The sequence below is a fragment of the Cetorhinus maximus genome, chromosome 2 (genome assembly GCF_964194155.1).
Source record: "Cetorhinus maximus chromosome 2, sCetMax3.hap1.1, whole genome shotgun sequence".
NCBI lineage: Eukaryota > Metazoa > Chordata > Chondrichthyes > Lamniformes > Cetorhinidae > Cetorhinus > Cetorhinus maximus.
Window position 1 is genome coordinate 128,557,492 of NC_135880.1, and position 72,089 is coordinate 128,629,580.

Consider the following 72,089-nt stretch of genomic DNA (forward strand, 5'->3'; position numbering starts at 1 on the left):
ATGGACATGGAAAATTCCGCCCAGTGAATGCATTGGTGATCATCTCCCAAAGCCCTATAGATTCTGGAATGGTTCCTGCAGGTTGGAAGGTAGCAAATGTCACCCCACTATTTAAGAAGGGAGGGAGAGAGAAAACAGGGAACTACAGACCTGTTAGCCTGACATCAGTAGTGGGTTAAATGCTAGAATCTATTATAAAGGATGTAATAACTGAGCACATGGAAAATAAAGCTAGGATTGGATAGAGTCAACATGTATTTATGAAAGGAAATCATGTTTGACTAATGTATTGAAGTTTTTTGAGACTATAACCAGCAGAATGAATAAGGGGGAACCAGTAGATGCAGTATATTTCGATTTTTAGAAGGCTGTCAATAAGGTCCCACACAAGAGGTTTGTAAACAAAATTAGAATGCATTGGATTGGGGGCGGGGGGGAAGACATGGCATAGATTAGGAATTGGTTAATGGCTGGTAAATAAAAAGTAGGAATAAACTGGTCACTCTCAGGTTGGCAGGCTGTGACTAGAAGGGCACCATAATGATCAATGCTTGGGCACCAGCTATTCACAATCCATATCAATAGTTTGGAACCAGGACCAAATGTAATACTTCCAAGTTAGTTTTGGATTGGGGGAGAGCAGATTTTATTAAAATAAGGCAGGATCTGGCCAAGGTAGACTGGGAACAGCTACTTGTGTGGAAATCTACAGAAGAGCAGTGGGGGGCATTCAAAAAGGAAATGGGAAGGGTACAGGCTCAACATGTTCACCCTAGGGTGAGAGGAAAGGGTAACAAGCCCTGAGAAGCATGGATGACCAGAGATATTCAGGATACGATGAGAAGGAAAAGAGAGGCTTTTAGCAGGTACAAGGGAAGCAAATCAGCGGAGGCATTAGTGGAGTACAGAAAGTGCAGGGTGGAGCTTAAGAAAGCAATTAGGAGAGCAAAGAGGGGATATGAGAAAACTCTGGCTGGGAAAAGTAGGGAAAATCCCAAGATATTCTATAAGTATATCAATGGGAAGAGGATAACCAGGGAAAGAGTAGGGCCCATTAGGGACCAAGGGGGCAATCTATTGGTGGAGCCAGAGGACATCGGTAGAGTGTTGAACGAATACTTCACATCCGTCTTCACCCAAGAGAATGAGGATGAAGGCATGGAACTTGGGGAGAGGTTCTTGAGCAAATTGATAAAGGGAGTGACAAGGTATTGGAGTTGTTGGCAGGCTTAAAAGCGGACAAATCTCCAGGTGCGGATGATTTGTGTCGCAGACTGCTGAGGGAGGCAAGGGAGGAGATCGCAGGGGCTCTGACCCAAATTTTTTATTGCTCTCTGGCCATGAGGGAGGTGGCAGAGGACTGGAGCCAGCTAATGTGGTTTCACTATTTAAGGGCGTACTGCCATTCTGCAGAAGACTCCCACTATGCCGGGCCCTTGTGGCCTCAGGTGACTAGAGGACAGCCGCTAAAGTCATCCCAGGCAGAAGGCAAAAGGGTCAGCAGCCAGTTTCCAACACAACTGGCAGCGAGTGGTGAGCATCAGCCCTCAGCACCCAGAAAGAATCAAGAGAGGCCCACATTAGTCAAACATGCATGCTTTTCTTATTTGTGAAATTGGTCTATTTTTCAGAGGTATTGTGTACGTTAATAATTTTTTTTCAACTGATTATCCGGCTACATTATCCTTGTGTGACTGTTTGGATTTGGATTTCTTTGATGCTCTTAAGTGAGTTTGTGGTTATGTGGGTCCCTCTGCTTAAAATTATTTGGTGACTCAAATTGCCCTTATACAGCCCTGGTGTTTCTGGCAGGGAGCTATGAGGAGAAGGTGCCAAGGGCCAGAAAGGTGCAACTGAGCTAGGGTTACACAGCTACTGGAATCTTCTAAGTATCAGAGCTTCCCTTGTCTCACAGGCGTCCAGACCGTCCTCTGGAATGGCTTGCACAGCTGCCTGTTGTGTCTCACTCTCTTCTTCATCTGACTCCTCATCAGAGGACTAGGCTGTTTCCATCAATTCTCCCTGTGACAGGGTTTCCCCTCTCTGGAGACCAATGGTCTGCTCAGTGGTGGCTCTGGTCGATGCATGGCTATCATTAAAACTATGCTTAGTCCGTGGACTTCTTACTGGAGTCATCAGTCATCTTTTTGATGGTATCCTTGGTCACCAAGCTGACAGCCATCCAATGCTTCCTGCCTGGGAAACAACCCTGATGTCTCGAAGCGTCTGAGGATGCACGCATCATGGTTACTTCCTGGGGATGGTGCACACACCTGCATTATTCTTTGATTGAGATCGCACACAATCGGACATTTATTGAGTGGTATCCTATTCGGTGTATGAATGCCTCTGGCTGTCTTGTTAGTGCTTTTATGGCTACATGGGTGCAGTCAATTACCCCTTGTACCTGCGAGAAACCAGCCATGGTTGCAAAGCCTCTGGGTCTTTCCACTCGACTTGTATTGTCAGATGTAAAAGAAATATACTGAAGGGCATGCCTCCGTGAATACCTTAATGCAGTGATTGGCTGTAGGCTGGTTGATTCCACTGAGGTCTCCACATGCGACCTGGGATGATCCGGAGATGAGGAATTTCAATCCCATTGTTACTTTTAAGACTACAGGCACTAGGAGGTCACCCACACAATTCCAGGCTGTCTCACCCGACAGCTTGTCTCAGAGGGATCATGTGACAGTCCCCCTTGAAAGAGGAAGTCTTTGGCGGCGCTGTTGGTCCATCATCTGAAGGTAAGACATTCTGAACCTGTACACTCAGCTGGCAAGGTAGGGCCTTCAGCTATCTCTACCTGCGTGCTGTTGCCTCCCCTCTTCAGCAGGTTGACCAACCCCCCTGCACCACATGGCGCGTACCTGGCTGTAGCCAGTTTCTTCCTTCTTCTCGTCCTCACTGGAGAAGGTGCCTCCAACAGAATGTACAATTCCCAGAGTGGACAGTGTTTCACATCACAAATGGTACAGTGCTCAATGATGACCAGAGCACTTCCTTTTTGGCCCCTTCCCTGAGGAATTGCCCTGATGCAGATGAAAATGATATGAAAAAGCAAAATTTGCAGCACTACCTAAGTCTCAGCAGACTCCTCAGCTAAAGTCAGGCACAGTTACGCTTTCAGACTTTATATCCTCCTTTTCAACAGTGCGTGAAAAAAAAAGTAACACCCACCAGCCTAATTTCTTGTGCACCCACCACATCATGGAGCAGGCAACATTTTATCCAAGTCAACTGGATTCTAAACGTTAATTAGGAATGTTAAAATGGTGAGCGGGTTATTGATTTTGGCGCCTGCCCACCCACCTACCGTCCTGCAGTGGACTGGTGAGAGGACATCAGGTTTATAACCCAATACCATCATGCCAGATTTAACATATCAGCAGGATTATGGCAGCCCCCTTTCTCAATGTAAAATTCAACCCAATATCTCCCGAAACACTTGCAAATCATCAGGGAAATGGGTCAGCCGCATTCTAATGTTATTTCTTCCCTGCCAAAAATCCTAAATGCTTCCAAACTAGCAGAATAATCCTCTTCTTCTTAGGCAGCCCCTTGGGGTTGAGGATGACTTGCTTCAATGCTAAAAATGAGTTCTCAGGTGACTGAAGATTCCAATGTGTAGCCTACAGTCTCTGTCACAGGTGGCAGGGGGAACGGGTGGGCGGGGTGTCTGGGTTGTCACGCGCTCCATTCGCTGTTGACGCTTGGCTTCAGCTCTCACTTACTTCAATAGTTTACAGGAATTCAAATTCTTCAACACATTCCAAAACTCCGAAGAATGATTTCTGGTGAAGCTGTCACAGTCCTCTACCAACCTGCTCCCTCCGCACCATGCTGCCCCGAGTTATCAAAATCTACAAAGTAGCCTTGACAAAGTGGAGCACTTTCCACACCTTGAGACCTTACTGTCAACATCAACATCAAGGTTCAATGCCGCTTTCAGTGTGCCAGTGTAGTCTTCGGCCACCTGAGGAAGTGAGTGTTTGAAGATCAGGACCTCAAACCCAGCACCAAGCTCATGGTCTACAGAGCAGTATTGATACCCGCCCCCCCGACATGACATGGACCATGTACAGCAGGCACCTCAAAACTCTGGAGAAACCAGCTTTTCTGCGTAGTGTCTCTCTTCTCCGTAGATGAACCATGTGTCATCTAATTATTCAGCCATTTGCCGACACATTATAGGAGAGAGGTCCTATCATGGCACTCTCTTCGCCTAATAGCCATTTGGTCCCAGCTCCAAAGTTCTTCACGAGAACTGTGTCTCCAACCATGAAAAATCTTTCATGATTATGGCCATCATGTCTAGCTTTCTGGGCCTCTAGGCTTCTCTCCACCCTCCCCACTAAATTTGGCCTGATAATAGTTAGATGGGTGTGGAGTCATCTCTTCATTAGCAACTCAGCAGGGCAAAACCTCTCGCTGTGTGTGGCAAAATCTGGTATGTGAACAGGAATCATGACAATCTGGTGCTGATGGAATCCCCGTCCAGCTTTTTCATCCCGGATTTAAAAGTTTGGACCGCCTGCTCAGCCAAACCATTAGAGGTGGTAAGGCAAGATTTTTATATGAGTTATTCCGTTGAGTGTTGTAAACCTGTGGAACTCCCCGCTGTTAAATGCAGTCCCGTTGTCTGACATGAGCACCTCTGGCAACCGTGCACTGCAAAACTGTTGCAAACGGTCTATGGTGGCAGTAGATGTGGGTGACAGGACTTCGTAGACACCAATTCACTTGGAGTGGGCATCTATTAGTAAAAGGAACATCGTGCCCAAGAAGGGCCCCATGTAGTTGACGTGGAGCCATGGTCACCCCGGTTTTTCCCAGGGGTGCAATGGAGCTAAGGGGGGTAGCTTATGTACCTGTTGGCATTCAAGACAACTCTTGACTAGCGTTTTGATGTCTGCATCCATCCCTGGCCACCACAAGCATCTGCACGCGAGCACATTCATCCTACTAATGCCAAGGTGAGCGCTATGTAATTCGGCGAGTAATGGCCTTCGCCCTCTTGGGGACACAAGAGCCCTTGCTCCCCAGAGCAATATGCCGTCTTGGTAGGTGAGCTCATATCTGTGGTTCTTCGTCAGTTCATCCAGTGACTAAGACATCATCCAGATAAATAATGACATGGGGCAGTCCCTGAAGCAGATTTTCCATGGTACGCTGGAAAATAGCACATGCTGATGAGACTCCAAAGGGTAGTTGAGCAGATTTATACAATCCTCAATGTGTATTGATGGTCACAAATTCCCTTGAGCCTTCTTCCAACTCCACCAGCTGGTAGACGTGGCTTATGTCAAGTTTTGAATATGTGATGCCCCCTGACAATTTTGAATATAGTTCATCAATCTTCGGTATTGGATGTCTATCAAGTTTGGCCACTCTGTTTACAGTTAACTTATAGTCACCGCATAAGCGAACACTTTGGTCTGGCTTTAGTATGGGTACTATGGGTGCCGCCCACTTGGAAAATTGCACCGGTTGTAAGACACCCAGCATTTCCAGCCTGTTTATCTTGATCTCGACCTTGTCCCATAGATCATAAGGGACTGGCCTAGCTCTGATAAATCTGGGGGTTGTATTAGGATCGACGTGGATTTTGGCTTCTAGCCCACAAATCCTTCCTAGCTCGTCACTGAAAATGGAAGCGTACTTTTGTAACAATTCCTGTAAATTTCTTGTTCTGATTTGAAAAATCTTGGTCCATTGCAATTTAATCTTTCTGAGCCAGTTGCGACTAATTAAACTGGGGCCTATCCCAGCTACTACTATAAGGGGTAAATTTGCAGACTGCTCCCCATACTGCACCAGGACTTGACATATCCCTTTCACTCTTATTTCGTCGCCTGTTTATGTTTTTAATTTAGTGTCCGATTATTCCAAACTTAAAGGATGGACTCCTTTATTCAAGTGTCTGAACGTATGTTCTCCTATGACAGACTTTGATGCCCCAGTATCGACCTCCATCTTGATGGGTAATTCATTGACTCTAATGACTACCTGGGTTGGCTCAGTTCTACCCACTTTCAGGTTGTATAATGCATAGATGTCAGATTCTGCTTCCTCTGGTTCTTCAACGGGACAGATTTTGTGATTTCTAACTTTGTTTTTAAAATGCTGTCTCAGCCTATCATGTGCTTGAGTCTGCACTGCATGTGGAAGAAATGTCACACGATTTGGAAGTACCGGTGGGGCCTGTTGGATCCGAGAGGGTCGAAGACACAAACCTGCCCCTTTCCACCGAAGAGCCTGGTGGACAGGTGACCCCTGAGAAGGGAGTCTTGGAAAAACTCCAAGTCAAGGCTGTTGAGCTACAGTGCTCAACATGTCCGAGGAAGCCTCCTGAGAGATTTGACTTGTAAATAGTTATTCATGTAAATAATTGGGATGTTATGATGCTTGTCAATTGTACTTTCAAGTAAAGTGGGGTGGGGGGGATGTAGTAAAGTGGAGTGCTATGTACCTTTAAGAGAGTTAGTTTACCATGTGACTGTATTGACCAATCGCTACACAGCATGGGCTTATTGGGTAGCTGGAAGTCTAGAGCTGGAGGTGATTGAAGAAGCACACATGGGGTAGAATTTTCCCCCATCAGGGGGGAAGTTGAAGAGCGGACGCGTGGAGGCACGCCTCTGATCTGCGCCCCCAATTGGGGACACACTGCCATTTTACGTAGGTGGGCCTATTAAGGCCCGCACAGCGTGACATCCGCATGGAAGCGCTATGCACTCCCTGTGCGGGTGGGGGAGGGAATCCCTGAGCTGAGAGTGCGCTCTTTCACGCATGTGCACGAAAGAGCGCACTCATCTCCCTGAGGCAAAGTGTTGCCTCAGGGATATCAGCTGTACATTAAAAAATATTAAAAATAGAAAATAAAATCCCCTGATGTCCCCTCATGTGACACTGTCACATGAGTTGGGACATGTCCATAACTTTTAAAAACACTTTAATTAATTTTTTAAAAACCAACATGAAACCTCATCCCGCCCGTGGATGAGGTTTCACGCTTTTTCTAATGCCCGCCAGGGCTCCAGGCCTGCCCGCCAACCTTAAGGTTGGATGGGCAGGTTCATTAATTACTTAAATGACTCTGTCAATGGCCTCAATTGGCCATTGACAAGTCGGCAGGCGCACAGCTGATTTTACTGAGCCCCTGCCTACCTGAAAATTTAAATGGGACGCGGTGATGTCGGGAGTTCCGCCCAGCGTCACCGCGCGGCATTTTATACGTCGGCGAGTGGGCCCCACCCCCCGCTCGCCGACGGGAAAATCCTAGCCATGGTGTTAGTGCTCTGTTCTTAGTTCCAATAAACTATCAGTGTTTGTTCAGTTCAGCGGTATGTCTGCCTGTATTGTTTCAAACACCAACTAATGTGTTGATACCAAGGGGGCAGCTAGCGTCGCCCAACAAAGCGAACCTGATAACCAAAAACATAAAACTGGTACAGAAAACTTGTGGTGAAAATCAATTTGCAAGCTCTTTTGCAAAGTAAGGGAAGCATCAGAGCAAACTAATGTATAAGGGGATCAGAAGAGAAATGTTGCTGAGTTCTCGTTCCACCCACATACTGTCACTATTGTTTCAATAATTCACAACCTCATGGAATCCAAGAAGATTTGCTTGTGAATTATAGTAATTTGAACTTTCTCCCTTTCTCCTGAAAATCTAATATTCCAGTGACATTGACAATGTGATAAAGTGTTTAATTTACAGACCAACATACATAACTTCTTGTATGAATGTCCAGAAACCATTTAACTATAAAACTGCCTTTCTAACGTCTGGTCAGGATTTGACTAAAGTAGGACCAGGAGGAGGACAGAATCCCTATTTGGATGAATGGAGAAATAAATATAAGAATTAGCTTTTTATTTTTCTCTGTCAACCTTCAAAAATGTCAAAGTGGTCCTCAGCAAACTAACTTGTAAGACTCTCTTTCTTTTTCAGGAGCTCAACCATATTCTGCCTAATTTGCACAATGCTCTTATGTTCTTAACATTATTAATTGGGAAAATTGAAAGCAAATTATGGACCAATTAGGCAAGACTTTAGTATTACTATAAATAAAAACAGAAAATTGCTGGAAAAGGTCAGTAGGTCAAGTAAGCTTCTGTGGACAGAGAAACAGTTAACATTTCAAGGCGATGACCTTTCATCGGAATCTCTCGAGTTTTGAGTCATCGACCTGAAACATTAACTCTCTTTCTCTCTCTCCACAGAGAGACCTGATGACTGTTTCCAGCATTTTTTGCTCTTATTTCAGATTTCCAGTATCTGCAACATTTTGCTTTTTTGTCACCATGTGAGCTTTAATTTGGGGCACTAAAGTTATTTAATATTGAAAGATATTGTCTATTTTTAATCCCCTCATGGATGGTATAGGGCTTTTGTGCCAAGCAGTTGTGGAGGTGGTGGGGAAAGGGAACTTCCCTTTACTGAAGTGCATCACATAGAGATTACAGCACAGAAACAGGCCATTTGTTCCAACAGGTCCTTGCTGGTCATGATGGTCCAAACAACCCTCCTCTTACTCAACATCATTATTCACCTTATACACTGATCCTTTCTTCTTCATGTACTTATCTAGCTTCCTCTTAAACGTGTCACCAATCGCCTGAACTGCTCCATGTGGTAGTGAGTTCCATGTTCTACTCTCTGCGTAATTAAGTTTCTCCTGAAAATATTACTACCCTTTCAGCACTTTGTGACCAACAGCCCAGCAATGCTAATGTCGGCTTGGTTACATCACCATTGCTGGATTGAAATTTAACAAGGGATCAGGTAGTAGTTGGCAAGTGGAGCAGGTCTTGAACAGGAATCATGCCATTAGCAACAGAATTTTTGCCATGAACCTACCTGAAGAAGATTGGGGGGGTTCTTTTATACATTAGAACATTACACTGCAAAAATAGCACCAGCACGTAAGTGCCTCAGAAACATATTAAACTGTTTCTTTTTTAATTTTAAAAAAGTTACCTCTGTTTCATTGCATGGTGCTTTTTTATATTATCTTCCTCCTGTGTTACACGCTGTTGTCCAGCAAAAAGGCTGAGCTCTCAAACCTTTGTTGATGCTGCAGTATCTGCATGTGAGCACCTTACAATTTACGTAATTTGTCTGGTGGGAATTTGACATGTCTCTGTTCAGTGCTTTACTGAGAAAGATCCAGTAAGAGCTATCTATAGAATTGTGAATATGTCCATTTAAATTTGGATTTATGTAGTATACTCAATGATGCATTATTCTACTTTATGCTGTTCAATGAAATACCGTTTTAGCACATTGGTGTTACATAGCTGTATCCGTGTTGAGATCAGCACTGATGCTGAATCTTTCCCTCTGTGATTTGTTTCAAGAAATTATTTTAGTATCCATGACTACCTATTTTTGAATTGGTAATTACTCTCATACAATGACCAGCGTGACACGCATCTGAATGACCATGAACCAATAATATTTTATTTAGGTTAATCTCTGTTAACTCAACCACTGCAGCTTTAACAAAAGCAAAGTACTGCGGATGCCGGAAATCTGGAATAAAAACAGAAAACTTTTGCTTTGCACCATCATTCCTTTTGTCATTTAAACACTCCTTCCCTTCACAAATCTTCTTTCCCTTGATTTCTCTCCCCTCCCCACTCTTCGCTTTCCCTGGCTCGATACTAGCATATAAATTGGTAAATCTCTAACATCCAGTTCTGATAAAAAGTCATCGATCTGAAATGTTGGCCGTGATATTTACAGGGAGACAGGGAAGGTGTGGTCAAGCCTATAATCAGTCAAGGAGCTTGGCAAAGCCACAGATGTGAAGACCTGCTGACCTCAATGACAGGGCCTCGTTTAAATAAAATTGCTGCAGCCTCCTGCATGACAGCCAACCATAGCAGATCTATGAAGGGGGCTGTGATTCGGTGTTAGGGCTTAGAAGCTGGGGGGACCTCACAGCATTCCTTACCTGGAAGAGGTCTGGCCGCAATCAGCAGGCGGGCAACCGGGTTCAAGACAGGGCAAGACTTCTTTATGAGGCTCAGAGGAGCACTCCAGCTCCTCCACCTCAAGAAAGTGTAATAATTAAATTTGAAACATCCCCGATGGGCCTCTTTGGGCCCTGGATCCAGCACCCACCAGATTTTGCCTAATGGTGAATTCAGCATTGACGGATATTGCAGATCAGGTCCCAGTGACATCACTGGATCCGATCTACATATTTAAAACAGGACCCCACTTTTTTCCTGCTCTGCTCAAAGGAGCAGGTTAATATGAGAACACACCAGTAAAGAATCGGGATTGGTGGGAGTAACTGCCCTCTGTTATTTTAATGTCCCTGCCCCCACCCAGTTTCCACCATTTGGGGCAGTTGGAGCCAGCAGTCTTTCTCCACGGATGCTACCTGACCTGCTGAGTTCTTCCAGCATTTTCTGTTTCCACTGTTGTTTTAAACTTATCATATATGCTGGCTACATGGTCAAAAGTCTAAGCAGAAAACCAAATGACAATATTCAAAACTGTGCGCAACTAGTAGAATCAACAATCAGATTGCCCATTGACTTGACAGTTTACTGAGGACATATGGATAGTCCAAATGCCCTACCTTGCTTGGGATTGTCTCTATTTTCAAGGAAAGTATGAGAAGCATCTGTTCTAGAAGGCTTCTGTTCCATTCCTGCTGGTGCCTCACACGATCAGCGAAATCTCAGTTATCTATGACCTTACAAGGACAAGTCCACTCGTTCTGTAGACAGCCAAGGGCACTCCATCACATTAATGTGACTAGGACCTTGAAATAATATAGTTTCAACGTAATTACCTGTCAATAAGAGGGGCACTAATTACAAATTTACCTTTTCAAACAACTTTTCAATTTAATTTAACATCCTTTTTCCTATAGCAAATCAGGTGAATTGATGCAGCTTGCCACACTATACAGTAAAGACCGAAACGGGAATTTTCCAGCAGCTTCTCTTTTGTGTCCTTGTTTTTCTTAGATTCATTTCACAGTTTGAAAATGAAATGCACACAAGTATATGGTCAGTTTTCTGCTGCAATTGAGTGTAATCTGCATCCTCATGATGGGTGGAATTCTGTATAGTTTGTCCTCACGACAGGTAGAATTCTATATAATTTGTTAGTGAACAGTGATAATTAATTTATAACCAAGCAGCTGGTTGTATGCATTGTCTTCTTTTCATCCCCACCTTCCCCCAACCTGCCACTAAAATCAAATGCAACATTTAGATTTACATGCCAATGGCTGTGTTTGCCAAGCCATTTCCCAAAATAATTTAATTGAATCCCTTTATTGCACTGTGGGCTTCCATATGTTGTAAAAGGCATAATTTATGTGGAAAATGTGTCAGGTTAAAGCTCAGGAAGGGATAGAACGAAGGATTTAAATGGGAAGGAGGGATGATGATCATTTATTCAGTTAACCAGCCATAAAATTTTAATCAGCTGTAATTGTTCTCTGCAGTTTGCTGCCGTCGTATGATGCATTTTATTTATTAACCACTTTGTTAATCAATATTCATTAAAATGTCCATGCCATCAGTTAACCTCTTAAAGGGAACCTTGCACTCCCGCTATTGGACTCGGAGTAAGTTAGACTGATATATAAGTGGCATAGTAGATGCCTGCAAATGCCCAACAAGGCATAAGTGAGGAATATGCAAGGGTTGAAAAGTCCAGACAGTTGATTTCTGATTCAGCACTTTGAAAGCATTCTTTCGAACTGTTTTCTTTTGAGTTGTTTGAGGCGTTGTTTTAGACGTTGTTTGCTACCAGGTCACATGGTTTTTGAATTCCCAGCCAGGAGACCCTGTAGTCAAAGCAACACAAGTGCAGGTATAGCATTTCCTCTACCCTATTATTATTGTTACTATGGAGGAGAAAGAGCAGGGAAATTGCAGAGAAGGAGAATTAGGCACAATACCGGAAGAATGCATTATTAACTCTCCTAAATAATTTACAGGTAGCATAATCCTACACATCCTCTCTGAGTAGTTCTGTATTAAGCAAGTTTGTTTCTTGAAAGCTGTGCTGACCTGCTGCATGAAGATCCCAAGCCACACCCATTGCGTTGAGGTCTCAGTGGGTATCATGGTGACAATCATCCTGAACAGCTCAGGCTCCTTTATGTGGCCCCTGGGGACCTTATAACATAAGCCATGGAATTTGAGCATGTAAATGACAAGTCCATCATATTCTTTATAGCAGATCAGTCCATTTCATGTATTTGGCATCACAGTGAAACAGCATACTTACACCTATTGTGTCATTCAGGCCCTTATCCAGAACTTAGATGAACAGGTACTCTACTCTCAGTATTCAGTTGTGACCAACAGAACAGATCAAGAAGATGAATGCCTGATTCCTTGGTAGCTCCCAAAATACATTTATTTTGTATCATTTTTTTGTGCTACAATAATCTAAAGGACAAGGTATGTCAAAGAATGTCTCCTGGGATGCCAATTAAGGCTGTCAACTTGAACCTTGTCTAATAACATGTTTGTGGCAGCAATAAGCAGAAGAAACACTCAGACACAACATCGCCCATTAGCAGAGAAGATTAGCATCTTCTCCTGGGTACATCAGTGGCACACATGCCTCATTGAAACACCACAAAGCACCCCCTTCCCCATCACTTAAATGAACAGGAAGGGGCAGCCCTTGCTGAATATAAAGATAGTTTGCAGCACCACACAGGAATTTGCTTCACGCTCTTCAAGGAAGAAGAATGCATTCAGCCTTTTCCAAGGAAGAAAAAGCAAATCAGTGGATGGCTACTGAATGACTAGGTAGGCATATGCCCTGCTCCCATTCTAATCCAGGTAACCAGAACAGAAGTAGAGGAGTCATACAATGGGGCGCATGGAACTAACAGGCAAACGATTAAGGTGCTGAAAATATGTTTATGCTGCCTAGGCAGGTCAAATACAAATCTGCAGGATGCACAAGAGTGGGTCTCGTGTGCAAACTTATGTAATTTGCATTATTTATAGATGACCAGGGTTGGGGGAAGGGGGCCAGGGGAATGCTGTACTTTAATGCACCTGCTGCTCAGTTAAAAGATCTATAATTCTGCTTCAAGAAGTCAATGATATGTTCAATAATGACCCTAGCGATTCCATGCGCGATGTTGTGTCTGAGTGTTTCTTCTGCTTATTGCTGCCACAAACGTGTTATTAGACAAGGTTCAAGTTGACAGCCTTAATTGGCATCCCAGGAGACATTCTTTGACATACCTTGTCCTTTAGATTATTGTAGCACAAAAAAATGATACAAAATAAATGTATTTTGGGAGTTACCAAGGAATCAGGCATTCATCTTCTTGATCTGTTCTGTTGGTCACAACTGAATACTGAGAGTAGAGTACCTGTTCATCTAAGTTCTGGATAAGGGCCTGAATGACACAATAGGTGCAAGTAATCAACTTTATACTCATGAATAATCAACAGTGCGATGGGATTAACGGAATGATGTTGTCCTCTCATATTGCTGTTGATCAGTAGTGAAAGTGTGATGAGTGGTACCTCACAACTTCATTAAGGATCCTGGTGATTGCATGCAACCCCTGAATAAAGTATTGGTTAGTTTCTTCATGCATCTGAGGGGAGGATACTGGATGACATTACAGGCTTCTTCAGTGCTAATTTAAGAATTAAGATTATCTTTATGACCATATTCACAGAATTTACTGGAATGTACATGTTGCCTGGTGCTCTTCCTTTAAGAGATCGCATAGCTCAGTCAAAGTCTCTTGCCAAATCACAGTCTTCTAAGATACTATTTGCAAGCCAAACTCTGGTAGCTGTATGTGGAACAGTGCACTCAATGGTACATTGCAACAAGTCCAGACAATGAGGTAAAGTTGAGTCCTGGGCAGTAGTGTAAAATTCACGGTATCAAATCTGCTATTCGTTTCACATCCCTCTCTAATGTTTTGCTGAATTAACTTCAGTGAAACTGAATATCACGTAGAACATAGGTGGCCCATATAATACTGCCCCTTTTGTCGCATAGCCTAAGTTCAATTTCTACCCCAATATGACTGGTACCATTTAACATGCTTGGCAGCTTGTTCTCATTCTTGTAGCTGTTTATCTTCTTCAGCCAAGTCCAAACCTAGGGGATCATTGACTGCTACTCTCATTATACCATGTATACAGCACAATTCTCTTGCCAAAAAATAACTGTTTCCTTTCTGGGTACTTTCCACTGTTACGCAAGTTTGTTGCTTATTTGGGATTTCTCACTGACAGCTAATGCGTCAGTTCCAACATCTGAATTATATGGGTTTACAGGGTACAAGCTCAGCAATATAGTTCACTTCTTCCTTAACCAGCAATTATGTTGGCATCAATATCCTTAATTGGCCTTTCACCAGCACAGAATCCATCTCCTAGTTCCAACAATATAGATCAGAGCAATTAGTGATCATGGACCATGTACTAAGCCACACTCTTGATTTTTCTGCCACTTCTCTTCTACACCAACAATAATCTCTAGGCTAATGCCTTGTGATAAAACAGCAATTTTACCTCAGGATTAAAAAAAAAAGAATTACTTGTCATGATTCAATTATTTTCCGTAAGATCTACAAGCTGACTCAAAACAAGTAACATCTTTCTGCGCGTTTCACTGGAACAAATAAATACAGTTATTTTCATTTCAGTGGCTTTAGAATCCATGTCTGCAAAGGTCTGGCCTTGGTAAGTTTGTAGAACTATGAATGTGAATGGTACTAATTTCTAAAAGCTTTAGGAAAGGGTCAATGGCCTTGATTATATTAAATCTCTGATTTGGTTTAGCACAGTTACAACAACAATAGAGCACTTCTTATCTAGTATTGGTTTGGAATGTCTCCTTTAAATTGGTTGGTGTGCATAGAATTAAAATCCCCTGCATTGATAGGAATTGTCCCATCCTGAATCAATATAAATGCTTGACTATCTCTGTATGAATTTGCTTGATGGAGGGATCAAGCCACATAACTAAAATGTATATTTTATGTACCTGGTTGTTAACTCTTATTAAACTTCAAGTAAACCCTGTAACATGTTTGAAGGGTTCATATTAGCCAACATCTGTGCACTATTTTTGGAGTTTCACTTGGAGCCTATGAATATGGAATCTAGAAGTGGTGCAAAGGGAGCAGCTGAGATTGGGACAGTGAGGGGCACCACAGGAGCTGACACAAGGATTTAAATTGAAGTACCTCAGAGTGGCACTAGAGAGGGGTGATAGGCACAGGAGAAAAAAAGTCGCCTAGAGACATCGCAACATAATGAGGAGCAGCAGGGGTAAGTTTACAGGTAAACATTTAAGTTAACCCACCTGTCACTTAAGCCAGATCAAGAAATTAGTTTCAAAAAGTTAAAAAAAAAACCTTATGTTGATGAAATGCATAAACTTTAATTAATTAAATAAGTAAAACAAGGTGTGTTGTGCCAAACCTGCAGCAAGTTGGAGCTTGTAGAGAGCATTGTGATCCTGGACAATAACATCTAGAGTAAATGTTTACTTTTTGAGGAACTTCAGTTCAGAGTCGAGGAGCTGAAGTCCAAGGTGCAGATATGGCAGGACATGAAGGAAGGGGAGAGTTACCTGAACACTTTGATTCAGAGGGCAGTCACAACTTTACGTAAGGAGTGGTACAAGTTAGGTTAGTGATCAGGAAAGGAGTGTGTGACTGCGAGTTAGACAAGTGAAGGTATCCCAGGTGGAGTTTTCAAGGCACCTTGTCCTTTTCCCTTATTCAACAGGTATAAGTTACTTGCTGCTGATGTGGAAGAGGGCAAAGTCTGTAGGTTGAAAGAGCAAAATGTCCATGGCACCATGATACAGGAGACCATTAAATGAGGGAAGTGAAAATACTGTAGTAATGGTAGGAAATAATATAATCAAGAAGATAGTTAGTGTTCTTTGTAGATGCAACCAGGAGTCCCGATGATTGTGTCGCCTTCCTGATTCCAAATTCAAGGACATTGAGGTGCTGTAGAAACATTTGGGGTGGGACAAGGAGGAACCAGTTGCCCTAGGCCATGTTGGAAACAACTATATGGCTAGAAATAGGAATGAGGTTCTGTTGAGAGAGTTTGAGGAGTTAGAGTCAAAGTTAAAATGCAAAACCTTGCGGATAATATGCAAATTGGCATCAGGACAAACAGATTAGAAGCTTAAGTGCTTGGCTTTAAGAGTGGTGTGGGTGACAGGGCTACTATTTATGGGGCCAATACAGGGAAGGTAAGGAATTGTTCTATTGAGACTAGGGAAGGGGACGGGGAAAATTCAGGAAATAATAAATTTAAAGCAATAAGAGAAAGATCACAGCTTTAGAACAGGGTAACAATTTGGGTCAAAGTAAGCAGAATGAGTCAGGAAGGGGCAATGAGCTTAACAAAGGTGAGGGGGCATTCGTGACTAGGGTGACTAGGGGAAAAAAGAAAAAGCCAAAGCCATTATATTTGAATGTACAAAGCATTCACAACAAAGTAAATGAATTCAAAGCACTTAGAGAATTAATGGGTTTGATCTAATAGCCATTATGGAGACATGGGCCGGAATTTTCCAGCCCCTCATGCTGGTGGGATCTTCTGGTCCCACGGATGTGAATGGAGATTTGAATGGTTCATCGGCTCCGCCATTGGGAAACCCTCCGCAGGGGGGCTGGAAAATTCCAGCCATGATTGCAGAATGACCAAGACTGGGAATAAAAACATCTCAGGATACCTGACCTTTAGTTAAGATAAGCAACATGGAAAAGAAGGGGGGGCTCACCCTGATAATATAGGATGGGATAAAGACAATTAAGAGAAAGAATCTTTGTTTGCAAAATCAAGTTGCAGAATCAATTTGGGTTGAGCAAAGGAAAAAAAAGGGGCAGAAAATGATAGTGGGAGTATTTTATAGGCCCTCTAACAACATATATAGTATTGGGCAATGTATAAATCAGGAAATTAGAAGCGCATGTAACAAGGGTAATATAATAATCCTGAGAGACTTTATTCTTCATATAGGCTGAATAAACCAAATTTGCCACAATAAGGACAAGTTCATGGACTGAATTCAAGATTATTTTCTAAATCAGTATGTCAAAAAACCTACAAGGGGATAGGCTATCCTAGATCTAGATTTGTGCAAAGAGGCAGACTAATTAATAACCTTGTAGGGAAGGAGTGATCATAATATGATAGGATTTTATATTAAGTTTGGGATTCATTGAGTTAAGCCTGGAACTAATGTCTTAAATCAAACAAAACACACTAAGTGGGCCTGAACTTCCTTGGACTGGCAATCAGCATCGGGTTGCCTCTCCGATCCCAGTTACCTGAAATTCTGTCTTATCCAACCTTCTGACTCAGGCTGGGCATGATCCAGGTAGTGCACCGTGTCCCGGGGGCCCAGCGTCGAACGCAACTCCATTGCAGGGAAGGAAGTCATGCTCCCGTTATTATGGCATTAGCTGCCTTAAAACAGGTAAATTTAAAGGTCCATGACAGGCCAGGGGGGAGGTAAGTGTATAAGGCAAGTGTGTAGGATTTGGGGGCAGGGGGAGGATTTCAAGGCTGGAGAGGTCAGGCCTTGGGGTGAGGGGTGGGGGAGTCGGGCCTCAGGGTAGTGGGGCATTGGGTCTCGGGGGGAGTAGGGGAATCAGTCCTCAAGGGTGGCGACTATCGAGCTCAGGAGGGTGGGGGGGCCTGGCATCTTGGGGGGTGTGGGGGTTTGGGTCTTGTTGGGGGTGTGGGATCGGGCCTTGTGTGGGTCAATTGTCAGTGGAGGGGTGGGGATCGAGCCTTCCGGGGGGTGGGGAGGTTGTGTCGGTGGGGTTGTTTCGATAGGGTCAGGTTGGGTCAGGCCATGGAGTGGCGGGGAGGAGGTTGGGTGAGAGTTGGGTGTACCTGAGGGGAAATGTGTCCCTGTGGGTATGGGGGAAGTCCCATGGAGGGCATAGGGGAAGACACCAGGGGGATTGAGGGCTGGAGGAGTCCCATGGGTTGGGTGGGGGGAGACGCCTGGGGAGCCAGGGGTTTGGGGAATTCCCGTGAGGGGAGTGGGGGGTCAGGAGCTGGGGAAGACCTGTGGAGGGAGTTGGGGTAGACCACTGGGTGGGGGGTGGGGGGGTCCGGTGTGGGGAGTCCTGTGACGGGGCAAGTGTGGGTCTCTGCAATAGCAACCTAGAAGTTAGAAGAGGATTTAATTCTTCTAGCTTTTTCTGGATAACTATTAGTGTAACCCAGTCAGAACCATCTGAAGTTTGCGATTTAACTCGCATTTTTTAGATGGTTCCCAGTGCAGGGCAATTGCCCTGGGAAACTTTGCACTTCCAGGCAATTGCCATGCAAACCTTACCTGGGAACTTCCGAAGGGGATTTCTAAGTTCTTCTTTGGGGTACTACCCCCCCAATATGATGCTGGAGAACTCAGAAGTTACGGCACGCTCAATAGGACCACGTTTCCATTGTCCATCTATTCTCACTGTTTAATCTAGTTTCCTAATCTCCCTTAATTAACTATCTTATCATACCTACATAGTAAAGGATAGTATTAGGTTAAAATAAGAAGCTTATAATGTTACCAATGTAGGCAAAAAGTAGACCTGAGAATTTGGAGGTGGTTTTATGACAATTCTTTCATGGGATTTGAATAAGGCCAGCATTTGTTGCCCATCCCTAATTGTTTTTGATAAGGTGTTGGTGAGCCACCATCTTGAACCGCTGCAATTCATCTGATGTTGGCACAACAATAGTGCTGTTTGGAAGGGTGTTCTAGAATTTTGACAAGGTGACAGTGAAGGAATGGTGATTTTGTTTCAAGTCAGGACGGTGTGTCACTTGGAGGAGAAATTGCAGGTGGTGGGGTTCCCATGTTTTTGCTGCCCTTGTCCATATGGATACTAGGGTTTGTAGGTTTAGAAGGTGCTGTCAAAGGAGGCTTGGTTAATTGCTGTAGTGCATCGTGTAGATGGCACACACTGCTGCCACTGTGCTTAAGTGGTGGAGGGAGTGAATGTTTAAGGTGGTGGATGGGTTGCCAATCAAGTGTTGGAGGAATCGTCCCAGATTTGTGCTAAGTGCGGTGGCAGGCGTGAAAAAAGTTATTTTACCCGCTGGCCTCAATGGTGGGTTATCGCACCATATCCTACCATTCCTGGTGCGTCCCACCTCATTAACAATGCGTTCACAGGAAACACTCTGGATCGCTGGTGGGACGGTCTAAGCTTTGCCCATCCTGCCGTCACCCTGGTGTGACCTGCACTGGAGCCATTGCCCCGGCACCGTAAAAAAGCCACAGGAAAAAGCGACTTACCTGTGCCCCACACAAATGCGTGGCACCTCTTCCTTGATGTCCTATGGGCGATGCTCATGAGTGCTGTGCTCTTCCGATTTCCCATCAAAGTTCAGGTCACTTGGTGCACGCCTTTTAGAGGCAATTGTGAAGCACGCTGTTCTGAAGTCATGCCCACATGGGCAGTAAATTTGACTTGGGGGGATTCCGGTGAGCAGGGCTTATAAGGAGATGCTAAAATATTGAAATTACCTTCCTGGTGTGCGGTGGCGGCAAACGCAGCCTGCCATTGATGGGTGGAGCAGACGATCACAAACTCAGTTCACGACGGCGTGAAACCGATTTTTGGCCTTCTCACCATATTGTTTCCCACCCCCCTCTCCCCCCCACACCACCACTCTCCATCCCACACCACCACTCTCCATGATGCCTGACTCTGATGGATCCGGGAGATTTTGCCCTTTGTACTGGATTTGTCCTAACTTTGTCCTGGGTGGTGTTGAGCTTTGTAAGTGTTGTTGGAGCAGCACACATCTAGGCAAGTGGAGAGTATTCCATCACACTCCTGACTTGTGCCTTGTAAATGGTGGACAGGCTTTGGAGAGTCATAAGATGAATTATTCACCATAGAATTCCCAGTGTCTGACCTGCTCTTATAGCCACAGTATTTATATGGCTAGTCCAGTTAAGGTTATGCTCATTAGTTAAACCCTAGGATATTGATGGTGGGGGACAAAGCAATGTTAACACTGTTAAATATCAAGGACAGATGGTTAGATTCTCTCTTGTTGGAGAAGGTTGTTGCCTCCAATTGATGTGGTGTGAGTGTTACTTGCCACTTATCAATCCAAGCCTGGATATTGTCCAGGTTCTTGCTGCATATAGACAAGGACTGCTTCAGAATTGGGGAGCCCCAAGTGGTGCTGAACATTGTGCAATTATCAGCATGTATTCCCCATTCAGACATTATGATGGAGGGAGGGTCATTGATGAAGCAACTGAAGATGGTTGGACACTACCCTGAGGAACTCCTGCAGTGACCTGGGACTGAGATGATTGGCCTCCAAACCACAGCTGTGTTCCTTTGTGTTATGTATGACTTCAACCAGTGGAAAGTTTTCCCCTGATTCCCATTGAATTGAATTTTATTAGGGTTCCTTGATGCTAAACCCTGCCAAATGCGGCCTTGATGTCAAGGGCAGTCACTCTCAGCTCACCCCTTGAGCTCAGCAATTTTGCCCATGTTTGAACCAAGGCTGTAATGAAATCAGGAGCTGAGTGATCATTTTGGAAACCAAATTGAGCATCAGTGAGTAGGTTATTGCTGTCTAAGTGCCATTTGTAAACACTGTCAACAACACCTTCCATCACTTTGCTGATGATTGAGGGTGGATTGTTGTGGTGGTAGTTGCCCAATTGGGTTTGTCCTGCTTTTTGTGTACAAGACATCCCTGGGCAATTTTCCATGTTATAATTGTTGTACCGGAACAGTTTGGTTAGAGGCACTGCTCATTCAGGAGCACAAGTCTTCAGTACTACTGCCTATGCTATACCTAGTTCCTTCAGCTGTTTATTGGTATTATGTGGACTGAATCGAATTGGCTGAAGACTGACATCTGTGATGCTGGGGACTTCAGGGGGAGGCCAAGATGGGTTATCCACTCAGCACTGGCTGAAGATGGTTACAAATGCTTTAGCCTTGTCTTTTGCACTGATAAACTGGTCCCCCACCCCACCCCACCCCTAAACCCCACCCCCCCCCATCATTGAGACTGGGAATGTTTTGGAGCCTCCCCCTCTGCTTGGCTGCTTGGTTGTTTAATTGTCCACGAACATTCATGATTGGATGTGGGATTGCATGGCTCTGTTCATACTGCTTCCATTGTTTGGCATGCATTTAGTTCTGTGTTTGGACCTTCACCAAGTTAGCACCTTACTTTAGGTATATTTGCCCCTGCTTCTGGTGTGCTTTCCTGCATTCCTCATTGAACCAGGGTTGATCCCCTGGCTTAATGATAATGATAGAGAAGGAAATATGCCAGGCCACGATGTTACCAATTGTGGTTAAATACAAATCCATTGCTGTTAATGGCCCACAGAACCTCATGAATGCCCAGTTCTGAGCAACTAGATCTGTTCTGACTCTATCCCATTTAACATAGTGGTAGTGACACACAACACAATGGATGGCATCCTCCGTGTGAAGACAGGACTTTGCCTTAACAAGAGCTGTTCAGTGGGCACTCTTACCAATGCTGTCATGGACGAATGCATCTGTGATAGATAGATTGGTGAGGGTGAGGTCAGGCAGGTTTTTTTCCCTCTTGTTGGTTCCCTTTCTACTACCACGGGCCCAGCCTGGCAGATTTGTCCTTCAGGACTTGACCAATTGGGCCAGTAGTACATTCTGTGCTCTTGCTACCCTCAGAGCTTCTTCCAAATGATGTTAAACATGGAGTACCTATTCATCAGCTGAGGAAGGGTGGTAGGTGGTAATCAGCACAAGACTTCTTTGCCCATGTTTGACCTGATGCCATGAGACTTAATGGGGTCTGGAGTCAACATTGAGGGCTGCCAGGGTAACTCCCTCCAGACTGTATACCAAATGGCTGCCACCTCTGGTGGGTCTGGCCTGCTAGTTCAACAAGTCAGGGATGGTGTGGGAGCTAAATGGGACACTGGCTGTCAGGTATGATTCAGCATGTATGGCTATGGCTGTTGCTTGACAGGTCTCCCATGTTTGGCACAAGTCCCCAAGTGTTAGTAAGGAAGACTTTGCAGGGTATGGTGTTGTTTCCAGTGCCTATATTGGATGCCGGGTGATCCGACCAGTTTTATTCATTTTCAACTTCTCTGTGGTGGTCTAGTACAATTGAATGTCTTACTAGGCCATTTCTGAGGACAGTTAAGCATATTGTGAAGATCTGCAGTTGCATGTAAGCCAGGCACCAAGTAAGGCAGATTTCTTTCCCTAAAGAACATTAGTGAACCAAATGTGTTTTTATGACAAGCTGATCATTTCAGGGGGCAGGGTCTTTCAGCTGGCTGTGCTTCCCAGGTGATATTTTAATGAGGAATAAGGAAAATGGCAGAAATATTCAACAAAATCTTTGGCCTGAACCTTCACTATCACATTGGGTGGGTAGAGTTAGGACAATTCCTGGAAGTTCAGGCTTTTGTTCTGGGGGGACCAGGTTTTATCGGGCTCATGCCCACTGCACCCGGAAAGAGTTCATAGGCAGCCACAGGCTGCCAGTGTGGAGGCAGGCTGGGTATAAAGCCTGCCTCGTGCTCTGGCACTTTTTCTTTTTATCACAGCTGGGACAGAAACAAAACACAGCCCTCCAACACTCATCCACCACACACCCTCACAATCCCATACATTCCCCATGCATGCCAATCTATGCCCCTCCACAATGTCCCCCATACCCTCCATGCCAAACTGTGTCCCTCCACCCATCTCCTATGGCTCTTTATAACCCCTTTGTCAACATCGTGCTAACTCATGCAATCCCATGTCCCACCCACCGCACTGTGCCCTTATGACCTTCCATGCCAACTCACCCGGTATCCACCATGGGCAGCCTCAGGACCCATGCTGAGATTGAATATATTTCTTCAGTGTCTATTGATTAATTCACAATTTTAAAAAATGAATACTCTCATTGATAAAAAAAACCCGTTCACTACATTTGACTTCCTTTAATCTCTTATAAGAACAAGCACACTGAGGATTATTTAGCACATGTTGATCGATAGCCATTTGCTCACCATATAAACTTATGCTGAAATAGGGGCATTAAAGGCATCCTGCAGGATAATGGTTACTCTGATCAGATCATATCGTGCTGCATATCACGCAAACTAATGAACGGACTTTCGGCCCTGAAACGTGACCAGTCTACCTCAGATTATCCTGGAAGGGGAAGGTAACTCAAAAACTTGAGCAACAGGTGAAGCTAGCTGTTTCATGCTGCTACTATGCAGTAGCAACACGAGTGGTATTCGTCACTAACAGGATGCTGCCATCAGGCCAAAAAGATGTTCTGCCTATCACACAAATGAGTACTGTGGTGTATGAATTTCAATGTCAGTGGGATGCTAGGTATCTAGGCCAAAGACTGGTGGATAATATCAAACAGCATGTCCCAGCCTCTGTTAGCAATGGGCAAGGTACAGACCATACACAACCAGCCTGTGCTTGCAAAACTCAAAAGACAGTGTCCAACATTAGATGTGATTCCACAGTTGGACAACATTTGCTAAATAATCCTCAGTGTGCTAAGAATTACACTGACAACCAATTTAAGATTGCTATTTGGGCTCACAATATGGTATATTTACATGTACTAGACGCTACACATATTAATACAGAGGGCCCTGTTCTTTGCAGCCAGAAAGAACATGTACACACAATGCATCTGTTTCAGCTAAACAAAGTAAGTGACAGCCATTTGCTGACTCATTCCTCAGGGCAATACCTTAACCAATCAGGGTCAACCTGCCTGTTTTAAATTTCAAACAATGCTTGTCAGTCACCATCATTGGTGCATTCTCCATGGCAACCAATCAGAGTCCACTTGCCAACCAATTAGCACTCTCTTCACAGACTGTACAAATTGTTGTTTTCCACGTACTCTTGTGAAGTGCCCTGATAAGTGCAAGACGAAAACCTTCAACATGTCTCTCTTTTCAGCAGTAGTCAAGTTCTGTACTTCCAAACAACTATTTGTATAGCTGGAACTCAGCAAGATATCAGGGCCAGGTAATATGCTCTCAAGGCTATAAGGAGCTAGATAGTAACCTGTGAGATTAATTTCAGTCAAGGCAACTGAAAAATCTAAAAAAAAAACCTGTAAAAGAATCACAGCTGTCTTCATTTCCGTGGCTTTGCAATCTATCTCACCGTTTCTCATGTTGCCAACCGACTGACTTTGATAAGTATGTAGAACATCCAGCATGAGCAGAACCGTTTTCAGAGGTGGGGGTATCAAGAAAAAGCCAGTGGGTCTGATTATATTAAAGTTGCCCCCTGCTGCATTTCATAATCACTGTGACCGACAGTATTTAGCAACAAGCAGGATTTGATTCCCATGGCATTAAATCAGTGAAAGGCATGCAGAAAATAATATATGCAAGGAGAACAGTGACCCTGCCCCATTTCTATCTACAACACAGACAGTAGAATTTCAAGATGAATATTGTATCTGCTTGGTCCTTGATTTTGTGCCACAATAACACCATTTTAACTCTGCAAGAGCTGGCACTTCACTGTAATGCTCTTTACATAACATTCTAAAATCCACTGAAGAATGCTTGACTCTTGATCAGTCGTTGGTTGTAATAACTGACTGCATCACATTCTTTTCTTTAAACTTTTTCTTATTCAGAGCGAAAAATCATTTAGAGTGAAGTGTAGCTTTGAATCGCAGCCACTGTGTCCTCTGAAACAAACATATTCATATTTGGTTTATTATATTTATTTAACAGCAAATAGCTTTTCTTTCTTTCTGTTTAATATAATATCACAGAATGAAAACAAAGCCTTATTCAGAGATAACAGCTCTGAAATTGCAATTCTAAAATGTAACCACTATAAATATGTAAAATTTAACAATATATATGCTGGTACAATATATAAGTATATGAGAAGCTAGATTTAGCTGGCTAACATTACGGAAATGTTACATGTAAAGAGATAGGAAGATAGACCTCAGTAAAACCTTATTGATTTTGACTGACAATGGTATTTGTCAATGTGAGCACTCTAATGTCAAGCCGAATCATTGAAATTTTAACAACATCCATTTTTCAGACTTCATACCGCGCTGAAATTATTGTAGTATGGGCGAGCCATGTTTATTGTAATAAAATACCTAGGTATGTGAGAGTCAGAAAGACTTATGGATTGTCTAATAATGCATGTTTTAAGGCACCAATATTCCTTTGCCAACAAGAATCAACTGCCTAAGGATATCTTTGAAGTATAATTGATTTTACAGCAGGGCTGTCATTTTAATACCAGAAAAGTAATATTAATTTAGGAAAGAAAACTAATCAAGACAAAGCAGCGATGGCACAGCCAGGATATAATATATTCAGAAAATTACAAGTAGTTCCCATTATTGGGGAACTAAAAAAGGATGAATTGGTTTTCTGCATTAAGCATGGATCAAGAAAAGGTAATTAGGTCCAAAACATTTCTGGCACAGGCCACGTATAATTCATTCTACCTCATCCACTGAATCACTGGAAGAAAAGTTCTGCGCAATGTTTTCCCGATGTAAATAATTACACATAATTGCAGAATCTCTATTCTTTCACTGTTGTTTTTCACAATTGATATGCTCATGTTTGCTGCAGCATAAGAACTATTGCATTTCATGGAAGGATTGGTAATGCCACCTTTAATCCTGTGTCACTGCTGCAGCTCACTGCATTATGGGGTGCTGACCTGTCAGGCCCACAGAGTACCTGACATAAGCAGCCAATAATAATGTGGCCCAGGAGCACCTCAGACAGCAGCTGCGTTAGCTTCATTAAACCCTATTTCCGATACAATGGCCAGGATTATCCAGTGTTCGGGTGGGCTCGGTGGGTGGGCCCAGGAGCGATGGGGAAGCTACCCGCGATCGGGCCCGACCGCGATTTCACGCTGGCTGGCCAATTAATGGCCAGCCAGCGTGAAACACACACTGCAGCGCTCAGCACTGCCGGGGTGGGGGTGGGAGGAGCGTAAGTGCGGAAGATCGTGCATGCGCTCAAATGCGCACAGTAAAAGCTTCCTGAGGCACAGAGCTGCTTCAGGGAGTTGAAGATTTCCCAAATAGAAAATAAAGATATTAAAAATGTTAAAAAACATGTCCCCTCATGTGACTCTTGGCCTTTTTGCCCACCCACCAACTGAACAATTGGACGGGCAGTGAAAAATTTGAATCAATTACTTCATTAAGGGCCTTGATAGACCGCTTCATTATCGGTGAGCGCACTCTGGCATGGCAGACTCTCACGCGTGCCCACCGACTGAAATATCACGTGTCATTTTATGTTCGTTCAGGCCGGGCACACATCCGCCCGATGAGCGTAAAATTCTGCCCATTGAGAAGAGGTCCCTATTATGTGATAAAAGCACCTGGATAGCATGCCATCTTGTCCCTTCAATATTGGGAGAGAACTTTACTAAGGTTGAATTCTTGCTTATATCATACATTGTTGTTTTTGGTAGATCTGTTTGTAAGTCAGTGCTGGAAAATTTCTGCAGGGTTTTTCCTTCTTGTCCAATATTCATCAATTTCTGGTGGTAGTAGTGGCAGCCTTCCATCCCACATTTTCTGTAGAGGAAGACAGGGGGCTGAGAAGGTGCACAATTTGCTGGCCTCTGTTTCCCCTGGGCCCTATTTTCAGCCAGCTGAGCTTTTCATTTCTGCTCACCTCTTCAAATCGCCTGCCAATAGTCAACTTCCAGAGGTCACGGCTGCCAACAACTCTCTCCCAGTTGACAATGTCAGCTGGTCAATCTAACTTTTATTAAGCTTTATAAATATTAGTTGAAGTGCCACAAAGGCTGCATAGATTGCTACTGGGAAACCAGGACATTGCAACCACAGCTAACTATACCACTGCATTAGGGTTAGGGTTGGAGTCCTATCTATGGACAAGAACTGAAAAGGGGTACAGTATAGCATACGCTCATAACAAGGTCTTAGCCAAACATAGCATTAACATCCATGAGCAGTGATTTAGATGTCTGGACATTATTGTTGTTATCTGTATCTTATAAAACATTATAGGAGAAAGAGGCTGTGCTGCTTATCAAGTCTGCGCCACTCCTTGTGTCCACATCATTGACCTAGTTTAATTCCACTCCCTTGCTTGCCCCCAATCTCCTTTACTATTGTTCTTCTCAATTTCCAACTTCAACACAACCTTCCCCAAAAAATTTGTCCCCAATGAAGGAGGATGGACATTGAGAGGCAGGAGAAGAAAAATATCAGCAGTTGGAGGAAGAAGACAAGCCCAGCCTGCCTGGGCAGTGAGCAGTTCATTCACTCTAATAGACTAAGGGTAGAATTTTATCTGTCAAATGGGGGAAATGGGCTCAGGTACGCTTTTAGGGGGTGGGGGCTAGAGGGAGTGGTTAATGCCCCAAAAAGCGATAGTCTGTGGGGAACCTGACATGTTCCCACGCTCTTCCACATTCACCCGGTGTTCAGAAGCAAGTAGAAAACCTTGAAGATGTTGGGTCAAAAATATGTTAACAATCAATTAAGTGGCAATTTAATCCTCTATTCTGGCTTTAACAACCAGGGCGTGGATTTCCTGAGCTCTGTGGACCTCACCAGGGTGCACAAGGCAAGAGCGCAACAGGAAGACATTGAGCATTGAAACTGATATGTTAAAGAGCATTTAAACAAAGAAGCAGCAAGGCTTGAACTCACAGTACTTGTATTGGGAGAGTAATTTCCATCATGTACAGGACAGGAGTAACTTTTTGGAAGCGTAAAGCCACATAGAACTGTAACCTTGAAGGCCCTAGGCCTGCCCCACCCCAGAGCATTCTCACAGGTATAAATCACTCCATCACAACCACATAGCCTGCACAGCTCCACTTTGGGTGTACAGTCAAAGCTTTTTGTCCATTGGGGAATCAGGATGCCGCAATGAAGAAGATAAGATATATATAAAAACTTCCCTCATTTACTATTTCACAAATCAATCAACATTTGCCTAGTTACAAACATACAGTGAATCCCCTTGGGCATGCAGTTTAAAAGTCTTCCTCTTCTGCTTACCCCCATGCCTTCAGCAGACCTAAAGGCAGGCCACTCATTTGGATCTTGAAATCTGTGAGGGCCCCACTAAAGACTGCAACCCCCTCCCTACCACCCCGGACCCCCTGCTTGCATAGGGAGGCTTCCAGCTGCATGGGGACGACCTCCCAGTGACTTCCAGGGACAGGTGGGCCGAGGAGCAGTGGTTGGGGGGGGGAGGGGGGTGGGGAGGAGGCTGCCATCAGAACAAGAGGTCAGGGAGGGGATACAAACTGGATTTCCCTTCCAATCGCCAGGTCCTGCCTGTTTGACCCTGGCAAAATATACAAGTTTTCGCCACTCATCTCAGTGGTGGTGATGAAGCTGAAGAGATGCCAGCCTTGTGATTGGGCTGGCAGCTTGAAAGGCCCGCCTGCCTTCCTTAACTGGGTGTCTGCCATCTCTTAATTACCTGCCTTGGCAATATAACTAGGTGCTCAAGCGTGCTGACCACCCAAGAAAAAACGGGACTTGCTCCTTTCTGAGAAGATTCCACCCCGTGAGTTCAGACTCCACCATAGCAATTTGCCATTACCAATAATAGATCTAAAATCTGTAATGTTCTACTTATACCACAAGTATTAATGTAGTGGCCTCTTGGGCCTGTATATCATCTTAAACACTACTTGTCATTGACATGATGGGAGGGAGTTATCGATGTAACATCATCCTGAAAGACATCACCATGATCTGTGCCAGCTCTTGCTATTCATGCCCTACCAGGCCCTTTCTCAGCAATGGTTTTAGAGATTTGTGTGGGAGCAGACTGCTGCGCAGCAATGATGTTGATGAAACCTTGCATTATGCTCGTTGCACTCTAATTTCCCAACATGGCACTCCAGACTTCTGTAGGTTATACTTCTGTAGATTAAAGAAATGTACAGCCTCAGTTCCTACATTCTGGATGGTACTCTTGCCTGAACATCTGAGGTTGGCTATTTGGGCTCCACTGACATGATAACTCTCAAGTGGATCTGTTCTCCATGGTAGTTTGCAGCTCAAGATGGTCAGGCAGTTCCTCCAAATTGTGCCAGCCATTTAATAAGATCTGAAATCACTACACAAATTGCTAATGTTGAATTGTGAAAGTTTGCTTGGGGAGGCAGTGGCATAGTGGTATTGTCACTGGGTTAGTGACCCAGGGTAATACTCTGGGGACCTGGGTTCGAATCCTACCATGGCAGATGGTGAAATTTGAATGCAATGAAAATCTGGAATTAAAAGTCTAATGATTGCCGATTGTTGTAAAAACCCATCTGGTTCACTAATGTCCCTTTAGGGAAGGAAATATGCTGTCCTTACCTGGTCTGGCCTACATGTGACTCCATACCCACAGCAATGTGGTTGCCTCTTAAATACCCTTTGAACAATTAGGTGTGGGCAATCAATGCTGGCCTAGCCAGTGAGGCCCACATCCCATGAACACATTTAAAAAAAGGACCTTTTGAGATCCAAATACCCAAGCTTGGCTGTTGACAGAGCTTTCAACCGGGTGTCTCCAGTCAACAGGTTGTATCTGTTATAATTCCATATGTACATGCTCACCTCACAAGAGCTTTAATGCATCAATAAGTGCTTCCTCCAGGAACTCAGTGAATGAATCTCCTTTCACACAGTTGATGTGAATTTTAGTGTTTGCCACTGAAGGAGTGGGTAACGCTGGATGCTGCTTGCTTGAGGGTAGTTATAGCATTTTGAGATATTTTCCTCTTGGGTTCCTGGAGGAGCAGAAGAGGAGCATATTTTTGAGTGCAGCCAATCAGACACCCCATTGAATAGAGTTTCACATCTAGGATACTGTAGTGTGTTAGGTTGCACTGAAGAAATGATTGAGCAACTGATTAAGAAGATGAAGAATAAGTATATTCAGTTAAGTATATCATGAAGTTAAGTTATATCATGAAGTTTACAATATTCAGCATGAGCTCCAGATGACCAGCATGCTCCCCAAGACTCTCTATTTCACCTTGACCAAAATCCACAGCCCTCTAACTTATAAATATTCAAGAATCACCGCTTTGATGAACCCCTTCTATTGTCACAAGTTATATTTGGCCTCTTCTCAAACAATAAATAAATAAATATATTGGATAAAGGAATGTGAAAGGATATTTTCTGAACCAAGTTCCCATTCTGCACCACCTTTTCTGATTGCATGAACATACAGGATCATTTCCTGGGTGAGTGCTTTGTGCTTTGTTGCATGTTACAAATTGCCACATGCTGAATGCATGAATACGACAACATTACATTGTTCCCTCATACAATGTGCTCCATATTATCTGCCCCATAGTATTTTATCATCCTTATTAATACTTCATTTCACTATACTGCAATCCCATTATTAATTTGAATATTTGCCTGTCTCTGCTCTAAAGAAGTTAATTGACGCCTCATTAACCACTTCCGGTTGGAATTGCTTTTACAACTGTATGAATCTGTGCGGAAAGGAGGAGTTCTATGAATTTTAGTTCTGCGATATCACAGTCCAAGGTATGTTATCTGTTTATGTATGCATTATCCATGTCTCTCAGCATTTTAAGTACCTGAGTCATGTTCCCCTTCAATCTTCCTTTATCTGGCCAGAGCAAGCTCAACTTTTTGTAGCTGGAATCTCGACATCATCCTTTAAAACATCCATGAAGGTCTAAATCCTATCCAATACAGGTATATTCTTTTAGCATCTTCACCTTAACGGTATATTTTAGTTAATACCACATCCAAATTCCACCTTCGCTAATGAACACTGTTCAATGTGTATTTGTGGAAGTTAAAACCATGGAGTTGGAACTTTAAACAGCTAAGCTAATCAGCTTTTTGTTGCTAGTTTGATTCCAGGACAAAAATATATTCATTTCTGGGGCAAATGAGGACCTATGTCAAATCACTGGTTCCAATTTCCTCAGCCTCATGCTGGGTTTTAGTGCAACAGGTAAATTCAAATCATCAGTAGTTTACCATTTCACACAAAGAACTTAATTGGCTTTAAAGCGCTTTGAGATGTCTGAGGGTTGTGAAAAGCCCAATATAAATGCAAGTCTTTTTTTAATGTTCCTCTGCAATGTGGTTTTGAGTATATGCATCAAAAATGAGCACCTTATACTGTAAGAAGCTATGGTGAAGTTGAGGCCTATTAAATAGCCAACTAAATTGAACAGTTTCATTGAAACCCAGCAGAGGGCAGAAGAAGACTCGAAGCAGTAAGTCAAAATATCCTGAATTTCCGCACAACACTGTAGACAGAAATAAGATGTGAACCAAATTCTTTAGCTTTCTATCTGTCTGTATAATATATACGTTTAGTGACGGATATTAAGTTTTGGATCTATCTCATTTATATGCTGTCATCCTGAATATGATGACCGTAAAGCACTATTTTGTACAAATTGAAGCTCACCGCTGTGACAGTGCACAAATGGAATCAGCTGAGTTTCAGTCTGTCTCATATAGACCAAAGCAAGCCATAGTATTTGGAACTGAATCCAAGCCAATGCTGCATTTCTTCCACAATTTACTTTGTAAGAATCAATAGTGGGGTTGGGATGTTATGTATTTAACCAACAGTATTTGTCTCGACTTATCTTCCATTTTGGGCACAACTTTACTGCTCCCATCAAATGCACATGGTAAGCACTATTACCCATTCTATAAATGGTATAAATTGTCACAGAACATTACTATGGTAGGATGTGGAATCATTAAACATTGTTTCTCATGGAAAGCCTGAATGCCCAACTCAATGTTGTTGCATGCTGTGCCCTGTCCAGTCGCAGTACACTCCAATAGGAAATATTTTAGCAGTGTAAAAGGATAATTACCAGAAGGGAAAAAAAAATCATAGCTTGGATTCAAATTACATTGGTGGAAAAGATTTGTCTTTTCTGTAAAGATACTACCTATTTTCAAAATTGGATCGATAAATGTAATGTAATTATTATTACAATCAGGTAATGCACTGTGAGGATAAAAGCACTGAGCCTCCTCTAATAAGGTATAACAATGACATTGGTCTGATTTCCATGGAGGGGATGGGAAGACCAGTTGGGAAACTTGCCAAACTGACAGACTAGTCTCCTTTAAAAGGGGCCCGCTGCCATATTTTCCCTCCACGAAGGTAAGGTGGTATGGAGTTGGGCCTGCCGCATCTGGAGGCAGGCCTGAGGCAGCAACAGGGATGGGCGGATGGCTAAGCCAGAAATCTAGAATGCCCCCTCCATTTACTGAGATATTGGTACCATTTTAATGATGAATGTCAGGACCTCAAACATTCACCCCTGACCCCATCATGCTCCCTACATGCCCACTCATATTCCCTATGCCCCTTCCATGTGCCCCCCGCCCCCACTCCCACCCTCCACCCATGTATCCTCCATAGCCACTCACCCAGTATCAAAATAGGCAGCCCTCAGGGGCCATTTCTTTGAAATAGAGATGAAAACAAAATAAACTTCTAACACACTAATAGACCTATCACTCAAACACAATTCTTACTAAAAAAAAGCTCATTCATAAAACCCATTAAAACGTAAATCCCTTCAAGTGATCATAGAGTCATAGAGCTGCACAGCACAGAAACAGGCCCTTCGGCTCATCATGTCTATGCCAGCCATCAAGCACCTACAAAAACTAACATTTATTTCCCTTGTTGCATCAAAGACAGATAATCCCTCAATAACCTTTTCAAAGTGACAATCAATAAGTGAACACAGCCCCCTGCTGAGATAAGTGGTTCTAGAGCTTTTAAAAATCAGCTAAAGTTTATAATGGACTCAGCTGTAATAATAAATCTTGAGAAATCTAAACAATGGAGTCTATTGAAATTTTTAAAAACAGATGTTTTTTTTTTCTTTAAGCTCTACACAAGATGGCCTGTCAATCAATCCACTCCAGCTGCAGGTGCCTGTTTTTTTTCCTCTCTACCTGAAAGCTGTGGATTGTTTTCTTCTCAGTTTGAAAGGCTGGGGATTTAAATCACTTCAAATTATTACACTTAAACAGACCTTAAATCCACTCTTCATAAGCACTTACACCTCCTGCATAAAATTGTGGCTCCTACACTGCAGGTTAAGGCCACTGGACCAACGAAAATTGGGTCTGTTTTTACTCAGAAGTCAAATCAAACTGCCCTGCTGAGTTCGGATTTTCCACCTGTGTGACTCATGCCCCATCGCTTTCCCCTTGCTGGCAAAAATTGTATCTGTCGGAAAATGGAGGCTGGACTTCTGCATCTGGGTCCTGCCTGGCATTTTTAAAGGCCTCCAAAATTGTCCTGACTCAGCAAAAATCCAACACGGTCAGTTACTATCATCACAGTCTATGATTGACAGTCAGCCTTACCCAATCAGCTAATATATACATATTAAGACCTCTGGACGAGGTTAGGAACTTCACCTTTTTCCAGAACTCTATTTAATCATGTGGTGTTACATCATTATTACATTAGCATCATGTGCTTCTGATGTTAACCCTTTACTCTACATCTCCCCCCAAGTCTTTATCCCAATTATATACATCCTCCTACATCTGCCTCAAAGTCTCAGACTTCACAGGTTTAGTCTCGGAGGTGCCTTGACCAATCTGCCAGACCTTGTTCTGATCTCTTTCTGAGGTTGAGGACATTCCATATTTTCCCATCTGTCGGCGTGAGTGTCCTTCTCCTGGGTGCCTGTAGAATTTTTATCTTGTTTCTTCTTCTTTTTCTCCATCAGGATCTGATTAGTAAGCTCAAGTTTCTATTAGTTTTCCTTCTAAGGATATTAAGGCACTTTCATTTCTTCTTATAGTTCCCTGGTCTGTCTCAATCCTGTATGATCTTTGTTGTTTAACTCTTTGGATTATTATGCCTTCTTTCCCTTGGCCTTGTATCCATATTCTCTCCCCAGGCTTCAGCACTGATAAGTCTCATGCTCTGTGCCTGAAGTTAAAGTTATGAGCCTATTTGTTTCTCTGTTCTCCCTCCCACTGTTTTACCCTCTTGTGGTCATTCGAGGTAATATTAGGATTTAGTTTCTGCTGCAGAGCAGGAAGATGTGTTCCCAATCTGCTTCCTATTAACAACTCTGATGATGAGAAACCATTTTGTAGTGATGAGGTTTGGAAACTCAGAAGAGTTAAATTAAGATCTTCATTCTTCTTCATTAAGTCTTTGATGGTTCGTACACCTCTCTGAGCTTCTCCATTCGCCTGAGGAGATCAAGGTGAGCTGGTTACATGAATGAATCTGTATTCCTTCGCAACATTTTAGAATAATACATCAGCAAATGCGGACCATTGTCTGACACCAAAAATGTCCAAAATGCCATATGTTGAATAAATTCTTTTCAGTGATTGAATAACTGCTTCCGCTGTGATGTTATGCTATCTGTTTACTTCAATCCACCTTGAGTATTAATCAATGACAATAAGGAATATCTTGCTTTTAAAATCAAATAAATCCATTCCCGTGTACTCCCACGGCCTTGGTGGAAAAGTAGAAGGTGATAGTGATCCTTTTTGCTCTTGGCTTTTTGCTGCACACTTAATACGATTAAAAATCATTTCTTCTATAAAATGAGTAATGCCTGGCCATCAGGCTGATTGCTGGGCTCTTGCACAACATTTTGCTATATCTAAGTGACCTTTGTTACAGACAGGAGAGAGACAGGCAAACTGTACTTAATTCCTCTCACTACTTGTCCTTAAGTAGAAAGTGTTTCAAATTATTTTTAAAGTATGAGGTGGTGTGTTTTTCCAAACCCTCAGTTTGTGTCATACAATGTACTAATAACCTGCAGCAAGCTCATGTTATGATTTAACTCAGAAGGTTAGTTTGTTTCAAGTTCAAAGCATGGGGGAGGAGTGTTCACAACTTCCCACCCCACTACACATACATGCAGTAAAAGCAGGGATAGAAAAAGGAGATTTACAATTATGGATAGTAACAGTATAAGAACCACAGAAATAAATATTAGTTCACATGATTTCCAGAGTCCAGGATCAGAGTCCAATGAGGAATTATTTCAGAAAGTTTGAGTTCAGCTGGCTGAAGACTGGAGTTGTAGAATTTACTTTACAGTTAGTGCTGATATTGTAGGTTGAAGTAGGTACACAAAGACTGGGTTGGTTCTGCAGCAGAGACAGGATTGAGGAGCAGACTGTTGTTCTGCCTGGAGGGCTACTTTTTGGTGGTTCACCAGTTGGATGTTAAACAGTAGACCACCTGTGAGGCTAAAGATGTAATATTGAAACTGTCCAAAAAGGCCAGAGGCTTGAGTCATGTGACATGTCACATTAATAGTTAATTGCAGTGTAACAATCAGTTTCTGTCTTCTGGCCAGAATTCCATTGCTCCTCCTTAGGAGAGAGACAAAATGTTTGTCAGCATTTCTTCCAGTATAATGAATTTCAATCTCTCTTTTGTAAACTGTTCTAGTTGGAGGAGTCAGTTCATCTGCACTCCCTCTGCTTTCATCAAGGGGTTTGTACAATGAGGTGTGAGATTCCACAGATTGAGTGGGGAATTATTTTGTTCTTGTAATTCCTAGTGGTAACACTCAGAACAAAGGGCCAACATTGTGTCATGTGATTTGTAGGAGCCATTCTTCCTGGTTCAGCAGAAAATCCATTTTTTAAAAAATGGCAATAAAAATACAATTTGAACATACTGTGTTGGATATTTTTCACGTTGTAGGAACACAACACCCTGGTGAAGTCTTTGAAGAATATCAAGCCAAAGAATTTTTGGAATGACTATTCTGCAATTAAAAACTCAGAGATCATCAAAGATTGTGAGATACTTTCTCTGTTCAAAGTACCTCCATAGGCGGGATTGTTAGGAGTACAAAAGCAAAATACTGAGGATGCTGGGAATCTAGACAAAAACAAAAACACCTGGAAAAACTCTGCTGAGTTTTTCCAGGTATTTTTGTTTTTGTTAGGAGTATAGTCTGGCTATCCTTCCAGACGGTATTTTCTGATCTGGACACATTTGTCATCTTGTTCCTGAGCTTGTTTTTGCTCCTGCAACTTCTTTGCAGTAGTCGGTGGGTAATGAGAGATGTATAAGCTTCCACCTCCTCAATGAAATGCAAATTCTCTAGACTGGTTCCTTCAACAGGTATCCTAGATAGTGTATCTGCTGTCATTTGGTACTTCCCATCACGTAGTCCGAGAATTTCCTGTACACCCATATTGCTGCTAATGCTTCCTTCTCAATTATAGCATATCTTTTCTCTGTGCCTGTGAGTGATCTTGAGGCATGGTAAACTGATTTACATTTACTGTCTCTCTCTGTACTTGAAATAATCTTGCACCCAGACATGTAGATGATGCATCTGCTGCTACTATGGTCAGTAGTTCAGGGTCGTAATGTACTAAAATTTCCAAGGAAGTGAAAAGATTTTTGATTTTCTCAAAAGCATTTTTCTGGGCCACATTCCAGCACCACTGTTGACCCTGTCTCAACAGCTGCCTCAAAGGTTTGTTAACCTCTGTTAAATTTGGTAGGAAATTCCCTACTTGACCTTGACTTTGTCAAGAGTGGGTGGGGGGCTTTCCTCGATATTACGAGACAAATTGCTTTAGTATCAGCTCTTAGCATAAAATAATACTTGGTCTTCAGTTTTCCCAAGGCTAAATAATATTGGAAATTTATTCGTGAATGTACTGCTGTAATGCTCATCAGCAACTTTATCATCTTTGTGGATTAGCTTCAGATTTAAGCATGCCTTCCTGCTTAGTAAGAAAATTCTTGATTCTGGATGACATACAGATGTTCAATGGAATATCTATGTCTGCACTTCAATTTTGCCATCAGTTGGCCTATCACTTTTAGTGTAGTCCTATCTGGACCTTGTAACTTGAGAGATGAAGTCTGTACTGTAATGTGCTTAGGCCATTTTACTTTGTCAGATAAGGCAGAAATACCTGCCCCTGTGTCTAATTTAAACTCTGTGTGGTGTCCATCCGCTACGAGTTTAATACTCCAGTATTTATTTTCCGTTTCATTTACTTCACCTAGGAAAGTTTTTTCCCTTTCTCTGTGGTTCTTCCACTTCTTGTATGTGGTTTAGCTTTAACATTTTTTTCCTTATTGTTTCAGGTTGCCAGCATTTTAGATTGACAGACTGTTTTAAAATGTCCTATTTTTCCACAGTTGGGACACTCTGCTCCTCCTACTGGGCATCCTTCCTGGTTGTGCAGGTTTTTCTTGTCGCACCAAGAGTATTTCAAGATGGTGGTTGGCATGCTTTTCCCTGTTTTCATGCGCTTCTGCTTTGGTGCGCTTTCCCTCTGCTGTCCTACATATTGAATGACCTCACTCATTCGTTTCCATAGGACCTCACCTTCTTCATGAATAAATGTTCTATTTTGTTTTCTGAGCTCAGTTTGTGTTGCAATTTGTCCTGCCTTTATTAAAGTTAAATCCTCTCCGTCTTCAGGAGATCTGATAGACTTTCATCTAAGACCCCAACTACTATTCAATCAGGAATAAATTCATCCCTCAATATTTGGCAGCTACAATTTTCAGCCAGCCTGTCTAGATCATTGATGAACGAATCCATGCTCTCGCCTGGCCTTTTCTTTCACTCATTAAATTTAGCCCTTTCTATGATTAAATTTCTGTGAATGATGAAATATGAATCAAATGCTTGCACACTTCTTCATAAGAAGTTGAAGTCTCATTGACCCTCTGCCTTGCTATTACATCATTGGCAATAGCTCCAACTGCATAGAGTAATATACTGACCTGCTCTTTTTGCTCTTTTTTGTGAAAACCAGAAGTGTTTCTATATCTGGAAAGCCTCTTTTTTCAGTTGTCCCAGTGCTGAGCCTGTTATGAGCCTTCAGCGCTCTAGAATGGTTCTGGGAGTGGTAGTGTGGATTGAATGCTTATACCAAGTTCTGGAATAGTTGTTGGTTGGTCTGTGCTCACTGCTGTCTGGACTCTGGGTCTGTGTCTCAGCTTGCATCTGCTGCACCCACAATGCTCTGAAGTTTTGATGAGCTTTTGAATCTGTTCTTTTCATGCTTTTTTTAAGGACGTCTTGATTTGCCAGGTCGGTAACTACTTCTTGGAATTTTTTTTCTGGGTCTTTTACTCATTGTAATCATGATTCACCATGTGTTCAGGTCTAGATGAGGTTCTTTGGGTTTGAATATTCTCCCAAAATAAGCTGCTCAAGATTATAGTTTGCTAAAATCATAACTCTTTATTTACAGCAAACATGTACATATTAAGACCTCAACACAAGTTTGGAACTTCTCCTCCCTTCAGATCTGTGTTACTCAATCATGTGGTGTCACATCATCATTACATCAGCATCATGTGCTCCTTTACTCTACAATACCCTTTCAAAATTGCCTTCTCACAAATTTCAATGTCTCAAAATGCATTACACACAATTAATAACTTTGAAATGTGGTTGCTGTGTTTTTACAGGGAACCACAGTAATCTACAACTGTCTGAAAAGGTAAGTATTATTTTCTTACTTTGTGCTCTGGCAGAGCCATACCTGGCAGTAGCAATTATTGGAACACTGGGAAATGGTAAACTCTACACACCTGAATATGCACACCCCCATTCTAGAACACAAACTCAGAAGACTACAACTTACCTTTTACCTGATATTTAAATAAGAGCTGAAAAAGACAAATTTACCTTTTCAAGTATAGACCCAGATTTTTGTTCCTGGGCCTGGTGTGCAGAGACGAGAAAATTCCAGGCTCCGTGAATCCAACCTCTAAAAATGGTTGCCCAAACTTTGGCCCTCATCTGATGAGCTTGTGCTAGTGACCATGGTTGCCCATGCAGAGACCGCAGTGTGAAGGAGGCCCCTAACGGGTACCTGTGCAATAAGGCAGGCCACCGCGCTCCTCATTGGCATTTAGAAAAAAAAATACGTAGCCTGCCTCCAACTCCTCCGTGGCAACACGAGGGCACTTCATAGGAATGTGTGAGAGGAAAGGGTGCCATCTTGCCTACAGTGCTAACGGGTTCACTGTGTTACACTTTCCACATTTTATAGAGCACATTTGAGAACTTCTTGAATATATTTACTTATACTTGTACATGACTTGGTGTGTGTATGTACGCTAGAGAGCGCAAAGAGAATGGTAACATTTTGAAGGCGGCTCTTACCAGCAATAATGATGCTGAAGCCCATCTCAATGTTGAGGCCCATCTCCATGCTGAGGCCCATCTCCATGCTGAGGCCCATCTCCATGCTGAGGCCCATCTCGTTGCTGAGGCCCATCTCGATGCTGAGGCCCATCTCGATGCTGAGGCCCATCTCGATGCTGAGGCCCATCTCGATGCTGAGGCCCATCTTGATGTGCCGTCAACAGAGTCAAAGGCGTTGACTGATTTGTGAGGCTTTGGAGGGCTTCCTCCTTCTCTGCTATATCACATAATATTCCAGTGTTCAAAAGCTCAAGCACTGAGATGCTCCTTGTATCTTTTATTGCCCATCAAGCTTGACTTTAAGGGAGGTTCAATGATCAGACTCCACAAACAGTTGCTGGGCTGCGGGTGCATCTCAAGCATGAGAGCTGGGTGCAAGGCATTCATCTGTACTGCAGTGTTACACATTGGCCTGGGTGTAGGCATCACAACTTGAGAGGCCGTGTATTGTGCAGGTCATATTGATTGTCTGCTGTGCCCGCTGCTTTGGCTGCATTTGCATTCCAGGGTCACAGGGTGTGCTTTATGTGGGAAGCAGACGTGCATGGAAGCCAGGAATGTTGCATGTGGTGCCCACATCAGAAACTGGACCATTGGCCAGGATGGATGATGTGCAACTTCTTTCAGAGAGCTGTTGTTGCAGTTATGGGCTCCTTATGTACGAGATGCCTTATCTGCATGTATGCTACAACATACAACCCTGTCATAATGTATAGGGTTTGAATTGTGACATCGCGTCACTCTCAGCATGGTGGGCATGGTTTGATTATGGAAAATTTGGTAGCGTGGGCCCCTCATTTACAGTCAATAGCATTCATTGAAAGTCCTTGTTTTGGTCACAAGCCACCTGTGCATTTATTGAGTGGAAGAACTTCTAGTTGGCAAAGGTGCCCACATGTTAAATTGGGACCTTTTTGGCAACATGGGTGTAATCATTAACACCCTGCACCTGAGCCTTTGCCTGCTAATTGGGCAAAGGCTGTGGCTCTCTGCGTCTGAAACACCAAATCTGCAGAGAAATCAATGTGATCCGCCACATGAGCAAGCAGGACATTAGTTACAGCCTTAATGCAGCTGTGTGCTGCTGACTGGGAAATACCAGACAGGTCTCCAGATGATCCCTGGAAGGATCCTTAAGCATAGATATTGAGAGTGATGGCTACCTTCACAGCCACTGGCAGGGCATGGGGGTCAATGGCTGTTGCTCAAGTCACTGCTGGACCACGCAACATATTTCTGTCAACCACCTCACGGATTAGCCTCAGTCGCCTTTGACACTGTTCACCATCATATTGAGGTAGTATGTCCTAGGTCTGTACACCCTTCCCACAGGGTAGGACCTGGTTGTCCTGCCTCTCCTCCTCCTTCCTGGTGTACGGGCAGCAGCCAGTTCCTCCTGACCTTCTACCCTCCCTCTGGCCTCTGGCTGTTCACAGAGACTGTCTCCTATGGCATTTATGTGCAAGGGTGTCATGCCCATCTTCTATGTTCCTTTGCACAAAGGGCTATGTGCCTTTCTCCAGCACAAAGTTCTTCTTGGTATCTGGGTGCACGAGTCGGAAGGGGCAAAAATAATTGACCTGTGAGACCAGGAGCCCCACCCTTCTACTCCCCTAGGTTAAGGGAAGACAATAGGAATTTGTTCTGTGCCACTTCTTGGCCGTGAATAAATTTTAAGGCTATTTCCACAGGGGTACTCTAACTCTCCAAAATGGTCCCCTGGCTGTCCAACAGAATATGCCAAGTACATGCTCTTAACCAGGTCTACTTTGCACACCTCGGGTTCTACATCCCTGGGCTACCAAAATCCGACTAGAGTGCAGGCAGCTGCCGATTTAAATGGCCAGATGCGTGAAACATACCCCGCCTCCATTCCCACGCCTGTGGAATGGGAAGTGCCATGTTCGGGGCGGGAAATATGATTTTCAGCCAGTTTTGCAACTTTCACCACAACGGAGAGGGCCTACATTGTGACAAAAATCTGGGCGATATTCTCAGTGTTATTTTCACTACCTGTCTAATTTTTGCAGGAAAGACAAATTGTTCAAAGGTGCAGCTCATGTGCTCACAACACTGATTGCTGCAGTTTGCACTTTCAGTCAGAATTCAAGAAACAAGGCTCTGTGGTCAGCAGTATGAGAAAGTAAGTTTAAACATTTTGAAAGTGATTTCCATTGCAAAAGTTTGAAACTTTTTGTAACAAATGGCACAAGAAAGAAAACATCTTTGGCATGAGAAAGATAACATCTTAGCAGATAGATTTCTTTGGTTGGCATGAAGGACAGATCACTTGGTGACATAGTATCTGTGCCATTAGCTCATCGTAATCTCAAAATAGAATTGATAAAATCACAAAGACAAAAGTGACCTTTGTGAAATCTGTTTATTTCCTTTTTACACTATGAATTGTGGGGACATTTTTATTGTATTAAATCTATTAAATAGGTTAGCTCGGACTATTGGCCAGTTTGATGTAGAGCCCGAGGACAGGATTACCCTTAGACAGACACAAGAGAAACAATGCAAGCTATAACAGAGTCAAATAGAGAACCGTACTACAACTGCATACATTAAAAATTAACATTGCTCATCGAATTTGTTAACAAAATAATAATACAAGATAACAACTTATACATACATATACTATATATATACACTGAGGCACATGAAATATTAGTTCAAATGACCAAAGACTTGGTGAAAGAGGTCAGTTTTACGGAATGAAAGGAGGAAAGCAAGGTAAAGAGGCAAAAGATGTAGGGAGAGTATTCCAGAGCTTAGGATCAATGCTCTTTGTTTGGATAGTTGGATAAAGACTAGCTGAACTTGCACAAACTACTGGTGTAGGAGTTGTTGTTAATTTATCCGGGCTGGGTATAATGGGCTTGTTTTACCCATTGTTTAATTGGAGGAAATCGGGCTCATCCATGACTTAATGACAAATAGGTAGGCTGCCACCATGAAGTAGTTGAAGGAAGGGGTGTAGAGGGAGAGAGCTGAGTTTGATGAGGATATACATGAAAACGGTCTTCATTGTTGAGGATGATGTTTCCAAAGGGCAGTCTGTAGATGGGCAAGAGTTCACCAAGGATCCTTAGACAGCACCTTCCAAATCCACGACCATTACCATCTAGAAGGACAAGGGCAGCAGGTACATGGGCACACCACCACCTGGAAGTTCCTCTCCAAGCCAATCACCATCCTGACTTGGAAATGTATTGTCGCTCCTTCACTGCTGCTGGGCCTAAATCCTGGAACTCCCTTCCTAACGGCACTATAGATGTACCTACACCACATGGGCTGCAGCAGTTCAAGAAGGCAGCCCACCACCACCTTCTCAAGGACAACTAGGGATGGACAAAAAATGCTGGCCCAGCCAGCAAAGCCCACATCCCATGAATGAATAAAAAAAAAAGTGGACAAAGCTGAATCATTGAGAATTCCTCAAGTGACCACATGGAATGGAAGAGAAATCTATTGCTAGAGATGCATTGACTACAATGAGACAGGTCGGAGTGCAACAATGGAAGGAAAGGCAGTTCCTTTGAGATGGGCCATGGAGGAGAGGTGCTGAAACAGAATGGCATGGTTTACTGAAATATGCAGGATCATTCAGCAAGATTTGCAGCCACATGGATTTGACGGGAATCTCATGCCAATGGCCCTCAAGATCACTGTGGGGCTCACTTTCTTCACCAGTGGTGGATTCCAAGGCTCAATGGGCAATATATGTGGCATATCACAAGCTGCCATACCCAGGTGCAAAAAGGAGGTGACCAATGCCCTCTTTGATCGTGCCAATGACCCCATCCGTTTCTCCACAGATGATGACAGCCAGGCAGAAAAGGCAAGTGACCTTCAGGGCCATTGCTGGTTTCCCTAGAGTCCAAGGGGTCATCAACTGCACTCATGTGGCCAGTAAAGCTCCGTGGGACCAGCCAACCGCATTTGTGAATCTAAAATACTTTCATTCCTTGAACATGTAACTCGTCTGACCACAGACAAAGAATCATGAAGGTCTGTGCTTATTTCCCAGAAAGCTGTCATGTCAAATATTCTTGCGCCACATGCAGCATCTGGAGCTTTTTGAGGCCCCAGCCCAGGGTGACAGCTAGATCCTGAGTGATAAGGATGGTCCCCTCCAGACCTGCTTGATGACCCCAGAGAGGCATCCCCAGAATGCAGCAGAAGAGCAGTACAATTAAGCTCACTCTCCACCAGAGCCATCATTGAAAATAACATTGGCTTACTCAAAATGCACTCCCGTCGCCCTGACCAGTCTGAAGCAGTTCTGCAGTAAGCACCACAGAAGGTATCACGAATAACCATGGTCTGCTGTGCAATGCACAACGTGGCCATGCAACATACAGACATATGTTGCAACGGAACGAGTGTGAAGAGCATCACCCCATCTCAGATGATGATGAATTGTATGAACCTGAGGAGGGGGCCATGAATGTGAATGACCCTTTAGTGGATGCCAGAGCAATGAAGAGAAGTGCATGGGATACTGGGGACAACTTGCTCTACGCACGGTTCGTCCAGTACTGAAACATCTCCATGACCATTGTCCCATGACTAGAGCTCCATTGCCTTCCTGGGATGTAGACCTAGACCTGCCATCCTCTCTTGCAGAGTAATCTATAAACCTTGAATAGAAAGGGGAGCAGAGCTTTGTCACATACACTCACTAGTGAACACTTTTACGAAGGAAATTTGCTACAAGGTATGAGCCTACCATGACCAATTAATCTGATCCTGTGCTATCTTTAAAGAGTTTTGAGTGCACCTACACCCCTCTCAGTCATACATGTTGAGAGTAATCTGGCCAATCTCCTTTAGAGTGCAAGGAAGTGGGCGAGAGGGCAAAGAGTGCAGCTGAACCTGCATCTTAAGCCATATCCCACAGACTTGTGAGTACAAAACTGGTAACTTGCATGAATATTCAATAAAGATTGCATGGAAATGCAAAACATCTGCAACAATAAAAGCAATCTCCCTATCTCCTCTGGAACTATCAAAGTGTGTCAACTACAAGGCGTGCCATTAAAGTTAGCTCCCATACTACAGAAGTCCCAAAAAATATGATTATGTACACTTAAATATAGCAAAAAGAGTATATTGTGAATGTAGTTACAAGTGAAATATATTTGTAAAAGTCACTCGGGCCACCTTTGTTCTCATAATGTTTTAAGCTTACGTTTCTGAAACTATGTTTAGGTGTGATCCCAAGGTCAAAAGCTGAGCTGGAGGCAAGTCTGCTCACTGTGCTGCTCTGTTGCCTTGGATGACCGTGGCAGGTGCCCTCTAGAGGTCTGAGGCCTTGAGAGCTCCTGCCAATGGGAGGGTCTTCTGCACTGGGGCAGAGCCATCCCCCTCGGCCTCGCCTGCTGAAGCTTTTGGGGCCGATGGTGGACAGAATGAAGCAATGTCGTTAACCCCGGGGGTGTCCTGAAACGAAGGCCCCGGGGCATATGTTACATGCTGCTCCTCCACCTCAGTGTGCGATGGCACCTCCCTGCCTCCCTTAGGGGAAGGGGCTCCTGGAGAGAGGCCCTGGTGCCTTATCCACCTCTCGCCTAGCAACTGCTGTATGGAACCCCTGGCTAGAGTGATAGAATGCAGGTCTGTGCACATATGAGGCAAATGCTGGACCTGGCTCTCCTTAGTGGTCACCTCCATGGAGGAAGCCATGTGCTCACATGCCTGTGACATGACAGAACTCATGATGTGCATGGACTCCTCCATATTGCACACAAATCTGCACACAATCCCTGGCATCTCCACCATATTTTCCTCTAACCTGCTGCACATCCAGCAGGTTTCTTGTGGCCATGACCAGAGGCCCATCATCAGCATGGGGCTCAGCAGGGTCCTGGTCCCCAGCAGTCCTCCAATTGTCTGGAGACCCAGCTGTCACAGCCTCCCTCAGCTGCTGGGACATGCCTGTGCTTTGCTCACCAGATTGTGTCCCTGAATCTAAAGGCAAGTCTCCACAGACTATGTCGGGGTAATTGTGCTGGCAGACATTGATGAGGCAGGTGATGGAGCATCCTGTGGAGCACTGGCTTTATCATCCTCAGAGGTGGAGTCTTCTGGCTTGGCGATGTTGTGGAGCCTTGACCTTTGATGGATGTGACCTGTAGCGAAGAACAAACAGAACTATATTAAGAATCATCACAGCATGAGCACTTCACATCTTATCGTGTGCCCTCTGTATGTCCATATGCCATCACCGAGGTGGTTACCTCTTCCTTCTTATACCTTGTTAACCCAGCCTAGTCATCTGTGAAGGATCTCCATCACTCTTCCCTAGCGATCCCCGTCGCATCTTCCTCAGCTGCTGTGAGGAGCCTTAGGTCTGCCACTCCTCCTCCTGTGCGTCTCCTCTCTCTCATGTTATTGGTTTGCTCATCCTGCATAACTAAGTGCAGAGTTAATGACATGTCAGATGACACCTAATTCCTTTGTCTGCATGCATCCCTATTACCCATATGGCCCCGTCAGTCACACGTTGCATCCAAACACACACATAAAGCAAACTCCCACATGCTTTGGCCTCAATACCCCTGTGGCACTAAGGCTGCTCACTCATTCGCTCTTCTGGCATAGCTTCCCACTGGCACCTATACATTATTGATGGTCCCATAAGTGACTCCTTGCAAACATGTGACACTGACACTTACCATGGCAGATCGGAGTAGTGCGTTGACTCATTTCCTGCACTGGACCCAGATTCGGTTCATTAGCCCACCTGTTCTGCCACCTCCGTCCAGGCCAACCTGGTCAGGCGAGAAGGCCTTCTGATGCCACCTGTGGGAAAGAACACCTCTTTCCTTTCCCTGACTGCCTAGAGGAGAACTGGAAGGGAGACAGGTCTGTGGCGAGGCTCAGGAGGGGATTGACAATGAGGTGGGGGTTTAGGTTGAGGAAACAGCAGTAAGGAGGAGAATGATGAGGAGAGGAGTTTGCAAGGTGGGAGGGCTGAGGATTCTGGGTGGGCACTTAATGAAGTTGACAGGATTCTTGAATTCCAGAAGACCACTGGGCTATCCTGGCAGCAATGCGGAGCCTCCATATTTGGCCAGGAGGCTCAATAGCCTCTCCGTAGCTGCAGCATTGTTTACGGGCACCAATGAGATGCTTCCCTGCCACGGAATCACACGTGTCTCCCATGCACACAGCTGGCACTTTAATTATAGTCGCTTAGGGAATGGGAAGGAGCAAGAGAGCAGGACTGACATACACCTCCGGTTCCGCCATTGTGAACGGGATGCCACAGTTAAAATTCTGCCATTAATTTAAATCCCAGCTGTTTAGTTTATAATCATTCCAATTTGAATTATGTGTTGCGTGTGGTTCAGTCTTTGCAGAATTATATGTCTTATGCAATCAGTTTTAAATGAACTGTGTCTAAAATTATTCAGATCTGGCTCACCTAAACAGCTTGATTCCCATCCTTGTTAGCCTTCTGTCCTACCTTCTCCACGCTCTCAGTCTCCTCCACCAACACCGGACATGCGTCAGACAGTAATTGGATATCATCTGATACATGTACTGTTTGGAGGACAAGGTGCCATGCAAACGCTACAGCATATTGAATTCACTGTGGATCAATAGTTCTGAGCTCAGTTTGATACGACATATACAGTAGGATAACAGTTTAAGGACAGCACAGAAACTTGGCTTGCATTCAGCTGGAAGAAAGCAGTAACACAAGTGTATGGCATTGCTATTTTGCTTGGATTTGTCAATTGATTAAATGATTTTTGTTAAAAAAAAATCTTAAGTTTGAAAGATCATATTTTCTGGATTTATTTCTTATGAAGTTTCATATGTCTTCAAAGGTCATCATTGCATTGATCATTTTGTTTAACCAGGAATACTGGGTTTAAAAATGTAATTTTTGTGTAATTGAAATTTGTGCAGTCATCAATTTAACAGCTCTCATGTTATGGAACATTGTACTTTTATGCATTTAATATCCATTGCTGTGATTGTAACATTTGAATTACAGCTCTATCCATACATTTACGACAAATGTATCTTTAAGAAATCCTGGACTGCTGGAATAGTTAAGTGAGACACCATTCTTTTACCTCTGAAACATCTCAAAGGTGACGTGGCGATCTCATCCTGAGTTTGCCACCAGTCAGGGATGAAGGTGAAAGTTTTCTACTTCATGCTGCCTTGAAGCGAATGAGTTTCACCAGTCTGAATTCTGTGGGCTGAACTTTCCAGTGAACATTAGGACTAAATGTAGGTTCTGATCCCAATGGTGTCTGAGTCCTGCCCGCCTGCACAATCTTCCTGGAGGCAGCCCATTAAGGGGCTGCCTCCAGGAGCTCCACCCAATTAAGGACTGTGGCCGGGCTGATTGAAGAGCCAGTCAGAGTGCTTCAGGCAGCTGGTAGCCCAACTGGGAGAGATAGGCACTGCTGGTGGAGATGGGGACCACAAGGATGCAGAAGATGGAGGCACCCTGTGGAAAATTGGAAAATTTTTAAAAGCATTGCCAGACCATCACTATGGAAGTGAACCCCTCAACAGGATGGCCTCCAGCTGCAGCTATAAGTCTCTGATATCTGCTGCTCTGGGAGGGGATATTTTAAAGGATGGGTTCATAGGCCTTGAGTCTGTCGAAGGGACGCTTCCTCCAGGCAACAGCCAGCTTCGGCCTCAGTGCGGGATCCAATCGCTGTCAGGAAGAACCCAGTGTCAAATCCAATTTGCTCCCAAGTGAGCACTTAATTAATCTTAATTAGCTACCCGCCTGACCAGTGCCGATCAGACCCCGTCTCCCGCACGAGATCAAGTCCTGAATTTCGCACTTGGCGTGCATGCGAAGTTGGCAGGCCCAGAAGCAGGTTGAAAGCATGATTTCACGCTGCGTGGGCAATTAAGGCCCATCCAGAGTGAAACACGTCTTTTCACTGGTCGGAAGGGCCGGGCGGGGGCAGGAGCCTGTTGGGCACCGGGTCCAATGGTGACCCAGTGGGGGATTCAAAAGCAGCAGAGGCAGCTCCCTGAAGGCTGCCAGGGGACACAGAGGGAGCTGTCTAGCTTAAGGAAGAAACATTTGTATGGAATAGCAATGGCATCTGCACCTGCTGGGCACGCCAGGTGAGAGTGCAAGACCGGTGGGCACTCGTTCCACAGTTCTTGGATGAGTGCCTGGAATCCTTGTGGAGGAGGTCATTGCCAGGCTTGGTATCCAGGGATGGCAGGAGGAGGCCACCACATCTCACCAAGAATGCATGGGCAGAGGTGGTAGCCCAGGTCAGTGGCCATGATGTTGTGTGGCTCACATGGGCACAGTGCCATAAAAGGTTCAGTGGTCTGCTGCGTTCAGCAAGGGTGAGTACCGAGCTGGCATGGAGCTATGTGGAGAAGTGTTAATGGCTGGCTGTCCCCCTGTGGTGCTCAGTGGTGTAAGGGTTTGAGTGCCAACTGTCACTGACATCGGCACCAGCCAAGACAGTGAGCTCCGGCTGCTTGGCCTGGTTGCTTTGCGGGTTGAGGGCCCTGACTTGGATGTGCCCTGCAAGGTGTTCCTCAGGTGGGGTTGGCCAGACTGCAATGGCGCTGCAGGTAGAGAGGGACTAATCAATGCTCCTCTATCCTTTCAGGAGAAGAGAAACCATAACACCATCGAGAGGTTAAGGACAGGCTAAGGCCCCCCAAACTTGATGATTCTGATGAGGTACAAGATGGATACCCTGGAGATGAAGTGCCAACGCCCAGCTCGGCCCACTGGTCAAGGAGAGGCAGGGATCTCTGATGAAGATAAGAGTGCAGTGCACAGATGTGAGAGTGTCGGAGTGTGTAAACACTGTTGTGTTGTCTCATCTGAAATGAAAACCTCAAACTTTCAAACCTTGAAAGGCGATGGCATTAAGATGCAGATCTCCATTGTCTCACCAGTCTGCCTAGCATGCACAGTGACAGTGTGATGACTGGTACTAATGACATGTTGCTTTCCTTCCCTAGAATCACCATCCAGCCAACGATTGCAGGACCCCGAGGAGCCACCCTTAACTCTGGAGGACTGGTGCCGGTCAGATGCACCTGCATCACACCAGCTCTCTGCGCCAGGCACCAGCACAAGTACAAGAATCTCAGTGGGAATTAGATCATCGGCGACAATGTCAGTGCACAGTGGGGAGGGCACAGCACACTCGCATGAGGAGCAGGCAGAGGCAGAGAGTGCCCAGGGTGCCGGCAGTCAGAGGACTGTTGGAGACCAGGACCATGCTGAGTCTGAGGCAGATGACAAGCCTCTGGAGTTGTTTATTAGGCGGCAGATGCTGGATGTCCAACAGGATGTGCGGGAGGATCTGGCAGAGATTCCTGAGGGTTTGTGTGCCATGGTCTCTGTCATGGAGGAGCTCATGCTTTGCGTTGACTGTGGGCACCGAGCGCACTGCCTCCTCCATTGAGAGAGTGGTGACAGAATCAGGGGTCCCTGGGGTTGCGCTTGGGCCTGCAAGCCCTCACACTGGCAATGGCCTCAGGAGGACACTGCCAGTGCGAGAAATGGATGAGGCTTCTAGTATTTCTGCTCGGTGCCCATCCATCAGTGGCAAGCAGGGAGGATCAGACTGACTTCACATTGGTGGATGAGCTTCGTGCCGTCTCTGTGGGCTCCTCTCAGGGTGCTCTAAATGGCAGGAGCAGCTCCTCCGCCCCCTCTGCCAGTGACTGTGCCATCTGATGAGGCTGCGATGACTGAGGAATGCCCAGCCATGGCACTGGATGCACTCTTACAGGCAGCGGCTGCACAGGCTCTGCCGGCTGGAGGGAGACCGCCAAGGTCATCAGGGCCCACATGATGCCCGAGTCAGCATGCTGCCTCCAATGCTGCTGCCAGTAAGTGGGGGGTTGGGGGGAGGGGGATGGGGTGGGGAGGGGGGGGTGGTGTGGGGGGCACCAAGATGCAGCACTCGCAAACATTCATTTAAATCATCGTGAGCAAAAGAGGGGCTTTTCATGGGTGATCTTCCGTTCTGCCATTATTTGTTAAGTTGTTTACTGGTGTGACTGTTAACACCTTTTAATATTATGTTCATTATCTGTAAGTGCCATGAGCATATAATTATTGCTTTTGTGTTAATGGCCTGAGTATGTTTCACTTGTTTTATAGGTACAGGGCATGCCAGTATCTCATGCTGCATGTGAGGGGCTCTAAACTTTATTGCACTGGTACTGAGTGGATTTTGGGTTCAATGGAACGGGTCATTGTAAACATCCAGTAAGGAGGCGGTGCCCCTGGCATGAGGTGGAAGCAGTGCCTTGGCAGCCGAGCTGAAGGTGAGGTCGAATCAAGGCCTCCCTGGTGCCCCTGCCTCCCTGAAGGTTCTAGAGGTCTGCCTCCACGTCCTCACCCGTTCTTCCCCAGGGTCCTCTTCTGATCCACCACTGGAGTCATCATCTGTGGCCTGTGGAACTGCCTCAAAATCCTCATCCTCCATTAGGTGCCCCCTTGCCAGAGCCAGATTGTGGAGACCGAAGGATGCAATGACTATAAGATACACCTGCTCTGGAGGATCTTGCAGTGTTCTGCCCTTGTGGAGGCATCACTCCTATTATACCTCTGCTCTGCTTCTGTCCTTGGGAGCCGGAGAGGCATCATAAGGCACCTTTTCAATGTATAGCCCTTGTCACCCAGCAGCCATCCATTCAGTTGAGCGGGAGAGATGAACAGCCTTTGCTCCTATGATGTCAGAGGATGTATGCCAGGGTACATTGCACAGACTTGCAGACTCTGTGTCCTGTGGCCACACACTATCTAGAGGTTCATTGAGTGAAAGCCCTTCCTGTTGGCGAAGGCACCCGGCTGATCCGCTGTACCTTGATGGCCACGTAGTGCAGTTGATGGCACCCTAAATGTGGGGGAATCCAGCAATCGCAGCGAAACCTCTGGCTCACTCAGCCTGGCTGTCCTCATCCCCCTGGTAATGAATAAATGTCATGACCCGCCTGAAAAGAGCGTCAGTGACCAGCTTGACGCAACTGTAGACAGCTGATTGGGAGACTCCACAAAGATCCCCCACTGACCCCTGGAAAGAGCCGGAGGCATAGAATTTGAGGGCCACTGTGACCTTTAGAGTCACTGGCATGGGGTTTCCACCCACACAGTTGGATTTGATCTCCAGCCCAATCATCTGACATATAGAGGTCATGGCCTCCCTGGAGGTGGAGCCTCCTTCGGCACTACACCTCTGACATGTTGAAATAGCTGCATCGCTGCCTGTCCCCGCTGGCAGCAGGATAGTGGCGTCTTCTGCGGCCCCTTCCGCCTTGGAATCCGTGCTGGCCCTGTGCCTCCTGTACCTCTCCTCGCACGGGTCACTCCCTTGGATGCTGCTTGCAGACACCTGGCTCCCTCTCCCTTCTGCCCCTGTCTTCCTCCTCAGAGGAAGTGCCGCCAGTGGAGTAGACAATACCCATTACCAGAGGAACAGAAAGCCCCCTGGTGACCGGAAGGGTCAACGTGGTATAAATCCTCCTGAGGCCTTGGAGACACCATTGATAAAGGCTAGCAATGCGAAGACTGAAGCTCAGATCAGAGCAATCAACAGCAAACTATCTCCTAAACTCCTCACAACTCAGTGGCAATGCTCCAGACCCATTTTATCTCACCCTTGGATGGCAATTTGATAAAAACGTTCTGCCCGCCTGCCCATGCGATGAGCGTGAGATCGCACAGGCAAAGTAATAGACTTTTTAATGGCCTCAATTGGCCCTTTAATTGTTGGTGGGTGCGGCTCTGACTCCCACACGCCACTGCCGAACTCAATATTGCACACATGGGCAATGACATCAGGGCGCACGCCTGATGTCATTCCATGCAATTTCACCTGCACGCGTCCGACCTCAGAACCTAAAATTCAGGCCCAATAGGATTGTTTATTCAAGAATCTGGGCATAAAATATAACCTGGTTGCAAGAAGTAGGAAAACTGGTCCCACTGTTTCATGAAATTCATAGAAAACATAGAAAATTTTAACACAGAAAGAGGACATTTAGCCCATTATGTCCATGTCAGTTGACGAAGGGCTACCCAGACTAATCCCACCTTCCTGTACTTGGTCCATTTCCCTGCAGATCACAGCTCTACAAGTCAACATCCAAATACTTTTGAAATATATTGAGAATCTCTACCATATAAATGAATTCTAGGTTCCTACCACCTGGGTGAAAAAAAAGTTCCTCATCTCCCCTCTAACTTTTCTACCAATTACTTTAAACCTATGAGTCTTAAATCTATGATGTTTTTGACTTGACTGCAAAAGTAAATTGGTCACTCCTATTTACTCTATCTAGGTCCCTCAAAATTTTTTTGCCTCAGTTCATCCTTCTGCCTCCTCTGTTCCAAGGAAAGCAATGGCAGTATGTCCAATTTTTCTTCATAGCTAAAATTTTCCAGCTGTGGCAACATACTCGTAAATCTCCTCTGCACCATCTCGAATGCAACATCTTCTTTCCTGTAATGTAGTGATCAGAACTGTATGCAGTATTCAAGCTGTGGTCCAACTAGTGTTGTATACAGTTCAAACACAATCTCCCTGTTCTTATATTCTCTGCCTCATCTAATAAAGGAAAACATGCCATATGCCTACTTTTCCACCTTATCGACCTGTACCATTAAGGATCTGTAGACACTCCAAGGTCCCTCTGTTTCTCCACATGATCAAGTATTCTATTACCTTGTTGCACCTCCCGAAATGCACTTCCTCACACTTCTTTGGATTAAATTCTATTTTTCACTTCTCCATCCAACTGACCAGACCACCTATATCTTCCTGCAGGCTAAAGCTTTCATCCACACAGTCAACCACATGGCCAATTTTTGTATAATTCGCAAACTTCATTACCATGCCTCTACATCTGAATATAAACTGCAAAAAGCAAGCGACTGAGTATTGAGGCCTGCAAAATCCCACGGGTAATGGACTTCCAGTCATAAAAACACCTAGCAACCACTACACTTTGTTTCCTGCCACTAAAGCCAATTTTGGATCCAATTTGTCACAGTCCCTAAGATTGAAAAAGACTTTTTGTCTTGAAAACAGTGTCCCTTTAGCTACTTTAAAAATAGGTCAATGCAGAAAAAAGCCAACACTGGGTTACATCCGAATAGTTCATTTGAAATTTTGGGAATCACTAATCTTCATCTCTTTTATTGTACAGTTCAACTGGGGTGCTTGTTAAACGCTGAAATTCTCCAACTCAAGTCATGTGGTATTTTTAAGCAAGTGAACCTTGATTAATAAAACTAATGATGACATCATATCATTACCACACTTGTTTGACTTTTTTTTAAAATATGCATTCCCACTCTATATAATAGTATATGTATTTTAATTGCTACGTTTTCAGTTTAGGTTTTATCTCATTATATCAAGCATTATATTTTTCTAAATTTAAAAGTAAATAATTAGTGTCAGATGTGATCCCTGAAGCATTGACAACCTGAGTGACCTTATGTTCTCCTCTCTTAACTAACCTGCTACATTATCTTTCAGGACAACTTACAGGATGACAAGATCTCTTTAATTAGAATCTTATTTTGAATCTCATATGCTTTCTTTTTTATACGGCCCTTTGTTAAAATGGTTCTGTTTTCCAGACCCATTGCTACAAAACCTGACCTTCATGCAGAAATTGTCACACGCTGAATCACACTGACGACTATGCTAAACAGATGGAAGAAGAAAGCACTGATAAGTGACTGTTTACCAACCATTTCTATTCTGAAGCAAAGCCTTAAATATTGAGAACAATAATGTTAAGACATTACCGCTAACATTTTGGCGAATACTAAAGTGTTCCCAATTTATCTCCATACAGCAAAAATGCAGTCATAAATTTTGGAGGACTGTGCAAAATCTAGCTATGTAATGTATGAATATATGAAAGGCATGGGTAAGGGGAGAGGATGGCATAAATTAGGTAATTTGCAGAACTTGATTGTAAGCTCAGTTTGCCTTTGACTTATGCCTCCAAAAAAATACAAGCCCCACAAAGAGTAACTTAAAATATGCACACTTTGGGACAGTCTAAAGTTTCAACTTATGCTGGAGGAGTACTCAGGATTTATTGTAACTATTTTCATTCTATCAGTTAAAATTGAGCCTCCAATCTTGTTTTTATAGGATATGCATTGTAAAATGACCTATAAATAAATCCTGTGAGAAACAGCAGGCACATAGATTTTTCATAGCATATAAGATCCTTGCCTCAGTTTTGACATAGAAATAAGTGAGCAATTTAAGCAAATTGGACAAGGTTGTTAAGCAAAACTTTTGTAGGGGACAAGTGGAACAGCTATAAAGGTTTAATATTCAGCATGCAGGAGAAATAGATACTGAAAAGCAGCATAATCAGTTTGAAAAAAGGTGGTCCTGAATGGATTAATCAATATATCAGATATAAAATAAAATAAAAAGGATGAGCTCCTTGGGAAAAATATGCAAAAATGCAGAGATGGGTTCAGAAGGGCAAAGGGACACCTAACAAAAATGTTGGCTGCAGATGCAAAATATAACAGATTTTTTTTTTGTATTTCAGTAGGAAGAAGGCAATCAGAGCAGAACTGAGAAACATAAAAGATACAAATAGCATCAAAAAGAGGACAAACAAATGATTATAAACTTTCAAGTATTCACAACAGAAGCTAAGAAAATTATGCTGTTGTCCAACAGAATTATCTCAGGAGGAAAGCTAATGACTCTGATATCTTAGGTTAAAAGAACTCAATTTAAAAAAAATAAATTTCCAGATTAAGACAGTGCTTATCCAAGAGTACTGAAGGAAGAAGGGTTGGGGACCAGCATCTGTGAAGCTCTGACAATTACTAGAAGGGAGTCGCTAGACACTGGGGAGGTATCAATAGCTTGGAAACAGGCCAGTGTATTGCTCATTTTCAGGAAAGATAACAAAACAGAAACTGACAATAGCACCAGTTTTATTTAAATCCTTTGTGAAATAATGAATTCATTATCAAGTGCAAATTTGAAGATTATCTGTGTAATAATAAATTAATTAATAAACAGACTCAGGAAAGGAAGATCCAACTAATCATCTTGATGTCTTTAAAGAAGTAACATCCCAAGTGAACTGTGGCAATCCCCATTACATTTTGTTGATTATGTTCATCTTGCTCCTATCCCATTTACAGGTGCAGCAGTCAAAGACAAAACTGCTGGAGGTCTGGCTGATCCAATTTTCAGTTTAAGTGGTCAATGCTCCCACTGACTGCAGGATTATTGACAACAGGAGCATCAGCTACTTAGCAGGGACTAATGAAAAGTTAAAGGAGGTGATCTAAAGTAGGAAATTTTGACTTTGGTTGATATTGTAAGATGCGAGATATTGCATCGACCATATATTATAATGGTCAGAGACCAAATTATCCTTTACGATATTGACAAACGGCTTCTGCACATTTATGAAGAATGAGAGGAAGTCAGAATTGGAGAACATAGAATGGTTTCAGCACAGAAGGAGGTTGTTCAGCCCATCAACCCCATGGCAGCTCACTGCAAAAGCAATTTACCTAGTTCCACTAATCCACCCTTTCCCTGTGTTCCTGCAAGTTTTTTCCTGTCAGGTGCTTATCCAATTCTCTTCTGAAAGCCATTATTGGATCTGTGTGCACCACACTCTTAGGCAATGCATTCCAGATCCTAACAACTTGCTGCATGAAAAAAAATTCCTTACGTCGCTTTTGGTTCTTTTTCAATCATCGTAAATCTGTGTCCTCTGGTCCTCGATCCTTCTGCCATCAAAAGGTTTCTCTCTATCTATTCTGTCTAGACACCTTCTGATTTTGAACCCCTCGATCTAATCTAACCTTTTAACCTCCTCTTCTCTAAAGAGAACAACCCCAGCTTTTCTAATCTATCCATGTATCTGATGTTCCTCATCCCTAGAACTTTTCTGGTAAATCATTCTCTAAAGCTGTCACAGCCTTCCTAAAGGGTGGCAAGATGAGCAGATTTAGGGAGAGAATATGGGGAACAGTGGCATTTGAAACTATGGGAATCAGGCAGATTTAGACAGATCTTTCCATCAGAAGGATGGTATAGTTCCATGATACAACAGAATCAACATGGTCTATGGAAGGAGTTGTTATGATTAGTTACAATTTGGTAATGAAAAGGCTGAAAATGATGACAGAAGCTCAAATACTGAGCGCTTTCAGTGATGGGCATCATAATAATATTACGGCTTATTTAAAGCAGGAAGGATGCAGGCCTTTATAAGTAGCCTGCTGATCCTATCTGAACAACACAAGAGCCTTGATGACAAAGCTCTGCATGGACATTAAACACTGATATTGTAGTGCAATGGCCATGGAAACTAAGCAATAGACATCCAAACATGTAAATGGAAGTCAGAGTTAAGTGCATATGAATCCAAGAAACATTGGAGTCCCATTTCTTTCTAAAGCATAAGCAGGTGTTGAAAATTTGGAAATATTCTGAGGATAGCCTCTAATTAGTAACAATATATGATAAATTAAGGATAAAGGCAGTCTTTGTCTTCTTTCTTATGAATGTCCAATAATGTTAATGCTGGATAATTTTCTTAGTATCAATAGGAACAAAATAAAATAAATATGGTAATCAGTTCATCATTCATTATGACCATACATTTTAAACTTTGAAAAGTTAGATTTGTGCCATTAATTTCTGCAGAGGCTGTCCTGATCATCAGCCTAACTAAGGTGAGAGACTCTTGTAAACCCTTAAAAAGTGGCATAAATGGAAACTCAACCCTTTGGCTCTTTATTTGCTAGATTTTACAAACATCACCTTATTTAATATTATGTTACATTTATACTCAGTCTTTTCCAAAGGGAACAAGATCTTTAGTTCCTGTTCCTTTTCCTCTTTTGATTCCTGAAGGTATTATTTGTGGTGGAATGCAGTTTCACTACTGCAACTACATTCTGATACCTGGACTAAAATGGCAATTCATTACGCAAGAGTATATACATGAATGTCCGTGCATGATTCAACAATGTTTTGGGGAGACAACTTTTACAAATGTGACTTACCAGTGGGGAGGAAAGGTCAACGGCTAGGGATTAGGAGCAGGAGCCTTGGCTAATTTAACTTTTTAAAAAAAATCAGGGACATTCAGATCAACTGTATGACTTCCACTGTCAACCCAAGCGAAGTTAACCCAACACAAACTAAGGCTACCCCTGGGATCTTTATGATCTGGATGGCTCAGTGGCACAAGAGGCAATATTCACTGACCCATGAAGTGCTGAAAATCTTCTTTAAAATTATTGTTGAATACTATAACATTTATGCTGTGGAAATAGATTACAAGTATGTTTGCCAACCAATAGAAAACAATTTTATAATCTTCAAACTGAACGTTTTAAATAAATTCTACATATAAGTTAAAGAAATACAACATAATTTGTTTATATCTTTTCAGTGATTTTTAGTTCACATTTATTTTAAAGTTTGTTTTGAAAGAGATCAATAGCGTGTTGAGCTGACAAATTGTCCTTTTGCCTCTGGAAGTTGAGTTGAAATTTAGACACAACTTACATCTTTTTAACTCATTGGCACTGCCCCAATGCAAGTAGACTGCAATAAAAATATATCGAGAGAAAGCAGAGGAACCAGACTGGCCTTGAGATTCGGACTTTTTCATAACTTTCCTATACCACAATTTATAAACTGCCAATTCTGGCCAACAAGCAGAACACACAATTTAGCAGAGAAAAAGTATCCAGTTGGAAGGAGGAAACAAAATTAGGTATGGCTCAAGTTCTTTTTCAGTTGCCCTTATTGGTTAACCATGAAGGAACATGCAGAGGCCTAACAATTCCCCAAATACTATCTCATCAAATGTTCAAGATGCATGGTACAGAAAGATAAAATGTTAAAAAAAACATATAATGTGTTTTTAATTCTGCATGTGGTTGAAGTTTCAATCTTAGCCTTAGCTGACACTCAAAGCTAACACAACTACATTAGTTCAGTATTTTCACTGCTGGCTATATGAAACTGGAGTACTCCATGTTGATCAGTTAGGGGAGGGGGATAAGAGCAGAGAAGAAACCTTGTCAAAACAGGTCTTCCCCACAGATGCTCTTCTGTCAGTAAACACAGTACAGTAATATAGTACATTAGTCCCGAGCCCAAACTGGTTTGCCCTCTTGTAGCTGCTAAAGACATGAGCAGGAAATCCCATGAAAGGGATGAGTATAAAGTATTTCTCTCTCAGCACATGCCCTGTATTACAAGAAGTGTACCTGAGTGAAGCATCCTTTTATCAGAGGAAAGAAGAAAGTACTTTAACTTCAAATTAACTTTTGTCTAATAGAGAGATTTCAATTATCTTAGGCCATGGAGATACAAAGGCAGATAATGATGGAATTACGTTGTAACAATATGCATTAGGTGCATTACAGGAAACAATAAAAACCCTATAGTGAATGTGGTAAATCTAGTTAATATTGATTTCCGTAATGCTAAAAGCACTACTCATAGAATTAAAGCAATACTTTTTTGTCATTCTCGGAAGCACCACTGCCCATTAACCTTAACATTTCTCATATTTCGAATCTCTGTAGGGTTCTTTGATGCAGCAGAGTACAAAGCTAATAGGCTAATGTGTATCTAATCTGACACCTACTGGGCTAGGATAATGTTTCGGATGAAGCTATATGGATACGGACTGCTTCTGCAAGACGATATATGAAACCAGAGATAGCCTTTTTTTTTCTGCAGACATTGCATCTGCCTTCATCAGCCCGATCCATCTCCACATTGATTAATACTTTTGATTTAGATGAGCTTGCTGGTTAGGTTGGTGTCTGATCCTAATAAAAATTTAAACCCTGTGTAGCATCCTAACAATTTTGGAATTTGCCAATTGCTTGAGATGTGCATAAAATTGATATTCGCAAACCGTTTCTCCATTATGTTGCTCTCTGGATTGGGAAATGACACTTTTGACTTTGGAAGTGCTTTAATAACACCTAGTGAAGGTCATTTCATCTCGACAGAGTGGCGCCAGAGAACTGAGCATTATAGATACTGTCTACAGCAAACAAAAGACAGAGCAGGTGCCCTGAAATCGTGCAGTAGAAAACAGAGGCCGGGTGACTTTTCAGCAACACTGCAGCAGGGGCGCAGTTTCGTATCCTGCACTTTCACCCTTTAGTGAGCGATCAAAATGATTTCATTGCCAAACTGCCTTGAGAAAGGATGAAGAGTTAAACAATCCATTTTACTTTTGTTTTCTATAAAGGAAAAAAATTAAAATCCAGGCTGAGTAGGGAGGGTGGGAGCGGAGATATGGAGTTTAATTTTCAATCCATAAGGACTTGTTGATATGGGAGCATAAAACTTCACCAAATTAGTATACACACAATGTACCTTCTGAACAAAAATTCTGTTGGAATGCATAATAGTGTTTTCAAAGTAGGTATTATGAGACAGACAACATAAAGAGCAGCTTGATTTAATGAAAGCCTTCTGGCAACTGATAAAAATTAGGTGATGAGATGAATAAAACAACAGATGCTGTCATTGAAATCAAACTCAGTCTTCTGCTGAACAATTTATTCTTTTTTCTTTCTTTTTCCCCATGTTTTCTCAACCACCACTTGCCCCAGCAGATGATTTCCAGGAAAGACTTGTTGTTTTCCTCGGAATGTGTGTGCTGGACAACAAGCTGGGCAGGTGGAGATCATTTATGGTGTGCTAGTTGATTTGGCAATCGTCAAGAAAATGGCTGCCATCTTTGTGTCATCATTTATGGGCAACCAATTGTAGGATGGTTGTCAATGGGAGAGCTTTGAACAAGCCATGCTGGCAGCTAGAGTGCCAGGAAAACATGTGGGCCCCAGCATGCCCTCCAGCCCCAGCGCCTCACTAAATATTAATGACAAATACTAAACAAAGAACAAGCTGTCAACAGCTACTAATCACATTTCCAAATGCCAATAAATACACAAGCCACCTCCCTGCTTGTCAACAATGCACATCAATTGCACTTCTCACCTTCCACATTGTCTGCCACTCTAAAACTCAAACCAACACTGTTCTTGCCCCTGTTGGCACAATTCTCCATATACCTGGAATACCTTGTGGCCTCTCTATGATCTGGTACAATATAGACAGGCATATTTTGTAGAGTTTAAAATAAATAAGAAAAGAGAAAACAATGTTCCTAGCTGACAGTGTCTGTTTCAAAGTAAAACCAATGCTAATAGTATCAGGATATTCTGCAATATAATAGAGAATATGCGGAAGGGAGTATTTTTTTACTCATACTTTCATCATCATAATTATCCTGAAAAGGTTCATTTCATGCTCTATTTTCCTTCTCACTATTTTCTCTCTATTTATTTCAAATGAAGAATCTCAATAAATGTCGACAAATTAAATGACAGATTCTTTACATATTTATAAGCAAAGACAGAAGAGGCCAATGGATAATTCCATCCATCCATCTCTCAATTTAATATTTCAATAAATGACCCTGGCCTAGTCTTACTTTAGAGAATTAATGATAACCTAGGTCCTGATTTGCCCTGCTTATATTATCAGTATAATATTAAGTTTGCATTTGTCTCCAACTAAGCTAAAGTCTTCTTCCAATGTTCATTCTAAAACACACTAATCTACAGGATTTTGAATAGGCATGAATCTTACATTTGTCTGGGACATGCAATCGGCAGGTCCAGGAGTAGACGTGAAATGCGCTTCTGCCCAATTAATGGCCAGCCAGTGTGAAACGTGCGCTGAGAAAGGCTCAGCGCTGCCGGGGGTGTGCGGGAAGAGGGCGGGCGCTGAGAGAAGGGAGGGTGTGGGCTTACGCTCCCTGAAGGTTGTGGAGCTCGGGGAGCTGCAATAATTTAAAAATGAAATGAGCTCAATAAACTGCTGAAAACTGTGACAATACTGTAAATGCAAGCACCTGGCAGCAGACGACAGAGCAGATCATGTCTCAAACGTCTTCTTTTATTTTATTTAATCCTGGACATTTTATCCCGCCCTGGATGGAGTTTGAGCGAAAATGTGAAGGCCACCTGGCCGTTTGGCCCATCCACTAACCATAAAAGTGGATGGGCCACGTCAAATCACTGACAAGTGGCTTCTTAATGGGCTTAATTGCCCGCTTAATTGTTGGCGGGCACGCTTCGGCTCCCATGCCTGTCCACTGACTGTAATGTCGCGCTCGAACGCAATGACATCGGGATGCAGGCCCAACGTTTTCTCATGCTATTTCACGCGATTCCGGGTAGGGCCTGCGCCCGCACGAACAGCGTAAAGTTCTGGCCATAGAATCATAGAATGATACAGTACAGAGGAAAGCCACTCAGCCCATTTTGCCTGTCAGCTCTTTGACAAAGCATTCCAACTTGTCCCACTCTCCTGGTCTTCCTCCATATAGTCCTGCATTTTTTCCTTTCATTATATATCTAATTCCCTAATCTGTTTCCACTACCTTTACAGGCAGTGCACTCCAGATTGTAACAATGCACTGTCTTACAAAACAGTGTCCTCATGTCACCTCCAGTTCTTCTGCCAATAACTTTAAATATGTTTTCCCTAAAATACCCTTCTGAAAATAGTCTCTCCTTATTTACTCTATCTAAACCCTTCATGAGTTTGTACATGTCTATCAAATGTCCCCTAAGCTTCTTTACTGTAAGGAGAACAATCCACGTTTCTATACTCTCACTGCACAACTAATATTCTTCATCCCTAGTCTCTTCCTGCATTCTCTCTAAGGTCTTGACATCCTTTCTAAAATGTGGTGCCCAGAACTACACGTAATGAGCAGAATCTCCTGCTTTGAAGTCTAAGTTCAGTGGTGGGTGCCAAAGTGGGAGTGATCCCTGCTAGATGGGGGGAGTCAGACGGCTGACCAAATGTGAACTTGTGCTAGTCAGCTTATTAAACATGCATCCATGTGGAACCTTCAGTCTCACGGTGGGGGACGAGCAGCAAGACACCAACCCCGCCATTACCTAATGGGCTTGAAGGTACAGGCACCATATTTAAAGGTCACCCGAACAGCCATTCACTCAATGCAGACTAGGAGCTTCAGCCTGGCTTCATTAAACACTGAAGGATAATGTCGCAGAGAAGAAAACAACGTGTGGCCCCCACGGTGCAGAAAAAGCCCCCCTGGATACTCTCCTCCAGACCGTCCAGGAAAGGCGGGAGGTCCTGTTTCCCTGGGATGGCAGCAGGAGGCCCTCCTACCTGGTCACAGTGCCTGTCTTTCTACAGAAGAACACACGCAACAAGCGCAAGCACTCCCAGGCTGGAGGTGGAATTCCAGACATCAGAGTCCTCACCCTTTTTGACGAGATGATCACACAGATAGTTGGGGAGGAGCAGGACAGTGCCTGTGCTGAGAGCAAGATAAGATTGCCCCAGGAAGCCAGTGAGAATGCCTGAAGTCTGCAGTTGTCAGCTATACCCACTGAATGAGAGATGTATTTAATTCAGGAGCCCGCTTGGTCAATCACTAAGGGAGAATTGGCCCAGATTTGCACCCAGTGCGGTAGAGGGTGGGAAAAAGGATGTTTCACCCTCTGGCCGCTATGGTGGCTTTTCATGCCGGATTGTCCCATTCCCACCTCATTAATTATGCATTCCCAGGAAGCATGCTGGGTCATAGGCGGGGCGACTGCCATCACCACAGGCCTTCAGTAAACCAGGTACCATATTTAAAGGGCACCCCTGCACAGAGCTAGCACTATTCAAGGTATAGGAAGCTGCTGGGTACTGATGGCTGTCAAAGGGATGAAACATGCTGCCCCCAGATATAGCGACGCCTCCCTTGAACGCCTACTGGATGCAGTGGAGGCCCACCGTGAAGCCCTTTACCCCCACCTGGGCAGAGACCAGCAAGCAATGTCACCAATCCGACATGCGAGGCGATGACAGTGGTGGTCAGTGCCAATGCCCTGCAAAAGAGGACAGCCATCCAGTGCAGGAAGAGGATGAATGGTCTCATCTGTTCTGCCAGAGTAAGTCACTCTTCTCATCACTCTCAACTCACACACTCACAAACCCATCACACATCCACAGGGATCTCACACCTCAAGCGACAACACCACTAACTTTCACACACATCCTCACATCTCCATCAGGCTCATATCCTCTCGAGCTTGCGTTCTCATCCCATCCATGGCTCCGCCCACCACACAAATATTCCACACAGTGCCATGTGCTCTGCTCACACTCTCTCCATCTGTTTTCAGGCAGGAGAAGCTGGCTCACATCAGCAGGGAGAGGTCCCAGTCTGGGGGTGGAGTGGCCCACATTAGGCCCCTCACTCACTTTCAGGAGCGTGCCATTGTGCTGACTGGTGAGAATGTGGACTGTGCCTGCGGTGCTGGGGAGGTCAGCAGCAGCAATCCATCTGAGGATCCTGCACCACATCATCCCTCTCTCAACATAAATGTGAGTGCTCTCTCTCCTGCTTTTGACTCTGCTGCCATGCACTCATTATCTCTACTTTGGTTCACAGGGAGACCTGCCAAGCAATCGACACCCTCAGCCAGCCAGTCCCTCAGCTCCATGCTGATCTGTGCTCCAGTGAAAAGGACATCTCCTCCATTGAAGAGCTGGAAATAAGCAGCCCGGAAGACCCGTCACAGCACTTACCCACACCCTCGACCTCTCAGTGCAGAGACAGACACCTCGGTGGGGCCTAGATATAGAGCAGGCGTGGGTTCACGATCTGGTGGTCACTGCACAGACATGTGTCAGCAGCAGGAGGAGGCAGGTTCAGCCAGGCTCACCACCTGAGGGATTGCTGGGAACAGGCATCTGTGAGGTCCGAGTCAGATGACGAGGCTCTGGATTTGGCCTTCCAACTCATCGTGGAGGGTCAGCAGAATGGAGGGGAACATCATGCAGAGCTATTGGAAAACCTTAAAAGAGTGGCACGCGAGTTGGAGATGTGCGTCCGCCTGCTCTCTGATGAAGTGGTGTGCACATGTGCACTTAGGGAGGTCTCCATGGGAAGAATGCTGGACATCATGGAGACTCTGGTCCAGCAGAACGCAGAGACGCACACAGATCTGCACTTCATTGCGACCGCCATGGGTGCATTCTTGCAGTGGCAACACGAGAGGGAAACGCAGCACCTCAATGTCACTCCAGGCTCTCCTTCCCCTCAAGGAGTCAGGCCAGTGCCCTCAGACACCCGAAGGGAGGAGGAGCAGCAGCTGGACCCACCTGGGACATTCACTCAGGAATCTCAGAGGCTGACATCCCCCTCCAAGTCCCCTTGGCCTGTGACACCCACCCCCCCCCTTCTCCCCCTCCCCCCTCTCTCACCACCAGCCTCGGTCACTGCAAAGCAAGCTTTGGGCCCTGAAGGCCTTGGCTGTCCAGAGGACACACACCAAAGTCATCAGAGGCAACAGGGCCAATCATTGCATAGGCTGTCTCCACTCCTGCTGCGGATGTCAGGGCAGCACCTAGAAGAAATGGCAGTCCTAGAAAGTGGTTGCATGGGTGAACACATTTTGTCACTTAATCATCTGAAAATATATTCACTTTCACTGAGTAATGTGTAATGGTGTCTACCAGCTTCATTTACAGAATTCACTAGCCGTCCCCCTGCATCCCGCTTCACTAGCAGCTCAGCTGCCGCTGGACCAGGAGTGATTCTGGAGGGAGAAGAGTGTGCGAGTGGTAAGACCTTTTGGAGACTTGTGCGAGCATTCACCAACATACCTGGAGCCTTCCTATATCACACTCATCTCACTGTCCTGAGCATTTTCAACGCTGCCTGTTGGGCAACTCTTTCAGTTGTCCATCTGAGCTGACCCGCATCTCCGCCCACCCACTTATTGCACTCCCATGCAGCACCTGTGCCCGTCCAACATGAGGCTCTGCTCACTTTCGATTTCAGAAGTGTGGTTGTTGTAAAGTATGTTTACATCTCTCCCGTCCTTTCCTGTCTCCCAGTCACCCACATCCTTTCCCCCATCACTGTTGACCCCCCTGGCATCACCTTCCACCTCCTCACCATCACCTACCAACTAGGCACCTTTTCTTTCCAAGATGTTCAGGTGAACATGCCTGTTCCCTATCTCCCCAAGAATCCCGACACCATTCACATTGACCGCCCCCCCCCAACCTCCTCCTTCTCACTCCCAGGGCCTGTGTCTGCCTCCGAGTCCCCAACAACCACCCTCGCTGCCCCTTCTACTGCTACCATCGCATCCTCACCTTCCCACCCTATCGGCACATTATGCTCCCTCTCATGCTTATCATTCCCTCCAAATATGCCACCCTCCATTCGCTCCCCAGGAGGCAGTCATTGACTCCATAGGCCCCTCCCTGGACATCACCCCGCTTACTCCCTCCTTGACCCTTACTCCTCCCTCCCACCAGACTACTTCCTCCCCCCCGGACTCCTTCATCCACATGGACTCCTTCCCCCCTCCGATCTCCCTCTCCACTCTTCCCTTCGACACCATCCCCGCTCTGAACTCCTTCCTCCACCTGGACTCCTCTGTCCCCCTGGACTCCTTCCCTCCTTTGAACACCCTCCTTCCCTTAGACTCCTTCCCCCCTCCGAACTCCCTCATCCCTGGAATCCTTCTTCCCCTTGGACTCCTGCCCCTCTCCGAACTCCTTCCCCCTCCCAAACCCCTTCCCTTAAACTTTCCTCCCCGCTTACACCTACCTCCTCAGTTGCCACATTCTTCCACATTACACACTCCTCTCCTGTACCCCCTCCCCACTCCAAACCTCACCACCACGCCACCCAGACACCATCACTCTACCAACCACGCCTCCACCCCGGTACACCTTCCTCTCCCAGTCAAACTTAGACATCCCTCTTCCCCCTACCTTCCTGATGATCATCTGTAGCAGCCCAGGCTAACACCCTGATGTCCAGAAGCAGATCCAGACATCAACGGTGACCTTCCACCTTCTGTGAGCTGCTTCACGGCAGAGTCATGTCCATGAAATCCCACCCAGCATACAATGCATGCATTTCTCCACGGTCCGGTAGCTGTCGGGCTCCAGCATCTTCTGTTCCTTGGATATCCGTGATGGGACCAAGGCCCTAACAGTAAGTCCCAACTTCTGCACTTCACACTTGTCAAGACGGGTTCTGGGCCGGCGTGTTTTGCCACTGACATGCTGGATGATCCAGAGTGGGGTCACAATGTGGCGAGCACATCACTGACATGGGTCACATCTGGTGGAGGCAGTAACAGTTGAGTCCTCTGACGCTCGGAGGACTGCTGTGACCAGGCCACTGGTGATCCCAATGCAGATGATGAGCCTTTGGACTCAGATCTAAGGCACCTGTGAGAGATGCAGAGACAGGCAGGGGACAGCAGGCAGAGAAGCCAGAGGCCATGTGCAGACTGGACAGAAGTCTGGAGGAATCTGTCCATGTTCTATGTAATGTCCTGGCTCTAGCATGCGAGCGCTTGGCTGCCTCCATGGAAAGGGTGGTGGCCGCCTTAGAGGCCCAGGTCCAGCAGAATGCAAGGTGACTGCCAGATACGCTCTCAGACCTGCACTCAGTCGCTCTGGGCATTGGTGCAATGCAGCTTGCCAGCTGCATACCAATTATATACAGTTGTATGAGTGAACTTCCTAATTTCTCACTAGCAGGGAACTTGATTTGGAAGGGGATCTTAATTTCAGCAAGATGACCTTTTAATGAGCATGCATGACATGCTAATATGTGCAAAAGGCTTCCCAACATTGTTCACTGGGAAGATCAACCCGCCTTTACCCTGCCTTTCAAGTCCCGAGAACAGAATTCCAAAAGTTCAGCCCTACGTTGGGAAGCTGGTTTTTGCCTCACAGCAAATTAATTTCCCTTGCCTGCCATGCTTCCTGCTGCTGGTGGGACCAGAAGATTCCGCCCAATACTCCAGTTAAGGTCTAGCCAATGTCTTATAAAGATTTAGTGTAACTTTGTTACTTTTGTACTCTATTTCATTATAAATAAAGCCAACAATCCCATATGCATTTTTAATACTCTTCTGTTACCTTCAAAAATTTGTGTTCTTTCACCCTCGGGTCTCTCTGTTCCTGCACCTCATTAAAAATTGTACTATTTATTTCATATTACCTCTCATTTTTCCTACCAAAATGTGTCATTTCACACTGCTCTGCATTAAATCTCACCTACTTTGTGTCTGCTCATTGCACGATGGTATCCATGTCTTCTTAAAGTCTGTTAGTATTCTCCATATTGTTTACCACATTTCCAAGTTTCCCTGATGTAAGTTGCCCGACATGATCCTATTGAATTTTCGCTAACATTAAAAAATTATGGTCTGCGGCTCCAGCGGTGGTATGGAACGGATGCTTGCTGAAATCAGCAGAGGCAAACCCGTCAGGAATCCTGAGGCTAGCTAATTTCAATCATGTTGGCAGGATAAAGAGTGGGAGTCCTAGTAGCGGGGGCCAGTTATGTTGAGGGGGCCTGCTCATTCGGCATGGCAGTACAACAAGGTGAAGAGCATTTTCACTCAGCTGGCTTAATGTAGCTAAAGGGTTAAGGGTTCTTGGAAGAGGGGCTGAGACGGCTGGAAAGAAGGAAGGGAAAAGATGAGCACCTGATATTTCAGAAGTTGATGTGGATGTGCTGCCAGCACAACTTGGGGAAAGAAGGGATAGAATAATTGGTGTTCCAAGGAAGAAGTCATTTCATGACTTATTTTGCCCTGGAAAGTCATTTGGCAGCACTTAAGTGCCTCACATCTTGTAGTGCATGGCAGAACAATGAAGTTTCACAACCTAAGTTCTTATTTCCTGACACTAATCATTCCTACCATCCATTCCATAAATCCTGTATGACTGTGATGTAGGATCTGAAGACTGCAGAAGGCAATTAGGACTCATCAGAGAATGCCAGGTTACTGGAAGAGCATATGCCAATATTAAGCATTTAACAGCAAATGAAGAAGAAGTAATTAGTATCCATTTGGGGTTGACATTTGGGAATGGAGATACAGGAGTCTTTTGGGTAGGTTTTTTTTTGGGTTGCCAACTGGTGGAATGTGCCAGTAAAGAGGCTGGAGCATGTTTGAAGCCTGAGCATCATTGAGATTGAATTGGTGAGCTGCCCCCTCAAACAGGCCTCTCGATGTAACTCCATGGATTAGGGCTCCCCAAATATTGGGTGTCCTAGAGGCCGCCATGCTGGTAACAAAATAAGTTACAATGAAAGGGACATGGGCAAGGGGGAAGCCAAGAGTGGTAGCATTGCTCACATTGTTCCCACCCCTCCTAAACCAGAAAAACATGTAACACATACCTTTCTTGTGCTGCTTTGCTTGCATCATCAGTAAAACTGGTGCCATGCTTGCTGCAACCTCTTCTGTTCTAAAATGGCAATCCATGCAATATGAACATCACCAGGCTCCCCCTTGCAGGCTAAAAGAAGCTCACTGCTTGAAACTGCTTCAGCCATTCAGCAATAGGCTCCTGTAAAAATGGCAGCAGCAAGTTCATTGGTGTTAATGTGACACCAAGTCTAACAACCCCATTTTGAGGTCATTATCACCAAGGCAAAATAAACCTTGCTATATCTTCAATGGGTTCATAAGAACATGGTAGAGAATGTGAGGCCTCGTCCCTGGCAGAAATGTATGTGATTCTAAAAATGGTGGGAATATTGACTTAACTCTTACTTTCACCGTTACAATCTCCCTCCTATCATCACAATTTCCCTTGGACCAATTGCTGGGCAGATAGATCGCCCACCTAAATCAGGCAGATGAGCTTTTTTAATATAAAAACCTATGATGGACATAGGACTTGGCCATTTTAGATCAGTGCTGGATGGAGCATAAGTACGTGTTGGGAAGTGCAGCTGAAGTTTTATTGTATTTTTGTAGGATTATTCCTCCTGGCTAAACAAAATCAGCCAGACATCAGCTGCACAAGGATCCCCAATCCCAAGTTTGGATCCTCATATCCCCCTTGTTTCCCCATTGACCTATCTCCTTCTAGCACAGAGACTAACTGGGTTGCTCAATATTGAGTGGCCTGAAGCTGACAGACTGTCCTTCAATGGCTTGTCAGTCGAATGTTCAAGATGACATATCCAAATTGGGCCAGGATTCCAATGGGAATATTGGGCATTCTGACTGGCACACTCCACTGGTTGCCCCCCTAAAGTCTGCACCAAAACAAAATCTACCCTTTATATCTTTTCTTATTTAATGAGTTTATATATTCTTTAATGTCCCTGATAGCTGCCACATTCCTCATAAGTGCTCCACAAAGTAGTTAATTAAGATTGAATGCTGCTCAAGCAGACCAACAGGTAACAGTACCACTTCTTTTTAACTCCCAGGCCGAGTTTTAGTGGAGACGATTGTGGAAGAACCAAACCTTGCAGATTTGTCTACTTCTGATAGCACTGACCAGCACTCACTCACCTCATCATTCACCTTGTTCTTCCACTATACAGCCCAGAGACACCCATTCAAGTCAGGACAGATGGGATAGATGAGGAGGTAACATGTAGAAAGACACAGAACACAAGGGAGCAGAAGATGCATATGTGGAAGTGGAAGCTGATATAATTGAGAGAAGACTTACTCCTATTAACTCTAGGCTACAAAGCAAAGCAATGATGTTCTTGGGTCCTCCCATTAAGACAAAGGTATAAACATAGCATCAGGCGCATGTGAAGTTCTGGCAGTATCCCTTTATTCATAGAACATGCAAAACCTGTCTGGTGTAGTGTTGGATTTCAAAGCCCTGTTGTGTGCCAAAATCTGAATGAGTTTCAACTTATTGGTACAGCAAGCGATTAGTAACGCGTATGACATGTTTGTTTTTAATGCATGAGGACTGGAGTGCACGAACAAGGAAGTCTTGCTACAATTGTATAAGCTTTGGTGAGAGCAGACCGGAGTACTACGCACAGTTTTGGCCTCCATATCCAAGGAAGGGTATACTTGTCTTGGAGATGGTAAGTGAAGGTTTACTAGATTGGTTCCTGGGATGAGAGAGTTGTCCTGTGATGAAAGCTTGAATGAATAAGGCCTATACTCTCTGAAGTTTAGAAGAATGAGAGGTGATCTCATAGAAACGTACAAGATTATGACTTGACAGGGTAGATGCTGAGAGATTGTTTTCTCCGGCCCAATTAAAGGCCAGCCAGCGTGAAACGCACACTGAAAAGCAGCGCTGCTGGGGTGGGGGTGGGAAGGGGGTGGGTGACAGCGTCGCTGTTGACGTGGGTGAGCACTGCGAGAGAGCTCCCTGAAGGCAGACAGCTGCCTCAGGGAGCTGCAGACCTTCAAACAATGTAAAGGTTTAAGCAAAGGTTTAAAAAGCTTCAAAAAATGTCCATGCATCACAATCAAGCACCTGAAAATATAACTCATTAAAATGCTGTCCACAGATATTTATTTTTATTTTACTTCATAACGGAGATTTCATCCCGCTCTTGGGTGAGGGTTGATGAAAAATGAAAAGGCTGCCTGGCCGATTCGCCTGTCCGCCAACCATAAGGTTGGATGCGCCATGAAAAATCGGAGACAATTGTGCCATTAATGGGATTAATTGCCTGCTTAATTGTCAGCAGGCACGCTTCCAACTTTTGCACACGTCTGCTGAGCAAAATATCACGCGAGTGCGCGATGATGTCAGGACGACTGCCCAGCGTCATCTCGCAATATTTTATGCCCGGTTGGATTGGGCACATGCCCACCCGTCAGACGTAAACCTTTGCCCTAGGTCTTGGGGGAATCATGAGGAGATATCAATATCAGCCAGGTCGAAAAGTATGTAGGGCAATATATTGGATAGAATAAGGAATATTCAGTTGACTATCTCCCAGGAATTGAAGAATCTTTTTGATTCCATGATGTTCATTCTTCTGCTAATTGCTGGTACCCAGAATCCTATCTCTAGTGCCTGTGGAGAAGATGATGTGCATACCTCAAATGCTGCTCTCTTCATTGCAGCAAATCAGTTCCCTACTGAAGTATTGGCTTTTGTAGGGCTAAGTTGTCAAGGAGATCATGACAAAGAGTCAATCTGTCATGTGTCTATTCCTAGGGTTTTGGTTCCTAGCATTTTGCAGCGACCATCTGTATCTCAGAACCCAGGTACACAGAAAAATTCAAATGTTAACCAGGGATGGACAAAATGACAGAACCAAAAGGTGTTTGTTTGTAAATAGTTGGAATTTATGATGTAAGGACTTGTTGCTTTCTTTCTTTATTTGGGGAACAGGTTATGTGCTGCTGCTGTGGTCCAGGATTAGGATGCAGTTGTTAACTGTGAAGAGTAATGACATTCTTTAGACCAGAAAAGGTTGTTAAGAGAATACAGAATGTAATGACGTGGCAGATGATGTGTGCCAGGCAGATCAAATCCACAATAGCTTTGATTTTCATATCTCAGAGCCACCTTACCATGTCCAATGGTTTGGCCTAAATATGAAAATTGCACTTTTGCAAATTCACTTTTAGCCAAGTTCATCGCCAAATTAGCTCCTTGCAGTCAACTAAATAATTCTTTCAAATATTGTAAATGCTCCCCCAACATTTGACTGAAAACTATCAAGCCATAAATATAAATAGCACAATTTCTCAGTCCTGCAATTACTTTGTTTGCCAGTCTTTGAAATGTCGCAGGTGCATTTTTCATAGCAAATGGCATGACTTTAAATGGATATGGTCCATCTGGCATGACAAAAGCCGACATTTGCTTTGCTCTTGTAGGGGATGGTGGTGTGTGTGTCAGCTTCACCCCTGATTTCTGAACAGTCCGAGTCGCTCCCACTCCCTGGGTTCTACACCTTGGA